The 72,089-nt window shown below is 40.9% G+C and overlaps 2 protein-coding genes across 2 annotated transcripts; both read left to right on the forward strand.

The window, feature by feature from the left end:
• The first annotated feature begins 10,560 nt into the window (after positions 1–10,560).
• Positions 10,561–36,469, forward strand: LOC123240768 (zinc finger protein 286A-like). The gene is made up of 9 exons (XM_044668479.1): positions 10,561–11,039; positions 14,784–14,869; positions 16,810–16,936; positions 18,066–18,158; positions 23,895–24,731; positions 25,227–25,460; positions 28,283–28,377; positions 28,663–28,737; positions 36,281–36,469. The coding sequence occupies exons 1-9, from the start codon at positions 10,637–10,639 to the stop codon at positions 36,467–36,469; spliced, it is 2,139 nt and encodes a 712-aa protein (XP_044524414.1). The 5' UTR covers positions 10,561–10,636.
• Positions 36,470–48,265: 11,796 nt separating this feature from the next.
• Positions 48,266–58,197, forward strand: LOC123240769 (zinc finger protein 345-like). Its single transcript, XM_044668481.1, has 7 exons — positions 48,266–48,392; positions 49,166–49,239; positions 50,431–50,557; positions 51,212–51,307; positions 55,948–56,644; positions 56,729–57,390; positions 57,625–58,197. Exons 1-7 carry the CDS (start codon positions 48,266–48,268, stop codon positions 58,191–58,193), a joined length of 2,352 nt encoding a protein of 783 aa, XP_044524416.1. The 3' UTR covers positions 58,194–58,197.
• The last annotated feature ends 13,892 nt before the right edge of the window (positions 58,198–72,089 follow it).

The raw sequence follows: 72,089 nt of genomic DNA on the forward strand, positions 1-72,089 counted from the left end.
GTGGTGGATCAATGGATTAAATTGGGTATATAATATATAGTATTAAAGGACCATAGTTATCTTAACGTGTGATAAACCCAAAGATCCAAGCTTTTGGGACAAGAACTCACTATTTGACAAAAAGTGCTGTGAAAAACGGGTAAGTAGTTTGGCAGAAACTATGTATAGACCAACATTTCACACTAAATACATGATTTGGACATAAAGGGTAATGCCACAAGCAGAGGAACACGCAGTGATTTATCTGTCAGATCTATAGATAAGGGAAGAATTTAAGACAATGAGATAGTAGTGAAGATTACAAGATTTAAATTAAATTATTTGAATTCTATTAAATAGCTTTTTCAAAGCTACTAACACAGAGCTGGTCACAAGGAAGGGTGCATGATACATGAAAACTCAGAAGGTGGGGGCTGACTCTAAAGCCTAAATAAAAGCCTTATAAAATCATGCCTTATACTAATCCTCTTAGAATTATAATTATGATTATCTTAAAATGATCACTAATATTAAAATCTAATTATAAGGGGTGGGACATTGTCTCACTCACACCAATATGTATAAGAATATTTACGATAGCTCTTTTTGTGGCGACACAAAATTGGAAATCGAAGGGGATGCTCATCATCTGGGGGATGGATGAATAAGTATAGGACTCTGATGGAAAACTATTGTACTATTAGAAATCCGGAGCAGAATGCTTTCAGAAAAACTTGGGAAGGCTTATGTGAAGTGAGCAGAACCAGGAGAACATTGTACACAGTGACAGCAATATTGTACTCTGATGAAATGTGAATGTCTTAACTATTCTGAGCAATACAAAGATTGAAAAAGTTTTGAAGGGCTTATGATGAAAAATGAGTTCCACCTCCAGAAAAGGAACAGATGAAATCTGAAAAAAGATGGAAAGATACTTTTTCAAAACTTTCTCTATTTTTATTTTTCTATTGGTCTGTTTTGAAATTTTCCTATCATTTGTCATTTTCATCAGTTTTGAAAGCATGACAGTAAATTGCAAATTAATTTGAATATGACTTTCTCTTGTTATTGGTGCTTTGGAGTGTTTTTTCGTGTGGTTGTTCATAGTTATCAGTACTTTTGAAAACTTCATATGCTTTTAGCACTCATCTATTTAAAAAAACAAAACCTTACCTTCTGTCCTAGAATCTTTGCTAAATATTGGTTCTAGGGCCTAGTGATTCCCAAAGTGGGTGCCACTGCCCCCTGGTGGGTGCTGCAGCGATCCAGGGAGGCGGTGATGGCCACAGGTGCATTTCTCTTTCCTATTCATTGCTATTAAAATTTAAAAAAAAAATTAATTTCCAGGGAGCTAAGGAATATTTTTTTCTGGAAAGGGGGTGGTAGGCCAAAAAGTTTGGGAACCACTGCTCTAGGCAGAAGAGTGGTGAAGGCTAGGGAATTAGGATTAGGTGACTTGCCCAGGGTTACACAGCTAGGAAGTATCTGAGGTCACATCTGAACCCAGGTCTTTGCAGCTCCAAGCCTGGCTCTCTATCACTGAGCCACTTAGCTATCCATTTTGTCTATTCTTGTACAACCTGATAATGTGATAATGCATTTTCTTTTCCATTCCTTTCCTTTTCTTCCTTATACTATTCCTTGTCTGTCATTGTTTTCTTCTTATAGCATCATCAAAACATAATGATATAATTCCTAGGCTTCCTATCTAATTAAATTCTCTCTATAACACTTGATATTATCACCCTGAAAGAACACTTGTATTATATCCCCCCAGGAGCATGTAAACAACTCACTTTTAAAAATGTCTTCATTAGAGTATATGATTTAGACATAAAGGGAAATGCTATAAGCAAATTAAGGAAACAGAATAATTTACCTGTCAGATCAATAGACAAGGAAAGAATTTACAACCAAAAAAGAGGTAGCATTAGAGGATATAAAAAATATAACTTAGATTATATTAAATTAAATTATTTTTGTACAAACAAAATAAATGTATCCAAGATTAGAAGGAAAGTAAAAAAAGCTGGGGAAAAATTTTTATAGCAAGGTCTCATTTTTCAAACATATAGAGAATGGAGTCAAATTTTTAAAAAATATAAATCATTTTCCAATTGATAAATGGTCAAAAGATATAAACAGGCAATTTTCAGATAAAGACATCAAAGCTATCTATAGGCATAGTAAAAAAAATATTCTAAATCACTCTTGATTAGAGAAATGCAAATGAAAACAACTCTGACATTCTACCTCACACCTCTCAGATTGCCCAATATAACAGAAAAAGAAAATGATAAATATTGGAATGGATCTGAGAAAATTGGGACACTGTTGGTATTGTGATCTGACTTCGGAGAATAACTATGCTGAAAGGGCTCCAGCAATACCACTATTTATTCTGTATCCCAAAGAAATTTTTAAAAAGGTTGGGAGAAGGACCTGTTTGTACAAAAATATTCATTGCATCTCTTTTTGCAGTAGCAAACAATTGAAAAATTAAGGGATGTTCATCAATTAGGGATTGGCTGAACAAGTTGTGGCATGATTGTAAAGGAATACTATTGTGCTATAAGAAATGACAAGCAAGTAGGTTCAAATCCGGCCTCAGACACTTCCCAGCTGTGTGACCCTGGGCAAGTCACTTGACCCCCATTGCCCATCCTTACCACTCTTCCACCTAGGAGCCAATACACAGAAGTTAAGGGTTTAAAAAAAAAAAAGAAATGACAAGCATAAATAGATACATAATGAAGTGAACAGAACCAGAAGAACATTATACATAGTATTAGCAATATTGTTTGTTGAACACACAGAAGAAAAACAACTGCTGGGTCACACGGGTCGATGGGGATATGACTGGGGATGTAGACTCTTAAAGGACCACCGCAGTGCAAATATCAATAATATGGAAATAGGTCTTGATCAATGACATGTAAAACCCAGTGGAATTGCACATCGGCTCCGGGAGGGGAGTGAAGAGAGGAGAGGAAAAGAACATGAATCTTGTAACCATGGAAAAATATTCTAAATTAATTAAACAAAAATTTCCAAATTAAAAAATATATATATATTGTTTATTGAACAAGGATGAATAACCTAGCTATTCTTAGCAATACAATTACCCAAGATTGACCCCAAGTGCTCATGATGAAAAATGCCATCTGTCTTGAGGGAAAGAACTAATGTTTACTATATTTCATTTCTTATTTTTTTTTGTTTGAGGTCTCTTCCACAAAATGACTAAAATGAATGTTTGATATGATTACACATGTGAAATCTATATCAGATTGCTTACTATAGGGGAAGGAGGGTGGGAAAGAGGGAGATATTTGGAACTTAACATAAAAAGTTTAAAATTGCTTTATGTGCACTTGGGGAAAAAATAAAATATTATTTTTTAAAGTCTCTTCTGTTTGATCTCTTGTGTTTATCTTCCCTCCCTCTCTTTATTCCCATGTGTGCATTTGAATATTTTATCTCAGATTTGATTTTTCTTGGGAAATATTGAAAATCCTATATTTCATCAAAGACTTTTACTATTCTAATAGGATTATAGTAAATTTTACTGGGTAGTTTATTGACAGTCACAGACCTTTATTTTGGACCTTTTAGAATAACATATTCCATGTTCTCTGGTTGTAGTTGCTAAATCTTGTGTGATCCTCACAATTTTCTTGGGATTTGTACTCTTTTCTTTCTGTCTACTGCAAGTATTTTTCCTTTGATTTGGAAGTCCTGGATGATATTTTTAATATCAGGAATTTTTTTAAAGAAGGCAATTAGTGATTTTTCCCCCCTATTTTTAATAGGTCTGACTTACCTTTTTAAAATGTAACATTGTTAGGATTAAAATTCTGTGGACACTGCATATTAATTCATGATTATTTTAGACAGTGAAGTTGGAGTCGGAGAGAAAGCCATGTAGTGGCATTGCAAGAGAGGCGCCCCAGGAAAAGTCAGAAGGGCAGCAGGCTGCTTCCACCAGGCCAGTTCCCAGAACAAGACGGATGTGTTTTTCTCCCTCCCTAACTTATAGCCCCAGTGATGCCACTCCTTCTGGGCCTCCCTGGTTTGACAGACTTGACCTCAGTCTGGGTCAGAGGCCAGGAGTCTAGTGGGTCAAGAGGTGAGCATCTTCCTCATTTCTGCAGGACTGGCCACCAATTTTTCTAGTATTCTGTAGTTTTAGTAAATCCTTAGCTGGTCTTTAGATTTATTGAACCTAGGGTTACCATAATCACTTTTTTTGGGTATATTATGGACCTGATCTGTTCAATTTTTTTCCTTTTTTTTAAAATGTCAAATAAGTGTCCAATATGAAGATATGTAAGACAGGTAAACAAATAGCCGAAATACATACCGACAAATATCCCCAATAGAGGGGCAGCTGGGTAGCTCAGGGAATTGAGAGCCAGGCCTAGAGACAGGAGGTCCTGGGTTCAAATCCGGCCTCAGACACTTCCTAGCTGTGTGACCCTGGGCAAGTCACTTAACCCCCCATTGCCCACCCTTACCACTCTTCTGCCTTGGAGCCAATACACAGAAGTTAAGGGTTTAAAAAAAAATATCCCCAATAGAGAAGTTTTCAAAGGCTATAAGCAAACAGTTCTCTAAAGAGGAATTACAAAGTATTAGCTATATATAAGAATGCACCAATCACTAATAAAAAGAGTAATGCTAATTAAATAAAATGCAAATTATGCAAATAAAGTGGCTAAAGTATCTACATATCCTTTGATACCCAGAGATTTCACTAGAGCCATTTGCCCCAAGGAGGTCAGGGACAAAAAATAAAGGGTCCAGATAAAGCAAAATATTTGTAGTAGAACTTTTGATGGTGGCAAAATAAAGTAGAAAGAAGATAGATGTGCATTGATTGGGGAATAACTAAACAAATTACATTTAATTAATGTGATTGATAACTATAGAGAAGCACAGAATGTTCTACATAACTACTCTGGATCATTTATCCTATATGTATTTTATATATAACCAGTAAAACAATAAATACATTGGCTCCAATGATGTAAATGGAAAGAAAAGCAAAACAATTGAAACTGATGTTATGGATGTTTTTTCTAGTTCTTTGCCAGGAATGGATTTATTTTTTAATTTTTTTCCCCATGGTTACATGATTTATGTTCTCTCCCTACTCCCCTTTTCACTCCCCTCCCCCCCAGACTTAACAAGTAATTTCACTGGATTATACATATATTATCACTCAAATCCTATTTCCATATTATTCATTTTTGTAAAAGAGTAATCTTTTAAAACCAAAACCCCCAATCACATACACATACAAACAAGTGACAAATCATATGTTTTCCTCTGGATTTCTACTCCCACAGTTCTTTCTCTAGATGTGGATAGCATTCTTTCTTTTAAGTTCCTCAGGATTGTCCTAGATCATTGTATTGCTGTTAGAAGCAAAGCCAATCACATTTGATCTTCCCACAATGTTTCAGTTACTGTGTATAATTTTTATTCCCATCAATTCATGTAGGTCATTCCAATTCTTATAGAAATCCATCATTTGATCATTCCTTATAGAACAATAGTATTCCATCACCACTATATACCACAATTTGTTCAGCCAATCCCCAGTCGAGAGATCTCTTCATTTTCTAATTTTTTGCCACCACAAAAAGTGCAGCTATAAATATTTTTGTACAAACTGATCCTTTCATATATATATATATGAAATCCTTTCATATATATATGAAAATCCAGCCTTTTATGTGTATATATATATATATATATATACACATAAACGGCTGGATCAAAGAATGTGCATTCTTTTAAAGCCCTTTGAGCATAGTTCCAAATTACCTTCTAGAATGGTTGGATCAATTCACAACTCCACCAGCAATGCATTAATGACCTAATTTTGCCATATTCCCTCCAACATTTATTATTTTCCTTTACTGTCATATTGGCCAATCGGATAGGGGTAAGGCGATACTTCAGAGTTCTTTTAATTTACTTCTCTAATCAAAAGGAATTTAGAACATTTTTTCATATGCTTGATAGTTTTGATTTCTTCATCTGAAAACTGCCTATTCATATCCCTTCACCATTTGTCAATTGTTTCTTCCCACTTTTGAATAATTCTAGAGTTTTTTATTTCATACTTTCTTCAGAATCCAGAAATTTTGGAAATGTCATTTGTTATTGGTGAACTTTGTTTGCTTTGTCTTCATTTGTTAAGCAAGCTTTACATTTTCTTTGAGTATTTAATCCTTATTCTTAATTATTGTTTTAGGATGTTCTCTGTTGACTTTAGTCAGTTATGGTCTGGGATTTTATTGAATTTTTCCTACTAATATCTTTGTTGTTTCATACTTTTCCCACCAATTTAAAATATTCCTGATAATTCCATTTTGGGGTTCTCTTAGTTGCAGCTGTTGAAAATCTGATCCTTCAGCTGGGCTACACAGAGAAAACACCCTCACTCTTGTGGGGGATGAGAGTAAGGGTGTAATTCTCAGAGTAGTATTTGGCTTGTAGCCCCAATTCTCAAGACTTCTTAGTGTTACTATTCCTTAGACTGCCCCACCTACCAAAGAGAAACAAAACAACCAAACCTTCTAATTTTCCAGAGTTTATCTGTACCCTGGGAAGAACGCCAACTATAAAATAAGCTGAATGAGGGAAAGTACAGTGAGTTTCAAAAATATCATTATGGACCCAGCCTGGGAATCCCATGATAGTCATAGGTTTTTCTGGATCATGGGGGTCTTCAGGAGTACCTAATGTTGAAAATCACACGCTTTAGACTGTAACCATGACAACCCTAATCCCCTCTCCCCGCTTCTGTGGGGTTGGACAGAGGGGAGGAGGAGAATCTAGAGTCAGGTTTGTTATGTGATAGTACCTAGAAGAGAGGCCATTTTTGCCTGGAGCAACCTGCTTGTGTGGGCAGAATCCCTTTTCCTTCCCTTTCCCTTCTCCTCCCCGGCCCTTCCCTGCTGTCCTCTTTCTGAGAGGTCTCTCCAGACAGTGATCTCTCACTCTATTCCTCCCCCACCCCCCAACTCATGCCCTCTCCCCCCAATAAAGCCACATAAACTCTGCCAGCATTTTATGAAGTCTCCTATAAGCTTATTAGGGCGATTCATGGGGGTAGGAGCCCCTCTCTTCCCCTGAATTCCACTCTACACACTCTTGAAATACTTCTTAGACCTGTGACCCAACCCTGAGTATATTCAGAGAAAACTGAGAGACATTCATTTGCATTTAATTTCTATGGCCTACAGGTCTACCCCCTATCCCATTCGTTCCAAGAATCTCCTTTTATTTTCATTGCTAGGTAGAATCAGAATCTGCTGCATATGAAGAGATACAAGAAGAAAAAAAAAAAGACTTTTGGGGGAAACTCCTGCTGTTTGGGGCATCCTATCTAAAACACACCCCATATCCAAAGAGCAGCTTGTTTTAACTATATATATTTGGGCAGAGTTGGCAGGGTGGTAATGAGTAAGAGCAAGAGTCCTACAATAGGGTTGGGGAAGTGAGACCAAGATGGGTGCCAGGCATAAACCAACGAGTCATTTTGTTAGCTCCAAATAACTTATGAATATAACTGGCATATCCATATATAACCTAGATTCCTCACATCTCAGTTCTGGTAGCAAAGTTATGAAGATGAGAGACTTAAGCGGGATAGAGAGGAAAGATCCTGGATTCAAATCTATCTTCAGACACTTCCTAGCTGTGTGATCCTGGCCAAGTCACTTAACCATAATTGCCTAGCTCTTACCACTCTTCCGCTTTAGAACAAGTACTTAAGAGTAAGACAAAAGATAAAGGTTTATTAAAAGAACAAAAAAGAAAAGGAAAGACACTAGCCGTGTGACCACGGACAAGGCACTTAACTTCAGTTTGCCTTGGTTTCCTTAACCATAAAATGGAGCTAATAAATAGCACCTACTTCCCAGCGTTGTTGTGATGAGTGTAACGCGCTTGGGACAGCAGTGCCTGGCACAGTAGTGAGCATTATATAAATGTTGGCTGTTATTAAAAATGCCATCAAACTCTCAAGGTTATTGTGATAGTCTAATGAGATAACACATGTAAAGTGTTTTGCAAATCTTCAAGTGCTTCAGCTCTTATCATTGTTATCTCCTTACTTGACATTTTGAGTGGGTGACAGACCCCTTTTCCCGGCAAAGTCTGATTTGTGGTCTGCCCAGGTAGCACTTCTGTTCTTATCTTCTTTGTCAGCCTGGAGTCTTTGCTGTCGAGGGGTTTTGAGGATCTTTTGAATGGTCTCCAGGCTTTCCCGGGGAATTCGCTTATTTGGGTGTTGGACAGTTCACGTTCCTGGGGTGTTTGTCTTTAAGTGCTCTCTTCGTAACAGCCACCAGAATAAGAAGTTGCAAGTTGAGGCGACTGCAGCACACGAAGGATTTCAGGAACTAGCCTCGGAGAGACAAAGTCAAAAGACCTTCTAGATTTATAGTGAGCGCTTCCGGCTGCTGGCCACAGAAAGAGAAAAGATGCTTAGGAGGTTTTCATGGAGATACACGCCGGAAACCGGTGAAGTAATAGGAGGAGGAGCACGGGGGAGAAAAGAAGATTATGATTGGCTGACGTAAGTGAGCCTTCTGATTGGCGGCGGAAAGGCTGCCTTCTGATTGGTAGAAGAAAGCCCTCTGATTGACGGGAGAACAGCGAGCTCTCTGATTGGCAGCGGAGGGATCGTCCTTCGTTCCACCTCTGCTCCCCCTGGCCTGCTGATGGAAACGAGTTTGAGACTAATGGTTGTACGTAGTTTGAAGGGGCAGAGCCCTGGGACCCAGGCCCTACGGGCAATCAGTTTGTGGCCAGTCAGGAACTTTGGGAGAACACTCTCTCCCTCCTGAACTTGGGGCAGAGGGAAGAGTGGGGTTGAGAAGGCTCCTTAAGAATTCTGGGAAACGTTGGTGTGGGACTGCGTGCGCGCATGCGTGCTTTCTCGACCTTTCAAGGCGCGCGCGTGCGCAGGGCCCACGTCCTCAAAAGCGGAAAAGGTCTCCGAGCTAGGGAGTTACGGCGTGTTCTTGTTCCGCATACGGCTCCGCGAGATGTAGTCCCGTAGGCTCGAGGTGGTCACCGGCCCTGGGAGCCTCCGCTGCTACGGCCGCTTGGGTAGACTTGGAAGGGTGGGGCAGGGCGCAGCGGGTGTGATTGGAGGAAGGGAGAGGGTGAGTGTGACCCGCTGGATGGGGGAAGGGATACCAGCTCTCCCCTGCGTGTGAACTCCTTGGCCGTGGAAATCTAGTTTGGGAATGGGGCTGGAGTAGAGGGGGCGGGGCTGGGGCTGAGGGGAATGCTGCAGGCTCTCTGGAGGGGCAGATTCGATTGGAAGAGCGGGACCCTCCTCCAAGCGGGTGGCAGGGAGGAGTCTGGACCTCCAAGTTCTACCCTGTTCTAGTTTTCGTCTTCTTTGACCTTCGTATGGCTTTTTGCCGGTTGTAGAACCTTTTAAAAATGTCTTATTTCTCATTTAATTCGAGTATTTAAAAAAAAAAAAAACAGAAATAGGGTGGAAAGAGAGGAGTATTTATTGCCATATTAATATTTCCATGGAAGTTTAATGTTTGCTAAGTGATTTTCTAGTAACAGGCCTGTGAGATAATTCTTTTATTATTTTGCCTATTTTACAGATGAGGAATCTGCAGCTCAGAGGAGGTCCAAGGTCAATCACTTACTGAATGTCAGCACCAGGATTCAAATCCAGGGCTTTCCTGTTACAAACTTCTCCACCTTAGAAGAGAGAAAATGAAGATAATTGGATTGAACATTTTTAATTCTGTTTGACTTTGTAAAGTGCTTTGGAAGAGATGGCTTGGGGTGACAGGGTTTGTTGGCTTAGAGCTGGGAGTGACTGGCAAAGGTGACTGGGCCTTTACTGGTGTTTTCACTTAGGGATCTGGGGATTCAAACATTATGAAGCCTGGTTCTTTTAAAATTACTTTAATATTTATGTTCCTCCTGGCTGCTGTTTCATCAAAATGGCTAGCCTTTCAATGCACTCAGATACATACCATCTTTAACATGCAGAGCAAATTGGACATTTTGCATATTTCACATGTGAAAATATGACATTAATTTGATTTTTTATGCTAATATTAGACACTACAGTAAATATAAGTTGCATATTGGTTTTTAATGGAAACTTTAAAAAAGTTTCAGTTAAATATTTAACTATTTAATGAATTTGTGCAATCACTTCCAATTCCTTGATTCAAAGTCCTGTTTGCCATCCCCAGCTTTTTATGTGTGCTTGTCATTGGGCCCATCTGTAGTCTTCCTCTTCTGCAAGGAGAGGATGGGGGATTAAGGGTCTTTATTTTTCAGTGCCTGCATTTGTTTGTGAATGTCTATATCACCATATGTATCTGAGCCTATTCCAGGAACTCTTTACAACTCACTAAAGAAGACTTCCTGTTACTCAGGTTGTGGGCCATTTGTATCTCTGAGAACTCACCACAGTTCTATGGTCCATGGTTCAGACTAGGATATTAAGACTATTGGGGCCATCTTCTGTCTATCCTTTTTTGCTCACAATAACCTTTGTAGTGTATAATTGCCCATTTTAGGTCTGTAAAAGGTTAGTTCCTTGCAGGGCATAGTTTTGAATTTCTCAGGGAAGATTTCAGCTAGAGAGATAATGCCTCTGAAGAAGGTGACAGCTGTGCATCCACATCCCTACATTCCCACTGCACAAGATCAAGATAGTGTCCTGGGTAAGGATGTCCTTTGGGATCAAGAAACCCTCCTAGAAGAAGAGAAACTTCTTGATGTTGAGACTTCTCGACAGCGTTTCAGGTGTTTTCGATACACAGAAGGGGCTGGACCCATTGAAGTCCTGAACCAACTTCAGGCACTTTGTCTTCAGTGGCTGAGGCCAGAAATTCATACGAAGGAGCAAATCCTGGAGCTACTGGTGCTGGAACAATTCCTGACCATCCTGCCTGGGGAAATCAGGACTTGGGTGAAATCACATAATCCGAAGAAGAGTGAGGAGGTGGTGGCTTTGGTAGAGGATTTGGCCCAAATGCTAGAGGAAGGAGGTGAGAATTACAACTTGGTGGGCTGACTGAGGGAAAAACTAAGCACCCTAGAGTGGCCCTTGCAAAGAGAACAAGTTAGGAGGATGTTACCCAGAAAGGGAAATGAATAAATGAATAATGTTTAAGCGTTCATGGTGGTTCCTATAGGAGAATAGAGACAATTCTCTCACCATCAAAATCTTTAAGAAGCTCCTCCACCAAGGTTTTATGCTTTTCCATGTATACTCTTCTTGTTGGACATTTAAGCTCATCTGGAGTTCCATGGATTATCAAATGTAGCATCAGTATATTTATGCTATATTTAATTTCCTTCCTTCCAAGCTCCTTATAGAATCCTGCAAATATGGCTATAATTTATTTTATTTTATTATTATTTTTTTAAACCCTTAACTTCTGTGTATTGGCTCATAGGTGGAAGAGCGGTAAGGGTGGGCAATGGGGGTCAAGTGACTTACCCAGGGTCACACAGCTGGGAAGTGTCTAAGGCTGGATTTGAACCTAGGACCTCCTGTCTCTAGGCCTGACTCTCAATCCATTGAGGTACCCAGCTGCCCCTATAATCATTTTACAATGAGAGAACTGAGGAAGTGTTCATGCCCCTGTCCAAGGTCACAGATCACAAGCCTGACCTAACATCAGTTTCCTAATTTTCATTCCATGAATTGTTTTTAGACCATATTATCTTTCTGATAGCCAGGTAAATGTCTTTCATTTAGAAAACTTCACAAAATAAGCACATTTTTCCCCTTATGTGTCTGAAAAAATAAGAAAAGTCCTCAAAAGATAATACTTTGTTAAATGAAAGTGTCATTGGCAAAGAAGTTGATTTTATGAATTCCATAATACTTAGCAGTTTTAGGCTCAAGCTACATATCCAATTCATGTCTTTTTGATTCTTAAGCTCAGTTCTATGCCTTGGAACAACCACTCTTCACAAAGATTGAGATGGCCACTTATTCCACCATGTTATATCCTTGTGATTAGTTCCTGGGAGCTGCTAGGGCTTGTGCCTCCACTCACTCTAATCTCTGTTCCTCTGTGGTTAGGATGAGAGCCAAACTCATCTGGGTTGTGTGACAGTCAATTAATATTCATTAAGTGCCTTCTATGTGCTGAGGTACTGTCCTAAGCTCTAGCATAAAAAGGCAAAAGACTGCTCTGAAGGAGCTCACAGTCTCTTGGGAGAAACAATATGAAAACAATTGCATGGAAAAAGATATATACAGGAAAATTGAAAAGAATCAGTGAAGGTACTATAATTAAAGGTGATTAGGAAGGGCTTCCTGTAGAAGGTGAGATTTAACTGGGACCTGAAAGGAAGCTGGGAAAATAGGAGGCAGAGATGAGGAAGGAGAAAATGCCAGGCATGGAAGGCAGCCAGTGAAAGAGCCCAGTCGGGTAATTAGAGCGTCTTGATAGCAAGGAGGCCACTATCTCTGGATCACAGAGTATGGGGTTTGGGGAGGGAGGAATAAAGCATAAGAAAACTGGAAAGAAAGGGGTAGAGGCAAAGTCTGAAGGACTTGAATGCAAAACAGGATTGTTTGTTTGATTCTAGTTGTGATAGGGAGTCATTAGAGTTTATTGATTGCATGTGGAGAGTGACGTAGTCAGACCCGGGCTTCGAAAAGATCATTAGATCAACTCCACTGAATGAAGGATGGACTGAAGGGGAGAGAGACTTGAAGAGGGAGGAGAGAACCAGCCCACTATTTCAATAGTTTAGGTTAGGTAATGAGGGTCTTTACCAGCATGGTACCAGCTCTTTCTTTGGATGGTGATAGCGTTCTTTCTCACAAGTTCCCCTGGATTGTCCTGGGTCGTTGCATTGCTACTAGTAAAGAAGCCCATTATGTTTGATTGTGCCACAGTGTATCAGTCTCTGTGTATATATTTTTCCAGGTTCTGCTCCTTTCACTCTGCATCAGTTCCTGGAGGTCTTTCCAGTTCACATGGAATTCCTCCAGTTCATTATTCCTTTCCTCACAATAGTATTCCATCACCATCAGATACCATAACTTGTTCAGCCATTCCCCAATCAAGGGACACCCCATCATTTTCCAATTTTTGGCCACCACAAAGAGCATGGTTATAAATATTTTTGAACAACCATTTTTTATTATTTTTGGGGGGTATAAACCTAGTAGTGGTATTGCTAGATCAATCTAGCTTAGTTCAGCTAAGAAGTTCAGCTAGAAGTGAAAGCAGCAAATGGTAGGAGCGATTCAAGGCTGAGGCTTGACAGGACCTAGTTGATGATAAAAGTGCAAGGGATTTAAAAGAAGAGGACAGTGTAGAGTTGAACTGATTCACCTAGGGGTCAAGTTCAGGAATGACGGGAAGTATAGCAAACCTAGAGGATGGAAGGCAGTGGGGGAGAAGAGGGAAAGAAAATGAGCATTTATATAGTACCTATTATGTTTGAAGTACTATGCAAATATTTGATCCTCACAACAACCCTACAAATTATCCCCATTTTACAATTGAGGAAATTGAGGCCAATAGAGGTTAAGTGAATTCCTCAAGATCACACATCTAGTAAGCATATTGAAGCCAGATTTTAACTTCAATTCCTGACCCAGGCCCAGAAATCTATCCATTGTACCTCCTCAGGGATTGGAGGTTGAAGATTTAGATGATGAACAGCGTTTGGGATTGCAAGCTTGAGGGAAAAGTAAAATGATAATAGATTATGGTCAGATAAGGGGATTTCAGAGTTGATGAACACACATAGTACCTTTGTAGGTGATAGCAAGATCAAAGTCATGAATGTCTGTAGCTGAAGTGGGGTAAAATGAGTACTCACTTGTGAAATAGGAGGAAGTAGAATATAAACATGCTTGGAGTACGTATATTGAAATCCCCTGGCATGAGAACAGAGTTGTGGAGGAGCAAAGGCTCTAAGCCAGGCACTGAACTATTGAGGAAAGAGTGGTCTGGTGGTTGGTGACAATAGCTACTAGGACTTTGGCTGGGTATAGATATAGACCAGTGGTTCCCAAACTTTTTTGGCCTACCGCCCCCTTTCCAGAAAAAATATTACTTAGTGCCCCCTGGAAATTATGAAACTATTTACTGAACTCAGAATAGAATGTAATACGTGTGGCCATCACTGCCTCCCTGGATCGCTGCAGCACCCACCAGGGGGCAGTAGCGCCCACTTTGGGAATCACTTACAGACTGACTAAGCCTTAAAGGAGGAGAGGCTACCCATTGATGGTGGTAGAAGGAGAACGTTGAAGTGGCAATGGGGAGCAAGGAATATTGAAATTTCTCTACCTTAACCAGTGAACTGGGGAAAATGAAAGTGCACCCAATGTGCCATCTCAAGGGAGACAGTGATCGTCGGCAGATGAAAGGAATGGGAAAGGAAACTATTTGAGATGAAATCAAAGTTTGTTGACTGTAGTAGGTATTCCAGAGAGCCAGTGGAAGGATCTGGTAGCTTTAAAGTGGGACATTAGTGGATTGGGTTTGAGGGGAATGGGAATAAGAAATTGATCTGGCAGTTGGGAACTGGGAGTGAGGTTTGGATCATGATAAAGGTTGGGGGTAGAGTTTGTAATTGAGTAATGAGGCTAGGTAGATTTTAATTTTCCTTACAGGTTTAGTCTCAGGGTAGAGTCCTCTGAGAGCCTTTGTTACTTCAAGGGAGAGGACAGATGCTTGGGCCAAAGGAATGCTGTTAATTCCCTTCTCTGGGAGTTATAAGATAATATTTATCTTCTACATTTTCCTTCCTAGCTCTCCCTTCTAAGGACTCTGCACTTGCCCAAGAGGGGAATACTGAGGAGGGACACAGTTCTATATTTTTAACAGACAGGGCCCAGGTGAGTTGGAATTTCTGTATCCTTTAAGTGCTAGATCATTTCTTAGAGCTGATAGATCTTTTCTTGTATAACTCATCTCCCCAATATAATCTCTTTTTTGCCTGTCACATACTTCCTGGAAGATGCACTCCCAATGGGATGGCCTCCACTCGATCAGTGCTTCTTCCTTTATTATCTTTCTCCCCTCTTTCCAATACTCACTCATTCTGTAGCTCCTTCAGGCCTTATCAGTGATCATTGTACTGTGCCAAATACTATGATATTTGTAAAGGTAGCATCAGGAGAGACCCTTTTTTATTCCTTGAGCTCCATGTCATTGGGAGATACAGCTCTTTACAAAACTTGCAGTCCATAAGGTATGATTAGTGTCGATATCACTAATGAAATGCTGTACATATTTTAAAAGTAGTGGCGAATGAGTCCATCTCTGAAGCATGTTAAAGGAATTTTCTTAATCTCTTCCTCTGTCTCCTTAATTTAACCCTTATAAGCACAAAGATGTGGATTCAAGTCCTACCTTTGACATACTGACTGAGCGACCCTGGACAAGTCCCTTAACCTCTCAGTGCCTTAGGCAGGTCTGTTAAAAACTTTATGTTTCAGGGATGGTGCTGACCAACATTCATAGAAGTGTAAAAGTGAAATTTGGGAAATGTATCAAACTACATTTCCCGTGGTCCAATGGGTTTCCGTTTCTGGTTCTTTGGGCGTGGGGAGGCCTACGTCGACGCAGAGAGGAGTTTATAATCTCCTGGGTTAGGAGGGAGGCTCTCTCTCTTGGCCAGCAGATTTGGGAGGAGACAGGAGACAGTAATGGCGAGGGCAGCGATTTTGAATGCTTACAAGCGCGTGGTCTAATAACTTTATCAGCATGGCTTTAATTAAATTACTAATAATTATTATTATATCAGCCTTTATCATTTTTCATATTTATAGAAAGTATCCCAGTACTAATGAAATCACAAGTCCAGTCTCTATCCCCTGTACAAATGCTACTTGAAAAATGAAAATGAAAAGATTCTGGGCAGGGGTATTTCTTATTTATTAGGCTTTTTTTTCTTAAACCCTTAATTTCTGTGTATTGGCTCCTTGGTGGAAGAGTGGTAAGGGTGGGCAATGGGGGTCAAGTGACTTGCCCAGGGTCACATAGCTGGGAAGTGTCTGAGGCCAGCTTTGAACCTAGGACCTCCCATCTCTAGGCCTGACTCTCAATCCACTGAGCTACCCAGCTGCCCCCTTATTCATTAGTAATGGAGAGTAAGTCCCGGGTTGTATGCTCCTACAAAGGTCTTCCGGTGTCATGGAAAGAGCCCTGAACTTTTTGTCTAGAGACTTGAGTTCAGGTTCTGCTTCTCACATAGACTGAGTGACCCTGGGCAGATTCCTTAACCTCTTAAGTGCTCCAAGAGATTCTCTCATTAGAAATTTCAGAACATTGATGTACAGAACATTGATGTTCTGAAATTTCTAATGAGAGAATCTCTTGGAGAAACCACTGGTAGAAGTGGTTTCTTCTTTAATGAACTCAGAGGTCCACAACAATAACAAATAATTACAATATTTCCCTTGCAGTTTGCTACATTTAGAGCATTTTATACTTGTGAATTGCAGCTATTTGGAAATGAATATTCAGAATGGGATTTCTGATTATAAGTAGGAGACAGATGTGTGTGCTGTCTGTGGTTTGGAGGTCTGAGTCTCACTCGGGTAGATATTATTTGAGGGGAAGCTTTATTGCTAAATCAGCAGTGTCCACATCCCCTAAAATCTCATATCAAGTGAAACCTGGAGTCCGTTGTGCCCACATGACTAGGAGTATTCTGGGCTCCCCTTAGAATGGAGCCCTGCTTTCTGTGTATGCTGTAATCCTGGCTTTCCTTGCAATGGCCAAGTGAGGGATGATGTCTGCTGGGTAATCAGGAACCTCTTTGGTGTTTCAGGAAGCACTGACTTTCCAGGATGTGGCTGTGGATTTTACCTGGGAAGAATGGAAGCAACTGGACCCTGCTCAGAGAGATCTGTATAGGGATGTGATGCTGGAGAACTATCAGAACTTGATGTCTCTAGGTAAGAGAGCTCCCCCCATAACTCACAATGAGTATACAAAGTCTTCAGCTCAAATGAATTTTGACATGACATGTAGGGAAAGAAGACTCTTTATACCCCTGGTATATATGTCTGTGCTCTCTGTTTCCATGGGGAAAGTCTATGTAAAACTAGAAATTAGGAATGCCATTGTGCTACCCATGACATAGATCCTTCCTGGTCTTCTTCCCCATGTTCCAAGTTTTCTTCCTCAAAATTCCAATGTCTTAAGACATAAAAAACTTCCTACATAGGGAGACAGCATGGGACTTTGATTCAGATGATCTGGATTCAAATTTCAGCTCTCCAACTGAAGTATTGTGTGACCTTTCTGAGTCTCAGTTTCTTCATCTGAAAAATGTCTATAATATTTGCACTACCTCAAAAGGTCTGTGCGTTTTGGAATGGCCAGGACCCTAGGAGGCTACATCTCCTAGGACTCCCTACCACAACTTTCTCAGACACATCCCACTTCCTTTGCGGAATATAAGAAGAGGGAGAGTGGTTTTTGGCGCCTTTTTCCCCTCCCTAACTTTTCCTAACCTAAATAAACCCAGCTATTCTATCCCTATAATTTCCCCACTGGGGCTGGGGGCTACCCTGGCTACCCTACCTTCATTCCCTTCCTATTCCTTTTCCTTTCTCTCCTCATCATCCTCCTTCTCCTTTCACCTACACAACAGGCTTCAGGAATTTTTGCGATGCACAAATGAGATATTTTTTAAGTGCTTTGTAAATGATAAAGTGCTATATAAATAAGAGGTGGTGTAATTACTTATTATCAATACTTTTATTATTTCTGACCCCAAATCCATGTTGTGATCATCCACACACACACACTTTCGCAGTTCAGAGGGGCTTTCCAAGGTACTTTATACCAGGGGCTCTTGAAGCTCTGGACCCCTTTGGCAGTTTGGTGAAGTTTTGGGATCCCTTCTCAGAATAATTTTTTAAATGCAGAAAGCATTCCTGCACCTCAGGAGAAGGGCCCCTGCCTTAGACCTTCACAGCTTCTGCTTTTTGGCTGCATCAGGAGGGGTGAGAGTGGCTCAGAGCTGGCTCTATTTCTGTCTCATCATGCTGCTGCTCCCCTTTCTTTCTTCATGGCTAGGTCTTCCTGTCTCCAAACCAGACATAATCTCCCAGCTGGAGCAAGAGGCATCATGGGGCCTGAAGCGAGACGTTGCCAATGGTTCCTGTCTAGGTGAGTGAGTGAGACCTGGGCAGGGGGAAGCAGGGGCTCAGCAGGTCGATCACAGATGAAGCCCCTTGAGATGGTGAAGAAGGAGCCTCCCTCACAGTGGCCTGGAAATGTAGCCAAAGCCTGAGAGAGTTGTTTCTTTCATTGTTCTTAGGGGAGAAGACATTCCCTGCCTCACTCCCTGAGCATGCAGTGAGTGCATACACATTGGCAGATATGCGTGTGGCCTCTGCTTCAGGCCCAGAGGCGAATTGCTTCAGAACACGACTTTGGTTACTGTCTTTGGGATGTTTCATTGTGGTTGGAAAGAAAAGTACCTTGTGTGAAAGTTAAATAGTTTTAAATAGCAAGTCACTGCATGGGGAGGGGGGAGAGCGGAATGAAGAAGCTTGGCCTGACTACACCAGAGGATGTTGGCTTCTGAGTGGTGAGAGCTGAAGTCGAGCAGTTGGGGATCAAGCATATTGTGAGGACTTCTAGGTAGATGGCTGAGGAATTTTTCCTTTATCCTGTAAGTAAAGAGGGATTAGAGGATTCATTTCAACAGCTGAATTCAGCCATGAAGTTCCTCCTATGTGTAAGGCATTGCTAGGTACATAGACACAAAAAATCAAGCAGGCTGGGTGGTATAACACATGGACATAGACACCTGTGTCATAGTAGGACACTGAGGAGGAAGAAAACAGTAACCTCTGAGGGGACCAGAAAAAGGCTTCCCACCTGTGGGAGTGTCTGAGCTGAGCTTTGGAGGAAAGGTGGGATTTTGGCAGCTGTGTTGAAGAGGGCCAGCGCATTTCAGACAAGGGGAGAGCTTGAAGCACAGCACAAGGAGGTGGAATGCTAAGATCAAGAAATAGCTTCTAGATAGAACCTTTGCGATTTAGAATTAAAAGGATCTCAACAACAATCTAGGCAAAGCTATACCCCAAAAGCATTCCCTGTTACAGCACACCCATCAAATGGGCACCAGCTTGTCATTCAGCCTTCCATTGAAAGGTGATAGAGAATCATTGAAATTGTTAACAATAGGGTGAAAATTGTGAAAGAGAAGAAGGAAAAGTATGTCCCTTGAGGAAAGGCTGCTAGGAGCCAAGTCAGGTGTCTTCTACCTGCTCAGGGACTCTACCATTTACTGTTGGCTGTCTCATAGCCAGTCTCCACAGATGAGAAGACTGCCTGCAGGTACAGTATTTCTATGAACTTGCCATCTCTTTCTGGGCACAAGGTGTCCTTTAAGGAAAGGCTTCTTCTAGGGAGTAGCCTTCACATTTTCCATCTGCCACAAAGCAATAACTTCCATCTCTCCAGCTTAAGGTATCTTCAGCCAGCTGCTGTCAGCCTAATTTCCCAACTGGTATGTGGAACACCTCTATTTCAATGAAGAGCAACCCTCCCTTCAACACCAGGCCTCACTTCTCCAGATGGGCTTCCTTTTTGTGGGAAGAAGAGTGATGCCTTCTGCTCAATAATGAACGTTTTCTCACCTAATCATAGCCTTCACATCCCAATGATTCTGAACTCCTGTCTTGCTCCAAACCCCTTTTCTTACCCCTTCCATTCAATTCTTCATTCCTATCCCCCAAATTGAAAATTTCATCCTAACTCTATCCAGCCATTCCACTGGTCCCTCTGGAATGACCGTTTTATAGGTAGCAAACTTTATTTCATCTTAAATCTATTCATCTTTCATCCTTTCATGTACTAGCTCTTACTGAAACCTGGATTTGCCCCGATGACACATCCTCTCTGGCCATCCTTTCTAGTGCTGGCTGCACCTTCACTCACTCTCTTCAGCTTTCTGGTCAAGGCCAGGGAGTTGTAATGCTTCTTGGGCCCCACTGCTACTTCCAGATTCTCCCTTTAATCATTCAATAACCTTTCTTTTTGTGAGATTAATCCTCTTCATATATATCACCCAATCAAAATGCAGTTAGCTGTTGTCTACAGACCTCCCAGGTCATTCCCTTTTCCTCAATGTTTAGATACCTGACTTCTCTCTTCTCCCTAATCTCTCCTCTCACCAGAGGACATCAACATATATAATCTCCATTAAACACTCTAGCCTCTCAGTAGTTCAACCTATTCACCTTACATGATTACCACACATGGATGATCATCCTTTTGATCTTGCTATTACTCACAAATGTACCAATTCCACGTTCAGAAGTTCCGAGATCGTCTTATCAGAGTATACCTACCCCACCCCCCCTTTCTCTCTCCTTTTTCCCTCTCTCTCCCTCCCTCCCTCTCCCTCTCCCTCTCCCCTTATATAACTCTGCCACTTATCCACAGCATGATCTCTTGGCCTCTCACTTCTCTCCCAGGCCATCTGCCCTGCACTAGCCACTCTCTTCTCTTCTCCTCATCTTGTTTTCTTGGTTAACCAATTCAGCACTACACTGTCCTTCCTTAGCCCCTTATCATATTGCCATTTATGCCAAAGTATCCAAATATTAGATCACTTCCACCATTTCCTCCTCCATACATGCTGCTGAATGAAGATGGAGCCACTCTGATTGGGTCTACTATGGATTTATGTTACATACAACTGGGTCCTCGGTACAGCAAGGCAATCCTATATTTCCCTTAGCAACTCAACATCCCACTCTCTACAGCAGCTCTTTAAGCCTTCTCATTCATTCTCAAACCACCCCATTCTTTCTCCATCTAGAACCTTACCTCATATTTTACGGAAAAAATTGAGGCCTTTCACTGTGAGTTCCTTCTCACCTCTTCCTCATCTATCGCTCAGATGCCTTTTGCCACCATCCATCTCCTCCTTCACCTCTGTCTCACATGATGAGGTAGCTTTCCTCTTTACCAAAGCTAAGTCCTCTACCTGTTCAAGTGATTCCCATTCTGTGGGGGTCCAAAGAGTTAAATCATCCCCCTCCCCCAACTCTTCCCTCCTCTCATCCTGTAAGGTCATAAAGAGGACACAGTTGCAGAGAAGAGAACAACGTAACCTTGAAAAAGCTATGGAGGGTAGGAAGAAATTCCCTCCCTGGCTCCAGATGCCAGGCTTTAAATCAAAATTATTTTTGTTGACTGACTGATTCCAATATTGAGCTAGCTTGTTCCCATGGTAAGAAGGAATATAGGGATTGCTTCTGGCTCAGTAGAGTCAGAAACTTGAGGCAGAAGCCTGAGAGACAGAAGCCTGATGGAGGAGAGCTTGATGGAATAAATCAAGACTATTGGAAGCCTGCTCGTGCTAAATGTCATCCTTTTAATCCTTCATTGATTCTCACTCCTCATCTCGGGTTTGAGAGATCCCTTGCAACACTCTGGCCCATGTTACATCGCAATAAATTGCAATATCATTCCATCCCATCTCCTCTAACAGATTGTCGCCTCCCATTTCCCATCATCCCTGCTCATTCACGTGTATTCCTTTTCTCTGTCCACTGGCTTATTCCCTACTATATTACCTATATACATTTCCATGTCTTTCCTCTCCTCAAAAAATGCTCACTTGTTCCTTCCATCCCACTATTGTCTTATATCTCTTCTGCTCTTGGCTAAACTCCTTCAAAAGACATTCTGTAATAGATGCCTCCACTTTCTCTCCTCTCATTCTTCTTAACCACTTAAAATCTGACTTTTGACTTCATTCTACTGAATCTGCTATCTCCAAAGTTACTAATGCCCTCTTAGTTGCCAAATCCAATGGCTTTTTTCAATCCTATTTCTCCTTGAACTTTCAGCAGCCTTTGGCACTGTTAGTCATTCTCTTCTCCTTAAGACTGTCTTCTAAGTTTTGAGTTCACAACCTTCCTGGCTTTCCTCACACCAATCTGACCACTCTGTCTTTTGCTAGATTGTTTTCCAGATTGCTTCCTCTAAAATATATGTTTACACACATACATCTATATGTAAATATATATACCCACATCTATATACATATATACTACACACATATATATGTATATACATACACATATGCACAATTTTTATTTTAGTTGTATATTTTTAATATGTGCCACAGGTATACCTTAAGATAATGTCCTGGGTCCTCTTCTCCTTCTACATTATTTCTGCTTCCATGAATTTAACTATCATCTCTATAATTTCTTGTCCCATTCTCAATGCTGACTCCAGTCTTGCATTTCCAATTGCATTTCACATTTCTTGAACTAGATGTCCAGTGGATATCTTAAATTCAATATGTTCAAAATAGAACTCACTGTTTCCTCCCCCCAAACTCTCCTCCTGCTTCCTAGCTACCTACTGTAGAGAGCATCACCATCCTTCCAGGCCATCAGTCTCAGAACTTGGGTGTCATCCTGTATTCCTCACTATCTCTCAGCCCAACTCCCACATATCCATGTCATTGCCAAAGCCTGACAGTTTCATCTTGGCAAATCCTCTTGAATATGTTCCTTCTCTTATAATGCCACCACTCTCATGCAGGCCTTCATCATCTCATGTCTTGATGTTCCATGAATAAGATACTTTATCTCTTGGTTTTGGGTGTTTTCTCTGGCTGTCCCCATCCCTGGAATGCTTTTCTTTTCTCCCATCTCCTACAAGGAGCCTTTCTAACCCCATTTCATTCTAATGTCTTCCCTCATTTAATTATTTCCCATTTATCCTGTATTTATTTTGTACATATTTGTTGCTTCTTGTCTCCAATTAGATTGTGAGATTTTTGAGGGCAGGAAATGTTTTTCCCCCTTTTTTGTATCCCTTCACTTAGCATAGTACCTAGCACATAGTAAGTACTTAGTAAATACTTACTGATTTACAGGGAAGATATAAAGATAAATGAGACAATTTCCTGTTCTGAAGGAGCAGATAATATGATAGGGTAGATTAAAAATAAACAAAAATAATGCAAAATAGATAATGAGGAAATAGAGGTACAGATAATGTATTCTTTGCAGATTGAGCACTACTGAAAGTTCTTGTGGTCATTTAGTTACTTCATAATTTAGATAGAAAGGAATTTGGAATTTGCATCCTTGCGATTCATCCTTTGCACTTGAGTTAGCTGTCTCCAGTTGTCCTTTTATGTGTCATATGTGAAGGTACTTAAAATAGGCATAGACTCAAGCTTGGAACCCTACAGAAGAATAAGTAACCCTAAGTTGTAGAAATAGGCAAAGCCTTCTCAGGGAAGGTGATAGATGGGGTGAGGTGGGTATAGGACCTTGGTGGGAACCTATGGCACATGTGCCAGAGGGGTCACTAATAGTCCTCTGTGGGCATGTGCACCATTGCCCTCACCCCAGCATAGAGTTTGCCAGAGTTTGTTATTAGAAAGCCAGCGGGGCTGGAATGCTCCCCTCCCCTTCACACCTGAGTCACCTGCCCCTCTGCACAGCAGTCCAATTGGAGTGCATCCTCCCTCCCCTGTCTGGGGTAAGGTGGAGAGGGCTCACATGCAGTTTGGGCACTCGGTGTCTAAAAAGTTTGCCATCACTGGTACAGGAGAACTGCTCCTCACCTGTTTTCTTTTTTTTTTTTTTAAACCCTTTCCTTCTGTCTTAGAATCATTACTCAGTATCAGTTCTAAAGCAGAAGGGGCTAGGCAGATGGAGTGAAATGATTTGCCCAGGATCATATAATTAGGAACTGTCCAAGGTCAGGTTTGAACCCAGGACCTCCATCTCTAGGCCTGGCTTTTAATCCAATGAGTCATCTAGCTGCCTTTCCTCATCTTTTTTCTAAGCACAATAAGTAGATATTCTTTTTTTGGTTAGTATTCAGGGAATCTTTTTTTTTTTTCCCTTTCAGATTGTGGGACTAGACATCAGACCAAGGAATCATATTCAAAGCAAGATTTATCTGGTGAAAAATCATCCCAGGAAAGACTGACAAGGGGTGGTCCTGAGGAGATGGTAAGAGATTGCGAGTATGGTGGCAAATTTAAGACAAAACAGCAGAGGAACCTGGAAAGAGATTCAAGGCAAGTACTGATCACCCACAATACAGTGAAAGATCATGAGTTTAATACAATGCAGAGAAATTGCAGTCTGAGGCCAATCCTTGTGACACAACAAACTGTGCCTACAGAAAAGATTTTCTATCAACATAACACACGGGAAAAGACCCTCAAGAAGTTGTCTGACCTAATTAAACGTAATAGAATTGCCTCAGGGAAGGAATCTTATAAATATACAGAATGCAGTAAAGCCTTTAGTTACCAGTCAGATATTATTCAGTATCCTACAATACCTACTGAAAAGAAATCCCACACATGTAATGAATATGGGGAAGACTTTAGTCAAAGGAAATACCTGATTCAACCACAGAAAAGTCATATTGGAGAGACTGATAATGATAACGAGTGTAGGAATGTCTTCAGCCAGATGGCATACCTGGAGGAAATTGATCCTGGACAGGAACCCTATTTATACAGTGACTGTGGGAAAACCTTCTCTGATGATTCATCTCTTATTAAACCTCAGAGGATTTGTGTAGGAGAAAAGTCACACAAATGTGATGAGTGTGTGAAAGCTTTCAGTGCCAAGTCATCTGTTATTGAACATCAGATAATCCATAGTAGGAAAAAATCCTATATATGTAATTCATGCGGAAAAACATTTCACCAGAGCACAAATCTTATAAACCATCAGAAAATTCACATAGGAAATAAATCCGATAAGCACGATGATCGTGAGCAAGCCTTCAGTCAAAATTCATCCCCTACTGAACATGAAAGAAATACAAGAGGGAGAGGTTACACTTGTAATGAACATGGGAAAACCTTTAGCCAGAGAGGATGTCTTAGTAAACAGAGAATGAATACTGGAAAAAGCCCATGCATATGTAATGTATGTGGAAAAGCCTTTAGCACCAGTTCATCCCTTATCCAGCATCAGGTCTCCCATATTGGAGCTAATCCTAAATGTAATACAGGTGGAAATATTTTTGGACAGAGCGCTGGTCTTAGTAAGCACCAGAAACGGGTTATAGGAGAGAAGCCTTATAATTGCGATGAATGTGGGAAAACTTTTAGCCAAGGTAGGTGCCTTATTCAACATCAGAGAATTCATACTGGAGAAAAACCATATATATGTAATATATGTGAGAGGGCCTTTACCCAGAGGGGAAATCTTATTAAACATAGGAGAATTCACACTGGAGAGAAACCCTATAAATGTAATGAATGTGGACAGGCCTTTAGCCAGAGCTCATCCCTTACTGAACACCAGAGAATTCACACTGGTGAGAAGCCCTATCAGTGTAATGTGTGTGGAAAAGCTTTTAGTCAGGGGAGGAGCCTTACTCAACATCAGAGAATTCATACTGGAGAGAAACCCTATAAATGTACCAAGTGTGGTAGAGCCTTTAGTCAGGGTAGGAACCTTGCCAGACACTGGAGAATTCATACTGGAGAGAAACCCTTTAAATGTAATGAATGTGGGAAAGCCTTTAATCAGAGGGAGCATCTTACTAAGCATCATAAATTTCATACCGGATAATGCTCTTATTAATATCATAGAAAAGTCGTCAGCCCAAGTATAAACTTTGGTAAAGATCCACAAATCGATACTAAAGAGTATTTTATATATATATATATATATATATATATATGAAGTAAGGAATATAGGAATGACGTAAGCCAGAATTTATCCTTACTGAATGTTAATTTTTCCTATAAAATGAAATTTCATTTTAAAATTTAATGAATGTCAAAAAATTACCTTTAATCATTCTAGAAGCCTTGTTCAACACCCGATATATGCAAAAAAGAAACTACATATGTAATGAATATGGAAAAAGGTATCAGGATCAGGTCATCCTTTACTCCAAATCAGCATTCATAATGGCAAAAAGTGTAAATGAAATTCATGTAAAGCCAGTTGTGTTTCAGTCATCATGATAGACTTCAAGTTAGTTATTCTGTACACCTGGGTGGTTTTTGCATTACATAAGTGGACCATGCTGAAGACCTCTACAAAGCTCTTTTTATGTGCTGCATATTCGCCCCTCCTCACCCACTTTACTTAGCTGAAGGGCATACACAAAATATACCTTTATGCAAGTCATAAAATGTACTAAAATGCAGACATGTTCCATACCATGATAATAAACAGAAATGCGAAGTGAAAGGTAAAGCTAATGATAAAGTTTGCATAGTATTATGCAATAAAGTTTACATAATTTTGCAATAGGTTGCCCCTTCTCCATCCATTGCACCTCATTTTTATCATTGGTGATTGGGTGCCCAACTTATTTTTATGAAGCTGTTGAATGAGAATCTTCATTAGGGCTTCGCTCTAATAAATTAGAAGTAGGCTTAGGAAAAATGAGAATTTAACTGAAGTGGGGATAAATCTCACTTCCTTTGGGAGTTTGCTGAAAATTATGGAATTATTAAACAAACTAAGCACTAACTGAATGTAGAACCAAGGTTGATTTTTTTTGCCAAGTTCTGTGTGAGTTATAAAATTATCTGTGACATTCCTTGTTCTCTTGGGACTTATAGTCTAACATGATGATGTGACAAAGATGTTAGTATAATGCAAAATTATATGTACAGGTAGAAGAACTACCTGCAAACTGTTCCTTTGCCACAGTTAGTCATCATCCCATCCATTTCTTTCTCTGATCCAAATCCTGTGTCCTAATTATCTGCCTGGTTCATCATCTTCCTCTTTATCCTAACAATTGCCCTTGTATTTGGAGACTCCAGTAATAGATGCCTTCATGTCCACCTGATCACCCTGGCCTCCCACTTCTCATGTTTCCAGTTCTCTCTTAAATTCTCATGATTTTTCTCTTCATTCCAACTTAGCCAGGTACAAGGATGTCTGTACTCTGCTTCTGACTATAACTATGATTTCTGTGATCTAGAGCTCTCATTCATTGCTTAACCAGAAATTCTTACTTTTTGTCTTTTGCTTTGCCTCATTTTCCTAAACATATTCTTCATCCTTATCAATACCTTTCAGGCTTATGTTGAAGTGAAAGAGCTTTATTGAGGACTTGCCCTGGAAAGTAAATTCCACATAGAATCAAAGAGGGATGGAGCTGTAAACCCATGTCTTTGAGCCCCAAGACTCCTTGGGGCCTCCTTTTCACAGAGGAGGTACAGAGAGCAATAGAGTTATTGTTTTTCCCACTTCGAACTCCCTCTGGCTCAGGCTATATTACTGGATTTGAAGTTTTGGGAGCGAAGTAAAATGTTAAAGAGAAAAACATTTTCAGAGTTCAAGAGTATTTAACTGAAAAGAGTTTTAAGAGTCCAACTCATACTTGACCAGGATCCATTGCATCAGTGGGTTGAGGTGAAGGTGTGTTGAACATCTGTTATACGTACCTTTCTGAAGTAGTGTTTTCACTGGATTGAACAGAATTGAACTGGCCTTTAGTCCCTGTAGATGACTCGGTTATACTGGGCCATCTTTTTGTTCCCGAGGTGGCTTCTAGAATAAAGAACTCGGTGTGTCCCCCCTACTTAGGCTCATGGTAGTTTGGTAATGGCTCTGGCCCTGTTTGGTCCTTGATTGTGTTCATGCTTGCCAACATTCTATGAGAAGGCCATGGGGAAATCCCTTTTCCTGTTATACCATTTAGGAGATTCTCGGAAGTGACTAAGTCTACTAAGGTCCAAATTTGCAGTATACAAAGTAGTCCTGAAGTTGTTCCTAGAAACAGGTCAGATTGATGAGGGAGGAGTTGAATATTTATAGGAATGTGTGTTCAGTGGAGGGTCGTCTCCATGGGCTTTACTTAGGACCAACATATGAACTGTAGGAAGTGTGAAGAAAAGTTGTTTATTGGACTGGGTTTTTGTCAGGAAATAGTCTGCATCTTCATTATTCTTGTGTATCTGCCAGAGCTTTCTCTTCTTCCTTCCAAGTTTCTCTTGCAACTCACATGGCTCAGAATTTCAATGCAGTATGACAACCATTAAGCCTCTGTAGTGTGTAAAATATAGGGCTAGAGACCAGGTATAAAGATGAATGACAAAAGAGTCCCCTTGCATGGAGTTCAGAGTCTACTGGGGGCCTGGCTTGCAAATAGCTGTGGTACAGAGGATCAGATGAATTCACAAAGTGATTTTCCCCTCAACTTTCAGAAAACAATCTTCAATCAACAATCTCTTATAAATTATTTCTAAATATGCAGAAAGTTTGTGTGCTATCAATGCTTTCTGTTAGAAAAACTTTTAGTTGCTAAACGCATCAAGAAGAAACTTGACTTAAAAAAATTATGGGCCAAGCTCATTATTGACTTTGAGCACAACAATATTGGCAAATTTGATAGAGTAATATATTTTAATTGTATTTATTACAACCATAATTTATACCAAGAGTGCAAGGTTAGTTCAATATTAGAGAATTTCCCAACATAATAAATCATATAGACGAGAGAAATCATTAAAATTATTATTACAAAGGTCTGTATACTTAGCTTCTTGTTTAATATAATATTCATTCTTGCACATAAATGAATTTAATTCCATCAATGCAGAAATGATTTCCATTGATGCAGATCCTACCTATCCATGGCTGCCAATCCTGTGTGATTTTTGTCCATGCTCTCCCAAAAGTTTGCCTCAGAGGATCCACCCAACGTGCTGGCAGCCTTCCTTGCTTTCTCTCGACATTGTGAGAGTATTAATAGAGTACTGTTGCTGTCTACTTGTCATCCCTCATTCTTAACATATATAAATCTCATACAGTTCCTTGAGGACATCCTTTACTCTTCTTTGGAGTTTTTCATTGGTTATAGGCTACAGCTGTGTAATGCCAACTCTGTGCTCTCTCTTGGCTTCCGTGTGAAACTCATAATTAGTCCTTCAGAGATAGTGATGTTCCATTATTATGAGGTGGGAAAGATATAGTCCATTGTTTCTTTTCAGATGCCTGTTTTCTCCTACTGTCTTCATCAAGAATCCCTTCACTTTGTGATTGATTTTCAAAGATCTTGTATAGATAGAGCAGGCATGGAGGTCAGTTAATAATAAAAAAATGAGTGACTTTTTTTTCCTTGACGATTAAAAGGCAAGGACTAGGCAATCGGGGTTAAGTGATTTGCTTAGGAGCACACAACTAGGAAATGTCTTGAGATCAGATTTGAACCCAGGTCCTGCTGACACCAGGGCTGGTAATCTATCCACTGTGCTATCTAGCTGACCCTAGTTAATGATCTTTTATCGCCTTTTGGGGGATAGCTGAGATTTTTTCCATGCCTTTGAATTATTCCCCCTCTTTAAGCTATCTTCAGACCTTCAGTGTCTTCCCAGCAATATTCCTTTTGGTACACTTGCTCAGATCTGACTGCTTTTCCCATCTTTGTTATCTTCAGTGTCATTTCTGCCTTCTGTAAGCACCCTAGGGACTATGATGTTAGTGGCTGAGGGTGGGGATTCCATGGTCCATCATGGTGAAAACAATTTGTCGAGATGGTTTTTGCACGTCTTTCCCACTTTTCTTATTTGCCCTTGGGATGTCTGCTTCGTTGGATAGCTTGCCAACCTTTCTTTAAATTGGTTTTATCCTCCATTGCTTCATTATTGTCATTCCTTGTAAGATTTTACAAGTGAGTTTATATTCTAACTCCGTGTTTCTAACTCAACCACCTCTCCATTGGCAAGCCACTCACTTTGCTGACTAAGGCACTTTCGGGGCTCCTTTCGTGTTCCTGCTGCAATTAATTTCTGTTGGTTAAACTTCTGGATAGGTAAAATTATAATCGGTGTTGATGTGATTTCTTTTGTCTTATTTCCCATTTCTAAATTTTCAATAACCTGTTTATATTCAGGATTAAATCACTCTAATTATATGCCATATCTCATTAAGGCAGCTTGCGAGGCTTACTGGGCCAACAGTCAGGAAGACCCAAGTAAATGTGGCCTTTGATACTTACTATCTGTGTAACCCCGAGCAAGTCATGTACCCTCTGCCTCAGTTTCCTCATCTGTAAAATGGGGATAACAATAGCACCTACCTCCCAGAATAGTTGTAAGGATTAAATGAGGTAATAACTATAAAGCATTTAGCACAATACTTGGCACATAATAGGCACTATAGAAATAGTAACTATTATTATTCATCATTATAGCCTTGGTCTCACTCTAAATAGCTGTCTCAAGGATAATTCCCATCAATAACAAATGTTTTCCTGTTTTTTTTAGATGTAGCCAGTTTCATTCTTGATGGTATTATTTGCTGTATCCAGTGCTTCCAGGCTTTTTATTAAGAAAGTCTTCGTGACATAGAGAAAGAAAGCTTCTGATAATCTACATGTCTTTGACCTCTCTTATTCTTTCTCCTGGACCTTACTATTCCATATATTTATCCCTATTTTCACCTTTTCTTCACTTCGCATTGAAGTTACCAAATCTCAGAGACTGCCCCTGATTTTATGGGAGGATCTTATCATATTCTTTGTAGAATAGTGTATCATAAGCACTTTGTCCTTAGCAGTGGACTTTAGTGTGTCAGCTGTAGTTAGTTCACGATGACCTTTTTACAGTACTCATTACTATAAGATGGCCAAATGTTCATTGAAATAAATTTTTCTTTTTACATTTTGAAAATTTCAATAAATATCATGCAGGAAGAGCTAGGCAATTGGGGTTAAGTGACTTGCCTAGGAGCAAACAGCTAGGAAGTATTTATGGGCAGATTTGAACCAAGGTCCTCCAGACTACAGGCCTGGAGTTCTATCCACTGAGCCACCTAGCTCCCTGACTTTATCCTACAATTTTCAGGAGAGTACACACACACACAAATAACCCCCAGAATAAATCTTTATGGAATACAAATGGAAAAAGTGCCCCAGAATTGGATTCTCTCACCATGGCACATATCTCTCTGAGTTCCCAAATGAAATTTTGGTTTTTATGGCCAGTTCTTGTTTTATGAATTCATTTTCTCTGGCTCTCCAGAGAGATGCCCAAATTGAAGCATCACAAATAATGTTTTTCTTTGGAGTGATATGCTCTTCCATAACTTCATCATTTTCCTTTGGAAATATCTGATTTCTTTGTTGTACTTCTGGGTTTTCTTTTCCCATGCTCCTCTCAATGCTAGCTGCTATTTTTTTTTTTTTTGTTTAGATTTTCGCTGCTTCTCCTGATTGATTCGAGAACTGTATCATCATAAATTCTTTTCGTTGCCTATCACATCTTCTTCCATAGTTTCATTGCTTAACATGGCATGTATCTCTTTGGATTTCTTTAAAAAATTCCTGGGTTTTCTCTTCTAAAAGGGTTGTTTTTTTCAGTTCTTGTTTTCTGAATTCTCTAAGTCTACAGAGATGTTAGGATAGAAGCATCATGATTTGCATTTTTCATTTCTAGGATGTTTTTCTCATATAGTTTGAATGTTTTTCTGTAGCATATATCTCTTTGATTTCATCAGTAAACTTTTGGGCTTCTACCCAGTTTTTTGAAATAATGTTTTTTATAGGCTTTTATACCTACAATAGAACTAACTCTGCCATCTCTTTTATTCACCTCTCCAAGGAGTACCTTTGAGCTATCCTTCCATTTATTTCTAGGTTTCTTTTTTGATTTCATTTATAATAAGACTTAGCTTCTCCAGCAATATATTCACTTGTTGGCTACATATTTACCAAAATTCTACTTTTCTTCCTCTCATTGTGGCATGGAAGTAAGTGAGTGCCAGTGGAATATATAGCCCTGGAAGAGTTCCACATGGCTAATTATAGAGTGACATGTCACCAGAAGAATAGAGGCCTGGTGTGAGGTTTAGGACGTGGCAACCCATGAAATAAAGAAATAGAAAAGGCCAGAACTCAAGTTCTGTATAACTGCCTTCCCTTTCTGCACTGACAATGCCACATTCCAGCGAATCAGGGAAGTGTTTTTGGATAAACTATTAGCATTTGTTCAAGATTTTAAAAAATTAATACTGGAATAGAAGTCTTCTTAATCTCATTTTAAATTTCTACTTGAAACAATGAAATTATATATGCAATAGGATAATAGAATCATTCCCACTAAATATAGTTATAAAACAGGTCTACTTTCACTCTTTCTATTTAACATAATTTTAGAAGTGTTAACTATAGGAGTAATGCATGGGAAACTTTTTTTAAAGCACTTAATAATGAAGAGGCCAGACAATACTCTTTTCTCAGGTCGCATCACTGAAGTTAGCCAGATTGGCAAAACTGCAGTTGAGAAAAGGTATCACTTATGCAGGGCTGTTCTTCATGGGCAAAGCATGCACTTTGGCCAATGGCTTTCCAAAGCATGGAATCTTCTTTGATTCATACTCTTAATAAAGCACTGAGCTCCTTCCGTAGGGAAGTGGCCATTAGTATAGATTATATATTAGCACAGTCTGCCTTTTGATCACCTCCTCTGAATCAGCCTTTTGACTATGTGCAGACGCTATGCAAAATCGTGGTGCAGTGGTAGAGTCGCCTTTAGTTCCTTTGGATCTGTTTCCCCTGTTCTTTAAGGATAAAAACTCTATAAGGTTTGGGGTGACTAGTGAAGTTTTATAGTTTAGGACAGTGGTATCAAACTCAAATAGAAGTGGATCCCTGTGAGCCACACACTGACTTAGAAAACCATAAATTAAGATGACCTATATTGTACTTGTGTTTATTTTGTTAACTGTTTCCCAATTACATCTTTATTTGGTGCGGCTACACCAGGGAGTTTGATGGGTGTGAATGTAAAGCATCTGGTTTAGGAGATAGTGATGTTTTAATGTGAAGAGCCCTGAACTTGGAGTCAGTAAACCTGGCTTCAAGTCTTAGTTCTGATACTAGCAGCGGGACAATGGGAAAATAAATCATGTTGCCTCACATATGGCACCCTCGCTTCCTCTTGTGTAAAATGAGGATACAAATATTTGCACTATGTACTTCACAGGATTGTTGTGAGGAAAGCGCTTTGTAAACTCTAAATAAAGCACTTTAAAAATGGAAGTTTTCTGGTTTGTTTTTTTTTTTTTCCAGAGGAGGGGAAAGTCTTGACACTAAGGGGAAATTCTTTCTTTCTTCTTTCTCACTCTGACCCCTCCCCCCTTTCCAATTTCCATTCACATAATATTATCTCAGTGGTACCTTCTTGGAAACATTATTTAGAACATAGATTCTTTTCCTGTACTCCTGCCACCCCACACCATGTAATGAATCAGTAGAATGTAGAGTGGTAAGAGCATTAGATTTGGGATCATAAGCCCAAGTTCAAATTCTCCTCTTTATTGTACTACCTTTTGGATAAGGAACTTCTCTAAACCTTGGTTTCTTTTTCTATGAAATGAGGAGATGGGACTAGAGAATTGTTCACCATTCTTCCAGTTCAAAGGCCTATAATCCCATAAAGCCTTTTGGCATTCTGAATGGCATACTAGTCTCATAATGATGGTTAACAAAGATCTTTTAGTCTTCAGAGCTCAATTATTCTACAGTTACTGCTATAATTAAGGTTTTGAATCTGCCAGGCTCATGTCCAAACTCTAGATGATACTATCATCATGTAAAAGATTAGCAACTTACATTTGGGCTTTGTATATTTAATATATGTAATATTATATACATATATATGTGTATATAAATATATAAATAAATGTATACAATAATAAATACAGTAGAGAGAAAGCAGGGTGGTTACCTGTAACATTCACAACATTTCTACTCCAGAAATGGAATGGAATAGAAAAGCATTTAAATACTTACCTGTGTACCTAAGCATAGTGCTAGGCTCTTGAGTAATAGAGACAGTCAAGAGGATCTCTCCTTTCAGGGGTGCTGAGGGAATTTCATCCCCTCCCCCTCCTGGATTGCCCACCTGGTCCATCCCATTCTCTACATGATAAAAGGTTTTGGGTGGAGGACACCTGGGTCTTTTTGCCTCACTAGTTCCAGCAGAAAGCAGTGGACAGACCGAGAATCCTGCAGGATGAGCTATACAAGTAGTCAGAATTACAGTAAGAAAGGAACTTTAAGCAATGCTTATCTATCCTTTCTATTTCAAGTGATTATTAATAAACTTTATAGAAAATAAGAACTTGGAAGATACTAATTTAAACCTAACAGAAGAAAATCATATAATTGGGACAGAAAACATAAAAATGGGTTCATGATCTTGCTCAGGGTCATGGTAGCCTGAAAGGCCAAAGTAGTACTGATAAACTAGATGGGGAAGGAAGTCTGGTCTGCATCCCTCTACAAACTAGAGGCTTCAGACCCAAATTGGGAACTCACCAATGGGAGAATGGAGCAAATCCTACAAAGAGATTTTGGTGGAGGGACTGTGGGTTAAATTTTTTTTTTCACGGTTATATATAAACAAAAAATTTTAATAGTCATTTAAAAAATTTTGAGTTTCATATTCCCTTCCTCTCTTTCCCCTCTCCCCTCCTTGAGAAGGCAAGCAATTTGATATAGATTATACATATGCAGTCGTGTAAAACATTTCCATATTAGTCATGTTGCAAAAGAAAATGCTGACCAAGAATAAAAAAGAAAAAAAAGGGTAGTGTTACAATATTGCTGTTACTGTATGCAATGTTCTGGTTGGGCTCACTTCACTTTGTATCAATTCATAGAAGTATTTATAGGTTTTTCTGAAAGCTTTCTGTTCATTGTTTCTTATAGCACAATAGTATTTCATTAGAATTATATAGCACAACTTTTTCAGCCATTTCCCCAGTTGATGGGCATCCCCTCAAATTCCAATTTTTTGCTACCACAAAAAAAACAAACTCTGCTAAAATTTTCTTGTACAAATAGGTCCAGTATGACCATTTAGGAGCGAGTCACTCCTATTTACCTCAAGTTTCCTCATCTGTAAAATGAGCTAAAGAAGAAAATGGCAAACTACTCCAGTATCTTTGTCAAGAAAACCTCAATTGGAGTTATGAAGAATCAGAATGACACAAATAACTGAACAACAACAACAAAAAAACTTCAACACACTATAGTAAAAATGGTGAATAACCTCATGATTAAGAAACTAAGCAGTAAGGAATAGCTAGAGACTGGGACATCCATAAAACAGACATTGGGGGCAGCTGGGTAGCTCAGTGGATTGAGAGCCAGGCCTAGAGACAGGAGGTCCTAGGTTCAAATCCAGCCTCAGACACTTCCCAGTTGTGTGACCCTGGGCAAGTCACTTGACCCCCATTGCCTACCCTTACCAATCTTCCACCTATAAGTCAATACACAGAAATTAAGGGTTTAAAATAAAAAAAAAACAACAAAAAACAGACATTGTCTCAAAGAATGGCAGATGTGAGGAATATGTAGAATTTTGGAAAGACATCTTAAGCAATTGCAAATGAATGATTCAGAACCATGTAAATGCTTGAAATTTAAATGATCTGAAAGATTAAAAATAGATAGAAATAGTCAAGTGGTGGTGGGGCTCTAGATAGACAGGCCTACCAATATATGATGGTGGTGCTGTGAATTGGTCCAATAACTCTGGAAAACCATTTGGAATTATGCACAGAAAGTGATTAAAATGTTTATCCTTTTTGAAATTCTACTGCTAGGCATATACCTAAAGGAGGTCAAAGAATATTTAATACCAAAATATTCACAGTGTGGTGCTTTTTATACCAGTAGATTGGCTGGAAACAAAGTAGACACCTAATGGCTAAACAGATCAGGGTACATGGATGTACTGAAATAATACTGAACCATAAGAAAAGATGAATTCATGGGAACACGAGAAGATTTATATTAACTGATGCAGAGTAAATGATCAGAACAAGGAAAACAATATTTACAAGTCTACAGCCATGGGGCAATAGACTTTGAGTCTGGAAGACCTGGGCTCAAGCTTGACTAAGAACCATTACTAATTGGGTGATCCTGGGCAAATCACTTAGCTACTTTTTGTAAAACGGGGATAATAAGAGCATCTACTTCACAGGGTTGTCTTGAGGATCAAATGAGATGTCTGTAAGATGCTGAGCACATAGTAGGTGCTTGTTTCTCCCCTCCCTCCTCTTCCCGTTTCATCCCTATTAGTCCTCACCAGAAATGCATTTCTCCTGCCGCACCTGCGTGCTAACTCCTTGCAGACTTCCTGGATTGGTAGTATTCTTTCCATACCCAAATTACCGGGCATGTTATCTGGCTTCACGCGAAGTGTATTTCAGCGGCATTTAGGCTAAACTGAGGGGTAGGTTTCCCCCTTCCATTTGCTCAGCTCCGGGTCATTCCTTCCCCAGGAGGCTTATCCCATATCCCCGCGCCCCAGCAGCTCCTGCACCAGATCCTTTCAAAGCTCAGTTTCAGAGGCGTGTGAGGCTTTTCCAGCTCTTCCTAACTCCAGCCCGACCGGACGCCCTCCCCCAACCATTGCACACCCGCAGATTACTGCCGGATCGAGCCTTGCTCATACTCTCGCAGGCCCCTAAGTTTCTCGGTACGTGTTTTGTACTTTTTATTCTATGTGCATGTTTTCCGCAGTAGAACATAAACTTCCTGAGGGCAAGCCCTATCTCACTTTGGTCTAGGTGACTCCAGTGCAGATCCTTAAAACGTCCCAGGATAGACTACCGCACTCATCTAGTTATGGTTCGTACTACCTCTTCCCAGGCGTGCCCGTCCACCTAACCCCGCCCCTTTCAGGAGGCTCCCTTTCAGCCCGGCCCCTATCATTTCCTCCTTTCTGGACCTGTCTTCTGTCCCTACGCAGAGAGGCGCGCGGGGCATTCTGGGGTTTGTAGTTCCAGCAGTGGCACAGCACATGCGCAGTGTCCGTGGGTGGGGCCACAGTCCTGTCTGAGAGCGTTGGTCAGGCTGGCTGCTCCGAGCTTTCCGAAGAACGGGCCGGAGAGGGCGGGAGAGGGTGAGTGTGAGCGTGCGTGATGCGTGCGCGTGTGTGTTCGCGTGTGCGACTGGGTGTGCGCGGCTGTAGGTGTCTGCGTGAGTGTGTAAGGTGGAGAGGGAGGAGGGGAGGGGAGGGGGAGGGGTGCCTAAGGAGGGCGTGTATGTGTGCGCGCGCGCGCGCTCCAGTGGCCCTGCGGGAAGGGTGGGCTTGGCCGCGGGTGGCTCCCGGGACTCTCGCTCGAGTCCTCCGCTCTTCCGCTCCTTTGAGCGGCGAGCGGGGAAGAGGGCTGGGTGTGTGCGTACTTGCGCGCGCGCGCGCGCGTGTATGCGCTGTTGTGAGCGCAGTACGTGCTCGCGCGAGGGTGGGAGTGCACTTAATGTGCGCACGCGCGGGCCAGGGAGGGGCACCTGGCTGTCCCCCACCGTTTTGGGGCTCTTCAGCCTTCCCTCTCGAGGCCCATAAACACCAGAGGCCTTACCCTTCCCCAAAACTTCCTCTCCGTGAGAACCCTGTGCCCACCACTGGTTACCCGGAAGCCCCCTCAGTGGGGACGAGAAGGGTAGCCTGGGTGGGTGGGTGGGTGGGGTGTCTGCGGAGCCCGGGAGGGGATGGGGGCCAGGGACTTTGCAGCACCATCGTTCCTCCGCGCCCTCTTCCTCCCCTCCTGCCTCATCAATTTCTCCCCTTTCTTCGCTCTGACCGCCAGTCTCTCCCTTCTTCCTCCCTCCCCCCTGCCGGCACCCGGGTCGTGAAGGCGGGGCCTCCCAGGCGAACCCCTCTTTTGACCTGCCTGCCCCGAGGACTGTCTGGGCACCCAGTGTGGCTGAGGGTAGGAGGTGGCTCTGTAGGCCTGGGGGAAGGGACTAGGCTGTAAGGTGGGCTGCTTCTCTGCGGGGTGGGGAGGAGGGGAGGGATCATGCGAGATTATTGATCTCTGATTGACTGCAGTTTCCTCCATATTCCATCGCGCTCTTCCTTCTCTTCTTCGATTCCTCATCTTCTGACACCTTGTCCACGGGCTCACTCCTCCCTTAGGGAGAAAATAACAAACACCTGACTAGGGCCTGCCTTCCCCCCCCCTCCCCAAGGTTTTAATAACTAGCATTTATATAGTACTTGAAGGTTTGCAAAGTGTTTTTCACTTCATCTCTTTGGATCTTCACAACAACCCTGGGGCACAGGTGCTGCTATTAGCCCCATTTTACAGATGAAGGAACTGAGGCTGAGAGAAGTTAACCAGGAAGTGTCTGAGGCAGGATTTGAACTCAGGTTGTCTGCAGGTCCAGTGCTCTGACTGAGGGTGGGAAAAGTGTCTTGGTTTCTGGGGCTCCTAGCAAAAAGAACGTGTAAGGGTGGCATTGGAGAGGGCTCTGCAGATTAGGGAATAGAGCCCAGCATGTGTGTGTATTCATTTTATTTGTGTATGTCAGGGTACTAGAGGCCTGGAGTTCTGCAGGATTCCTGATCGCTGATTAACTCCTGTTGTGTTCTTTGGAAGCTTGTCTCATCCATTTTCTGCTGATAAGAATTTTTGCCAACATTTGCACAGTGCTTTAAGATTTTCAAAACACTTTGCTTTTATTTTCACTACACTGGGAAGTAGGTGCTATTATTTTCCTAATTTTTTTTTTTTTTTGGTGACTTGCCTACTAGCATCATTCAGCTAGTGTCTGAGGTCTTCTGACTTGAGGCCCAGCACTCTATCCATTGGGCCTCCCACCACCCAGCCCTTTAGTCTCCTCTACTGGCTCCTTTCCCACTGTTCACAAACACTCAAGGGCTGCCCCATCCCCACTTCATCCTTTTGCCATATCAAGCTCTCTGGGGAGCCTGAGGGTAGAGTGGAGGGGCTTGTCTGTCTGAGGGCTTGCTTGGCAGGCCTGAGACTTGATGCTTCTGGCCCAGAACCTAGTGGTGGATTGGATGGACTGGTACTTTCAGGTTCTCTAGCTGGTTTGAGGATCCAGGGTCAATAGGACCTTGTGCAGGGGAAGAAAGGGAGGGGAAAAGACAGAGAAGAAAGAAAGAGACAGACAAAGAGAGAGCTCATTTTCAAGCTAATTCCAGAAAGGGCTTCTCAGTTGTGACCTGCCTAAGAACAAGATTGGGGTCAGTAGAATGGCTTTTGTAAGGGCCCTGTTATGAGACTCGCATTAGGGATCTTTCATCTGTTTTTCTATTTCTTTAGGTAAGGGCAGAGAGCAGGCAGCTATGACTTCCAGAGCAGCCTCCTCTCTAGTGCTAGAGGTTTGGGGAGGTCAGGGATCAGACAGACATCTAGGATCAAACATTTCACACTGGACAGGCCATTCAGTGCCTTTGAGCCTTGATTTCCTGTTCTGCAGAGTGGGAACAATTGAATTTCTTACTTCACAAAATGGTGAGAAAAAGAGTTTTTTTCTAAATGTTGAGTGTTAGATAGGGAGGCCAGCATGGCATAGTAACTAGAGCTAGGAAGATGTGGATTCCATTCTTGCTTTGGAAACATCCTGTCCATGTGGCCTTTGATAAGTCTCTTAACCTTTCAATGTTCTGGGCCAGGTATGAAATTCTGATGGAAATGGGGGGCCACAAACAGCACCTAAGAAGCTCTGCAGGCTGCATATTCACTTGGAAATCACATAGTAACATTATATATGTTTTCTTCTGTTTTCATTTTGTTAAGTATTTCCCAGTTGTCTGGCCTCACTCAGGAGTATTGTGGCCAGATTTTGAAGGCAGTTCTGAGCCTGGCAGTCTGCATTGGTCTAAGCCAGGGGTCGGCAACCTTTTTGGCCGTGAGAGCCATAAACGCCACATTTTTTAAAATGTAATTTCGTGAGAGCCATACAGTGCTCACAGTGCCGCTCCTGTAATGGTGCCTGAAAAAAAATGTACTTTATGGCTCCTGCAGAAAGAGCCATATCTGGCCCTCAAAAGAGCCAGATATGGCTTGAGAGCCATACATTGCGGACCCCTGGTCTAAGCAGTGATGGGCAAACTATTCCCGGAGGGCTCATCACTGCCTTAAGCAATTCCCTAATCACTACATCTGGATGTGGGGGCATAGTGATTTGGGAATTGCTTAAGGCAGTGATAAGCAAACTACAGCCTGGATCTGGCCCATGGTGAAGAGTTTGCCCATCACTGGTGAGTTTCCTCTTTGGGGCCTTTCTTGTAACCAGTGAAATAACAGGTCTAGTCCCTATCCTTAAAGTGCTAGGTAAAGGGGAGTTAAAAATCAGGGGAAATTGGAGAAAAGGCAAGAGATGTGAAGCCCAGGAAGCAAATATGTGATGTGGGAGGTGGAATGTGAAGAGAATTGAGGATTGGGGTGCTTGGGAGTAGAGCTGGGCTGGCAAGGAAATGGCTGGAGAAAAGATGGGGGTATTTGGCAAAGGATGAATGGACAGTGTAACTGGGGTGGGGATGGGGCACAGAGGGCAGGAACTCCATGAAGAACAGCTGTTCTCCTCTCTGACCTTCCTAACACTGGGCTCCTCATTCCCTGCAATTGGGACACATGCCAGTGACCTAGGCAGGAAGGAGAGAGCTTTAGCCTTGGAGATAGGCAGATCTGAACTCAAATCCAAAGTTAGGCATTTCAGAGGATAATGGCAGTGGACCAGGAGTCAGGATGACCTGAGTTCAGTTTTGGCCTTGGATACTTCCTAGCTGTGTGATCCTGGACAAGTCACTTCACTTCTGTTGGCTTCAGTTTCTTCATCTGTAAAAAGGATATAATAATAGCAGCTATCTCACAGGGTTGTTGTGAGGCCCAATTGACATTATAGATATAGTGGGCTTTACAAACTTTGCTATAAAAATGGTTATTATTATTATGTCTGTCTCTTGGCACTTGGAATCAACTTCTTTGTTTATTGTGAGCATCAAATGAGAAAATATTTGTAAAGTGCTTAGCACAGTGCTTGAAACATAGTTGGTGTCTAATTAATGTTTATTCTTCCTTCATTTTTTTCCTTTTTTTAAGTGAACCTTTTATTGATATTTTCTTTTTCTTATATCACCATAGTATCCCATGTCTCTTCTCATACCCATCCCAGACTATCACCCTATCTGACAAGTAGTGTTTTTTGGAGAGGAAAAAGGGGGGGGAAAGTCAGCACAACTGATACAATGAAAAAATCATGCAGTGAGTAAAATAGCCTGTCTACTGCCCAGCTCCCAGAAAAGCCAGGTCAGGGCATCTCCTGATCTCTCTTCATTTAAGCCCTGTAGGAATATAGTAAGGGATAGTCTGATTTTTAAAATAAACTTTATTCTAGTCCCCCTCAATCTTTAGAATTTTGTTATATTCACTTGATTTTTTTTTTTTTGGTGTGCAGTTGTTTTTTCTACTTATGTTGCTGTAGTTATGGTATGTGCTGTTTTTTGGTTTTGCTGACTTCACTCTTTTTCAGTTCAAGTAGATTTTCCAGGCTTCTCTACTCATTGCACCTGTCTTTTTTCCCTTACAGTACAGTCCCATTCCATTATGTTTGTGAACCACACATTATTTAGCTATTCCCCACCTGATGGGCATTGACTTTATTTCCAATTCTTGGCTCTCATAAAAAGTGCTTCTATAAATATTTTGGAGTATTCAAGGACTTTTTTTTTTTTAAATTTCTGGCTTTTTTGGGTTATAAGCTCAGTTTCTGATTCAAAGGATGTGGACAGTTACTTTAGTTGCATGATTCCAAATTGCTTTACAGAATAATTATACTATTTCACAGCTCCACCAGCAATGTATTAAATGGGCCTATCCACAATCCTTGCAACCTTGACTGTTATAATTTTTGGCAATTTTCAGGGTACTGAAGCCTCTGGACTGTTTTGATTTTCATTTCTCTTATTAGTGATTTGAAGAATTTTTTTCATTTGATTGTGAATACTTTGAAGCCCCCCTCTTCCCCCATTGTTTTTATTAAGTAAAACATACTCATCAGCAACAAAATTTAGGTAAACTCATTTTTGGGATTCCCTTTTTAAATGTGTTATTAACATTTAATTAAAAAACTGCTGCCAGTATGTTTTTGCTTACTGATTTTTTGACAGGGGCAAGGCTCAGAATCCCCTGAGGGATGTTCATTCACATACCAAGTGTTCTGGCCAATTCATATAAATGAATGTTTGTTGGGTAATTGATTGATCTGGGATATTACCGTTACACTAGGAATGAGGGTGGTGTTCCAACAATTATTCATTAAAAGCCCCCACCAGTGGTAAATGTTATGGTTAAATTATCCCTCAAAATTCTAACATAGTAGAAGCTGAGATTCTGAGTATCAGTAAGTTTGTCAGCAGTTTCAGTTTATAGAATGCAATATAGTCATCATAATTCTCTGACTATTCAGGAATGGTTGTTGGATTTATGAAAATTTATGTATCTTGGGTACCAAACCCTTATCAGAGAAATTGATGCAAAGATTTTCCCCCATTTGGCCACTTCTCTTATCCTAGATGCATTAATGTGGTATGTGTAGAAGCTTTTCAGTTTCAGTTTTCCTCTTCTGCTGTAGACACAGTACCTGTATTATGTTCCTTTAGTTCAATCTTTTTTAAGGTAGCCCTGTTCCCACAGGCTATCTTCCCCTCACCATGTTCCTTTCCTTCTCCCACCTTAATCTGGTAATATAATATACTTCCTTCTCTTTTTTCCTGCCAGCCAAGGGCAGCCATTTCCTGCCCTCCCCATCAGCTAGTCCTTTTCCATCATTTTTAAATTTATTTTTTTTGGTTCCCCTTTGCAAAAAAAGCTTTCTCATACTCTTCATTATCCATTCTGTCTCTCTCTACTCCAGACCTGCATTCTCTGATTCAAGGCTCCTGTAATTGTCTGATCTCTCTCTTTTCTCTGTATTTTTTATGCAGTTAAAGTTTCCAGAGGATCAATTCCAGGCTCTACCTTCCAGGTGTTTTCTGCCACTGACTGCCTTATAGGGCTTGCAACATGGATTCCCCTTTTCCAGTGTGCCGTTCTCTTATTTCAGGTGCCAGTAAGGCCCCTTCCCTACTACATCCCTGATTTTTCAGCTCTCCATTGAGCTAGACCTTTTCTTGCTGTCCTTTCCCTGCCCTACATTTCCTGGGAGATCTCCTTGTGTCCATGCTGTCCCATTCATTTGGGTATCAGTTGTCCTTCCCCCCCCACTGCCCCCCCCAATTACCCTCCTTCCAGAACAAGTAGGCTTTTCAAGTACCAAGGTCCTCAGTATAAGGTCCTCATCTCTTTTCCCTGACCATCTCTCTTCACCCCAGCAGAGCAAACATCAGTAGACTCCCTTCTTATTTTCAAAGTAAGGCCCCCTCCTCCCTTCTGCCACTTTCAGCCTTTCCCCAGGTCTCCTCACCCATTCCCTGTAGGCTCTTCTCTTTGAAAACACTAGGATCTCTTTCCCCTCATTGCTAGCCTTTGATTTGATCCTTGTACATCCTTTTTCCCTGTCTGCCTGCTCTCTTCCCTCCATCATGTACCTTCCCTGCCTTTAACATTGTCCTACAAAAAGGCATTGCTTTGCCTGTCAGCAGGGTGTCATTAGGTTCTGACCATAATTCCTTCTGTACACATCTTTACTGGTAGCTCTACTAGATCCCCACCTTCTCCCCTTCTTCTGTTTATTTAGAAAAAAGTCCCTTACTGACCTCCCCATGGACCTCTGTTGCCAGTGCCATTCTTGCATGTTGCATTTAGGCACTGCTGGGATTCTGTTGTTTAGGCAAATAATGCCTTGAGTTCTGTATTTCTTTTTAAAAATGTTTCAGACCCTTCTTTATTATTAAATATCCATCTGTTTTCCTATATGGTTGAGCTCAGATTTGCAGGATAGGCCACTCTGGCCTGCATCCCGAGCTCCTGTACCCTTAGGGCATATTATTTCATTTCTTCCTTTTTCTAGTGGTTATGGAATAGTATTGCATTATTGGAATGCTCTTTCATTTTTGTTTGAAGGCTTTTCTCCTAATTGCTCGAAGAACTTGTTTCTGGATTGAGTCGCCAATTTTAACTATTATATATCTTAGAGTTTGCAGCCTTAGGTTTTTTGTTCCTGAAGGCAAGCTATGAATTCTTTCCATTAGAAATTCATTGTCTATTTTTAGAATTTCTGGGATATTATCTTATTATTTCACTTCATTAGAATGTTAAGGTGCTTTATACTGTTGTATTCTTCTGGAAGACCTATGATCCTTAGGTTGTCTCTACACATCCTGTTTTTGAGATCCATATATTTTGCTTGTATGATAAGTGTATTTTCTTTAAGTATGCTTGTTTTTTTGATTCTCCTCTAGGTTCTCCTTTACCTTGTGTTTTTGTATTCCCAATCTCTGTTCTCACTTTTGTTTCTTTGGTGAGGCCTGCCTTTGCAGTTTCAAGTTTTTCTGTTCAATATTTTTACTGTGCAAGACATAAATTCTCTCAAAACTCTTTATTTCTCTTTTACTGATATTTTCTTCTAGAATTCTTTAATAATTTCATCTCTTTTTCCCCCTTTATTTTTCTTTTTACTCACTTTATGGCTCCCTCTTCTGTGATTGTGGTTTCCTTGGGGGCAGGTTCTCAGAGTGTCTCAGCTTCTTCCCATACCAGATGATTCATCATTCACCAGACTAGCTGTTTGCCTCAGTTGACTTTGGGGTGAATTTTGAATTGGTGTTTTAGGTCATGGAGACATCTAAACCTGCTTTATCTTTGGTGCCCAATTTCTATTTTGGAGAAGTTTGAGAGGTCATGGGGATTGGGGGAAATGTCTAGTCCACCATCTTGTTGCTCTCAGGACCTGGAAGTCTCTCCTCATTTGCATTGGCTTTCTTCAGTCCACACAATTGTCATGGTCCTATGTGTTGTGTTCTCCATGGTCTGTGGTCCTAATGTTTCATTGGTCTCCCACAGATCTTACCTCTTCTGTTCCTAAATGGCTTCTCCCTTATATTTTCTTTCTTTAGGTCTTTGATGTTGAGCTCAGCCATGCCAACAATATAGGTAGAGATATATCTCAGACATATTTGTTTAATTTGATTACAAGTGCTACCTCGATATACTGTTAGGATAATTTCTGGAGCTATTAAATAATGATTACTGGAGGTTTATCCTAATGGGTCACAAACGTAAATAATGATACCAAAAGGCCAACCTCTAGCTCAGTTGGGCTCAGTAAGAAATGTGTTGAATCTTCTTACTCCAATAATTGGATGACTTCCTAATAGTTGTTTGGTTTTACAGCTAGAACTGAAGAATCGGCTGATTCGTGAACACAGCCGATCAGTTCTACTTAAATCTTTAGTAACTGATGAAGATGAATATAATTCTCTTAATTACTAAACTAGTAACTTGTGTGTTAGATTTAATCAAGTTTAATTAATTTAGGTAACTTGTTCTGACTGGTTTGAGGATTAATACCTTTGAAGTATTTCCCTAACAACCCAGATGACTTCCTTCAACTTACACTCTCTATCTGAAATCTTGAGAATCATAGGCAGGTTTGCAGATGGCTCTTTTGTAAATGGGTTTAATGTTGAGATATGTAAGCGAAAGGGAAAATGGGATTGATAATGGAAAATGGGAACAGGATCTTTAAGCTAAATCTAAGTTGATGAATAGTTGTTGAATCTCCCAGATAATTAATTGATATTCAGGAGCCTTTGGATGGCTTGACAGCCTGGTCAGGCCAAAAGGTCTGACCTTTTCTGATTTGAATGTTTGTTCAGCAGATGTTGATTTGGTCTGAATAAATCTTCTTGATGATGTTCAGAGAACTGAAGTTGATAAGTTTGAATATATTTTGATTGAGAAGAGTTGAGAGTTATATCAGAATATACTCTAGATACTCTGCCCTAGCCTAAGCCAAGAACCTCCCTCCTTGCCCAGTTGGATCTCAAGACTGAGACCAGGATTGGTTCAGGTTTGCCCCTTATATAGGCAGTTTCCAACTGCCCCTTGGCTCACGCCACCTCATGTTCATTCTGATTCTGATCAGGTAATTGGTAATCAAGCTTGACCCAACATGGCTACTATTAAAAATCTTTACAGTACTTACAGACCAGATGCTTGCCCACCTCTACACTAGGTCCTAATAATAATAGTTAGCATAATATGGTGCTTTAAGGTTTGCAGAGCTCTTTACAAATAGTATTTCATTTGCAGGTGCTATTATCCTATCCTCCTTTTTATAGATAAGGGAACTCAGTTGGAGAGATGTAAAGGGATGTGTCCAAAGTCATGCAACTAATATACATTTCTGAGGCTGGATTTGAACTCAGGTCTTCTTGACTCCAGGGCCATTGCTCTGTGCACCGACACCTTTCCCCTGTAAGCTCCTTGAATCAGGGCCCATGTTTTATTCACCCTTGGGTCTGAGAAAGGGCTTGTCATCACAAGGCCTTATCTAAAGTGAGCTCTTTAATTGTTTGTTAAATGAATAGAAGTCATCCTGTTCCCATTTGTATGGTCTTTGGTCCTGAGATGGGAATGTGTGATGGAGACTGTTGAGTGCCTTTTGCTGACTCTGTCTTCTTCCTGTTTGTCATCCAGCAACCTTCAGTTGAGACAACAGGGAACCAGCCTGGAGGATCTGTGGAGCTTAAGCTGAGCCTGACAGGAAGACCCCAGGTAGAATGACTTTGCTCTTGAGCCTGGGGGCCATCTTTGGTTGGCAGGAACCCGTTCTGGAGGGACATCTGGAGCCCCGGGGCAGAGCCTTGAGACTGATTCAAAGACCAGGAGCTGAAGCAATCCCTAACCAGTATCCCTGGAGAGACAAGGCTTGGGTGAAGGCAGAGGGCAAGCAGAGGGGCATGGAGGATCTGCCATAGTACTCGAGAAGGGCAGCATTACAGACATGCCTGGAAGGGAGTTGGGGGGTCATCTTCCTGGTGTGAGGCTGTGAGTGACTGTCCCTAGTTGACCCTGACACTGTTTCTCCTTCAGCTCTGACCAAACAGTGACTGGTTTGCCCCTGTGCCAGTGGATCTTTTCAGGCTCTGACTAGGCCATTGATACCTCCCTGTCTCCTTTCCCCTCATCTCCCAGTTGGGATGAGGTAGTACTCTGAGGAAACCAAAGAAATGAAATACCTGATCCCTTGAAGCACAGAGATGTACACTTGGTCTGAGTACAGTTCCTGATCCAAACTGGGAATGGAGCTGGCCTTGTTCCCAGGGGCTCTGGCACGTCCCTGATTCCTCCTGTCCTTTACTTTAGCCCACTGGTGGGCTCCACTCCCACCCTGCTGGTGCCCTTGGTCTTCTGCTCCAGTTGAGGGCCTCCGGGAGGATCTTGACTCCATTCTGTGCATTGAGAGATTGGCTGGTTCCTAGGTCACAGCCTCTCCTAATAGAATGCAAAAATGGAGTCAGGAACAGCCTGTCTTCCTGGCAAAGCCCCAACCCAAGTCAGCAGGTCTGGGATGGCCACAGCTTTGTTTTGAGTGCCCCCACAGTGGGCAAGATGATTCTTTCCTGGGTGTCCTCGGCCAGAGTGCAAGGGGGTGTGTGTGGGTCAGTAACTGGCTGTCTGGAGCCATAGCCTGGGTTCTTTATGTAGCACCCCTCCTTTCCCCCTTCTTTGCAGAAGACTTGGGTGTGCAGTACAGGGTGTGATGCCAGACAGCTTCATTGTATTGGTTAGTTTTACTGAACTGTTTTCCCCTTTGTTAAAGGGATGGATCTTTTTGTAAGAGATATCCTGGGAAATAGAGGTATATGCAGATCAAAGGAATAGATCGTTTCTTAGAGCAACATATGCCATTCTCCCCTTCCAGCTCTGCTGTCTGGAATGATGTGTGTGCCCTCCAGGAGCCAGAGTTCTGACCGTTCTCTGGTGGGAGGCAGAGACAAACCTGTTTTCGTTGCTGGTGTACCTGCCTTTTAAGCTTTCTGCTATCGCAAGACTAGTTCAGAGAATTTCACCAGTTTTCTTTTGTTAAATGGGAATTTGGAGTCAGGAAGACCCAGGTTCAAATCCTGTCTTGAATATTTGCCAGCTATGTGACTGTAAGCAAGTCCTTTAGCCTCTCAGCCTCAGTTTTCTCATCTCTGAAGGATTGTTGTGATGAGCACATAAGGTAGTGCTTATGAAGTGCTTTACAAACCTTAGAGTGATATAAAAAATACCAGCTAGTAACAATAATACTGGCCTAACAGGAGAGTTATGAGAAATAAGTAAAGTAACAGACATAAAGGGTATTCCTAAAGCACTATAAATAAGGATAGCTATTGATAATGATGATACATTTAGCGCCTGCTGATGAGTGTTTAGTGTGCATTAAGCACCTGCTACATGCCCAGAACTGTGCTAAGCACTGTGGATACAAATAAGAAAGACTGTCTCCCCTCTAATGGGAGAGGACAGTGCCCAAAAGGAAGCTAAGAGCGGGCCACCAGTGCTAGGCCAGCAGAGCCACTGATGGAGAATGAAGGGGTCCCTGGAAAGCTCCGATCCCTCTCTCACCGAAGGTTGTTGGAGGAGTTCAGGGAAGAGGCACCTAAGGGTGCCAAGAAGGTATCAAGTGTTCAGAATAGTCATTCTGCACGTATATAATCTCTTATCAAAATGCTTACCTTCTCAGAGAAAAAGGGAGGGAGGAAGAATGGAACTCAGAAATGCTAAAAAGTGAATGTTAAGAATTATTTTTGTATGCAATGGGAAAAATAAAATATTAGTTTTTAAAACTGAGTTATTCTACATGGTGATGATTTTTCAGGTGATCAGCTTATACCAGGGGAGTCAAAAACAAAAACAAAGAGTCACTGATGGGAAAGATAGAGGGAGATATTATCCCCATCTTAGAAATGAAGAAACTGAGGCAAACAGTGGTTAAATGACTTGCCCAGGGACAACCGCCCTTTCCCTCCTCTCCCCCCCCCCCCCGAAGTGTGTGGGGCTGAATTTGATATCAGGGCCCAGGGCTTTGTCCAGTGGATCAGCTCACACTTTGCAGGTTGGTGAAATGGTGTCAGTAGCACTGACTCCGGATTTGAGAGACCTGGCTCCTCCCTCTCTTTATGACCTTTCTAGGACTCAGTTTCTTCCTGTGTAAAATGAAGAGTTTCACTTTGCATCTTGCCAGCTTTAAATCTGTCTTCTGTGAGTTAGAATAAATAAAGTCATCTGTAACCCTGAAAACCCATCGTGCATGTGATTTCTTAGTATTGTTCTTTTCATTCTAAAAGGATGTGGAATGTACCTGAGGTCCTGCTGATCTCTGCGTCTGTAGGAGCCCAGAGGGAATGTGGAGATGGCTACCCTGGGGGTGGCGCATGCTCCCAGCTTCTTTATGACTTCTTGTATCCTTCTTTCCTCTAGACCGGGCTCTTTCCCAAAAAATGAACATGGAAGAAGAGGGAATGGCATCTGGGGTCCTCACAGCCAAGTCCCAGGTAATTTGGGATGTTTTTCCCATTCTTTTACCAGAAATGTTATGAGTCTTTTCAGAATGTGGACACATTTCCTTCTCTCAGGTCAGCTCTGACATTGCTCTTAGAAAGGTCGTGTCCCTGCGCATCCTTGTGGCTGTGCTCATTCCATGTCGTGCCTTTCCAAACCTTAGGAGAGCCTTCCTGAGCTCCCAAGCCCTCCCCTCTGTGTGATGTCTCTTGGCATTTGCACCCCTGGCATATAGCATGATGCTTTACACAGGAGGAAGCACTCAGAATCTGCTTTTCCTTTCCCTTGTTTAACATCTATGCAGAGAAGCAAATATGGGGAGCTCGGGGAAGGAGAGGCCAACACAGTGTAATGATGGTCTTCTAATCCTGTCAGAGGACCTGGCTCAGATGTGACATTTACTACTGTGTGACTTTAGGCAAGTCACTGAGCTTCCCTGGGTCTCTGATTTCTCATTTGTAAATTGAAGGGGTTGGATTAGATGGCCTTTTAGGCCCCTTCCAACCCTCTCTTTGCTCCTATGATCCCATGACCTAGTAATAATTATGGCAAAGTCTTGTTTTCCTGAGTCGAAAGGAGAGCAGGGAATGGGCATTCCCAATATGGGAGATAGACTGTGTGGAGACCCTCAGACTCGATGGAATGCTGAGTTTGGGGAACTGCTTGTAGGATGGTTTGCAAGAACATGGGCTGTGTCTAGCAGAATAATGAAATATCTGTAGATGGGTTATTGAGGGCCTTAAATGTCAAGAGTTTTTAACTTATTCTAGAGTTAATAGGGGAGTGGCATGGTCAAATCTTCCCCCAGGGAGATTATTTTGACACCTCTTTAAAGGTTGGGTTGAAGATGAGAGACTAATGGGGATGCTATTGCTGTAGTTCAAGTGAGAGGTGATGAGAGCTTAATGGAGGGCAGTGATGTGAATGGAGAGGATCAGGAGGAGAGGGCACAGGCCAGGTCCAGGATTGTGAATGGGGATAACTGGACAGTGATGCCCTGTACTGAGAGGATTAGCACAGAGGGAGGCACCTTCCAGGAACCCAAGAAATGTTTAGTGTACATTATTCTAGGCTCCGAAATTGTCTATGAACCTGTCCTTATATATCCTGCCAACAAGTCTCCCTCTCGAGGGGTTTCTGAGAGGATGATCCCTGGGTAAGCAAAAATGTGTTCATTGTTTCAGAAATCAATGAGCTTTAAGGATGTCTCCGTGGATTTCACCCAGGGGGAATGGGGACAGCTGGACCCTTCCCAGAGGGACTTATACAGGGACGTGATGCTCGAGAATTACAGGAACCTTGTCTCCTTGGGTGAGGACCTTTTTTTTCCTGAGATGGGGAATCTACCCAGTTGGGGTTTTTTTTTGTTTTGTTTTGTTTTCTCACTTAAAGACCATAGCATGCCTGTTGTCCTTAGCCGAATTTGGCCTGGTTTACCGAGGGTAAGAGATTCATAACTGCATTCAGGCAATTCTATTCCATGTTCCCCCCAAGAGGTCTTTGTTTTGTACAATTAGAAATCCCTTGCCTTAGTTTGTTGGCCTGGAGGCTGCACTTTCTATATCTTCTGTCATGATTCCTCCTCGCCTAGCAGAAAGAAGGACAGATGAAGTCCTTTGGGTGAACCCAAGCCCCTACTGCAGGCCATCCACCTGTGTGGGCATAAGAACCAGCTCACAAAGTAATTGTGGGTCCCGAGATGGGGTGGGAGAGATGATTGATAAGTATGGGTTCAGGAGGGCCAAAAACAAGCAGGTTGCAAATCATTGGCAAAGATTATTGATATTTTTGCCATCTACATATGGGAATACCTGGGAGCAGGCTACAGAGCATCCCTGTAAGGCTCTGTGGTTGCTTCCTGGCCCTTGCCAACATGCTCTCTTTCTCTGAAGAGGAAGGCCTTGGGAGTGAGTTTGGGGCAGTGCTCTGTCCCCAGCATCTTTCCGTTTCTTTCTCCATGAACAGAGCTTCAGGTTATCAAACCAGAGGTGATCTCCAGGTTGGAGCGAGGGGAAGCGCCATGCATGCTGGAGAGAGAAGGCCTTATAGGCTCCTATCCAGGTGAGTGAGGGAAGCCTTGGCAGGCATGACTCCCTGTGAGCAATTGTGCCACTACTTGGTCAAGGGAAACTAGCTCAGGGATGCCAGACAGGTCCTGGGCATTGGGCGGAGAAGGAACTAATGCCAACTGGGCAGGAATTCTGGGGTTAGGGGATACCTCTCTTCAGGGCTTTCTTAGGAGCATACATCTTCTACTGTCTTTGGCTTCACTTCAACCAATTGCTTTTGGTCCTCTCTCCCCTCAAACATCCCTCTGCTAACAAAGAAAGTGATGTGTCTTCTTGTTTCTAAAGCTGTTCTGTAGCTGTACCAAAACTGGGCTTGAGAGTCAAGGGTCTGTTTGTTGATCTTGGGCAGATCATTTGACCTATGTGGACATCGTTGTTTGCTGAAGAAGACAGACTAGACTGAGGGCTCTCAGCCTTCTCTATGTCCTGGCCTTGGGCAGGCAGTCTGGCAAAGCCCATAACCCCTTCTCACAATCTTGTTTTTAAATGTGTAGGAAATCAAAAGGCTCCAAAGGTTAGGGAGAATAAAGACATGTGGTTTTCCCATCCAAGTTCTTGAAGCCCTGAAATACATTCAAGGATCCTTTACAAGGACATCCATCCCTTATTCAGTGCTCTGGGCTTACCCTGCCTTCTCTGAGTCTCCTAATCCTTTCCCTTTTGTGATTTCCTTTCCTTTTGCTTTTTTTCTTGATAGTTTACTTTAAATACATAGATGTTGGATATTTTTTAAAAAGACAATGAGAAAAACCTTTGCTTCCATCTGTTGCCATCTTAGCTGCCTTCAATTCAGATTGACCAACACTTACTTGACACCTTCTTAAACAGGAGACTGCTGTTTGCTATCCAATTAGAGACCAAAGATTAAATCATTCCACACAGTTGGTTCCAATCTTTGTTTTTCAGGTAAAAAAACATTTATTAATCACCATACTGGGTGGTGAGGAAAAGGAAAACATGTAGACTTTACAAAATAAATGTTGAGAGAAGGCACTAGCAGGAGGCAGAGTAAGGGAACTAGGAAAGTCTTCCAGATTGATGGAGTTAAGCTAAATTTTGATCAAGCTGATCTTTGACTGATTCAAGGAAAGTAGGGAAGCTAGGAGATAAAGGCCTTACAGTAACCCTTTCATAGTCTCCAAACTGTTACAATTGAAATTTCTGGAGGACTTCATATCTTAATTCATAATTATTAAATAATAAAAAGCTGGCTAGAAAAAGAGAAGTCCACCAGCCACATGTGGCTAGTGGTTCCCTTAGCAAGCTTCCTCTGAGAGCCAGAAACCAGGCCTATGTTCACCTTTTCTCTCTCTGGACTCCCAGCCAAAAAGCCTGCACTTCCTCTTGGGCTTCAAATTTATGCTCCTCATAATGTCTCTTTCCAAAACTCTTCTGATTGGAGGACGCTGACCTCACTTTGGGTAAGGGGCCAATCTTTTGGATTCCATAGATTCATGAGGAGCAAAAGACAAGAGCCTTCTGGATGCCTGGACTTATAAGACCATTAGAATGTCAGCATCCTGCACTTGCCCACCACTCTTTTCCTTTATCCACTGTTTTTGTTTACAGATAAATAACAGGCTTTTTCCACCTTCTTATTTCAATCAGTTCTGTGTGGTAAGTTGTAACTTCAAACTTAATATCGAAACTCTCCCTTTTTAATGTCTATAGTTTGTCTTGGGGTACTAAAGAAAGAAGTACAGGATAATGTTAAATTTTACAGGAGGAAGAACAAACAGGTCAAGGCAGGGAGTCAGGAGATGAAATATAGGTGAAGACTAGCAAGTAAAGCTAGTGTAATTGGATTAGAGGCCAGTCACATACATCACATACATGGAGGAGGATAGTGTAAGAAGACTGGGAAGGGAGGAAGGAGTCATGCTGTTGAGTTTTAAATACCAAAGAAATTTATATTGGCTCCTGTAGGTCACAACAGAATTTATTGAGGGAAGTGGGGGGAATGGTATGGTCAGATCTGCAATTTAGGCAGATCACTGGCAATGAGTGGTGGATGGACTGGAGTGGAGAGCGAGGTGAGGCAAGGTAAGGCCAGTTAAAAGGTCATTGCAGTAGTTCCAGTGAGGGGTGATAAGGGCCTTAACCACAACCTCTGTACTTTCAGCATTGGGCCAGTGACTCTTACCCATATTCCCAAAGCACTGAACCATTAAAAACCCCTCTTGGAGTCCATCCCTGAATTCATCTAATTGTATTGCATTTAATTGCATCTCCATCTTCTGTAGAAGAATAGCATGAGGTACCTTTATCAGACACCTTCTGTATGTAATGTGGGAAAACAATAACTTCTGCATTCCCCTGATCTCCAGTGCTTGGTAACTGTTTAAAAAAAAGGAAATTAAGTTAGTCTGATATGACCTGTTCTTGATGAAGCTTTTCCAGCTTTTTGTAATCATTGCTTCCTCTTCTCAGTGCTCACTAAACTTGTCCTTATTGATCTCTTCTAGAATTTTCCCAAGTATTGAAGTCAAATTCATTGGCTACTCTCCCATTTCCATATATTCTCAGATGTGGTTGGCACACACCCCAAGATGTAGTTCATACGGGCCAGGTGCCTTTAAGTTCCTCAAGGGAAATGAGGTGTCCCTCCTTCTCTGTGAGACTTTTTTGCTTCACTATAGCTGGACCACCTCTTTGTCCAGCCATAATTTGCTCCGATGTCATATTTCTGTTGTAGATCTTAATCGGCAATAGAGTACACTTATCATGCACATTTTCACTGCCTAAAGGAGGACCTTCAGCTTTCATCTTCAGCGACATTACATTGCAGGACTTATAACCAGTGTAGTTAGGTGACTTAATTTCATCCAGATCAAGACATTGGCTTTCTTTATATCTTAATTATCTCCATATGAGCCATTTTTTGTTCTCTCTTCCAGTCCAAAGGCCTTCATTCTCCTTGACAGAGAAAACAAGCAAATAATTCACCAGATCTCTCTTCACTCTGTCATTAGCTGTTGGCCCATCCATTCTGATGTGTGTTTGACTCTTCTCTGGGCCTCCTTAATTCTAATTCACAATATATCTTTAGAAAAAACCAAGTTCCCTGTTTATACATATTCTGTTTAGACAACCTCTGTTTTTCTAATTAGGAATGTTTTTTTTTTTTTGTCTTTAGAATTTCATTCTCATGATCTTCCCATCCCTCTATGTCTCTCTTCCCCTGAAGAATTTTAGACTGTGGGATCCTGCCTAATTTTCTTTTGAGATCTTTTAAATCTATTCTCCCCAAATCAAGGGTCCTTGTACTTTTCTTTCTTTCTCTCTCACAAAACCTAGGAGAAAGTGGTCCTTTTCCCCAAAGGTTCTCATCATTTCCACTCTAGTAACCAGTCTTTCCCACTTGGCAAGAATCAGATCCAGAATAGAAGTTTGCCCTGTTAGTTGCTCTGCCCCTCAAATTCTTATTAGGTCAAATCAAGAAATCATCTATTCTTCTTTTGGCAGTGAACAAACGTCAACAGATATCTGGATGTTAGAAATTCCCCTTTAGGAATACATCATTACTCTGGGCTATAGAATCATAGATTTAGTGCTGGAAGGACCTGAAGACTACCTAGTCTATCCCCTTCATTTTACAGTTAAAGAAACTGAGGCCCAGAAAGCTTAACTGGCTTTTTAGGGTCATATAGGTAGTGACAGTTGAGCTTTCAACCTTTTGATTGAAAAACCAAACACTTTCTAAAGCCTCCTTTTATTCCAAGTAATACTTTCCCAATGCCTGAAGACTTACTAATACTCTTTATAGTTAGGGAGTATGAATTCTCTAATATTGAGTAAGGCAAGCATCTTTGCTAAAGATCTTCCTCTCTAATTCTCTCCGGTATGCTTCTGCTATCTGCTGATGTGGAATAAAGGTACATATTCTGGTTAAAGGTTTTCCACATTTACTATATAAACAGTCTTCAGTATTCTATCCATCTCTAATTCACCTTCTGCAAAGCTGCCAGGAATGTCTTAGCCTACCTATAGTTCTGACCATGTCATTGCCCTACTCAGAAAACTTCTGGGACTTCTGTGGCCTAAAGGATACAGATAATATAGAGATTCTTTAGCTTTGCCGTTAAAGCTGTCTGAAGGTTGGCTTTGACTTGTGTTTCCAGCCTTCTTTCATATTGAGTAATTTCACACAATTTTTGTTTTATTCAGACTGACCTAAGAACAATTCCCCAAAGCTCTATCCTCCACCATTTGGCCTTTGAGTAGGCCATGCTCTATGCTTGGACTTGTATACCTTCCTTCTCTTCACCTCTCACATTCCTTATCTTCCTTCTGGGGTCAGCCCAAGGACAACCTCCTTCATGAGCCTTGCTTGATTGCCCCAGTAGTTAATGTTGCTTATCTCCTCAGATAATCTTGTCTTTTTTTCTCTGTTTATATAGAGTATTTTATATAGAGTATTATGTATGCTCTTGAGGACTTGGGCTGTTTTCCTTGTTTATCCTATTATCTCTATTGTCTAGCACAGTCCATTGTTTATGTGTTGCTTAATAAATATATATTTAATGAGTAATTGCCCTTGGAGAGGTAACCTCCATGAAACTGTTCTTCAGTTTTCTGTCTCATTGCAGCAGGTAAGGGACACTTACCTATCTCTCTTTTAACTTTTTTCAGATAATGATACTAGATTTGAGTTCACCATGACAGATTCAAAGGATGGCATCATTCCTATGGAAGAATCATTGCAAGAAAGACTCCAAATAAATGTTCCCTTGGACTGTAAGTTGGAACAGGTCTGGGAATATGATGCTTTGTTTGAGAAGCAACTCGGCAATTATGAGAGAGATTTAAGGCAAGTAACAATCACCGACAATAACACTTCCAGTGAAGTGAACGATCAAGAATGTAATAAATTTGGGAGAAGTTTCAATATGATGTTAGTCACTAATACACAAGAGAATGTTACTAGTAAAAAAAGTGTCCCTAAATATGATACACATGGAAATAACTTCAAACAATATTCAGAGCTAATAAGGCGCAATAGAATTGCCTTTGGGAAGAAACCCTATAAATATAATGAATGTAGCAAAGCTTTCAATTACCACTCAGACCTTATTCGATATCATAGACTACCTAGTGGAAAGAAATCTTATGATTTTGATGAGTTAGGGCAAAGCTTCCCACAAAGGAGGCACCTTATTCAACATGCTAGAATTCCTTCTGGAGAGAAACCCTATAAATGTAGTGAATGTGGAATAGCTTTCAGACAAAGTATGCACCTTATTCAACATCAGAGAATTCATACTGGAGAGAGACCTTATAAATGTAGTGATTGTGGACAAGCTTTCAGACAGAAAATGCACTTAATTCGACACAAGACACTTCATAGTGGGGAGAAACCTTATCAGTGTAATCACTGTATTAAATGCTTTAGTGATAGCTGGTCTCTTGCCCTACATCAGAGAATTCACACTGGAGAGAAACCTTATAATTGTAGCGAATGTGGGAAAGCCTTCCGACAAAAAATTCACCTTACTCGACATAAGACACTTCATATTGGGGAGAAACCCTTTAAATGTAATCAGTGTGGCAAGTGCTTCAGTGACAGTTCACCTCTTCTTCTCCATCAGAGAATTCACACTGCAGAGAAACCGTATAAATGTAGTGAATGTGGAAAAGCGTTCAGACAGAGTATGTATCTCATTCGACATCAGAGAACTCATACTGGGGAGAAACCCTTTATTTGTGGGGATTGTGGAAAATCTTTCAACGACAGCTCAGCCCTTACTTTACATCAGCGAATTCATACTGGAGAGAAACCCTATGAATGCAAAGAATGTGGGCAAGCCTTCAGTCACAGTGGAAGTCTTACTCAGCATCAGAGAATTCATACTGGAGAAAAACCTTATCCATGCAGTGAATGCGGTAAGGCTTTTAGGCAATATTCAGCCCTTGCTCACCATGAGAGAACTCACACTGGAGAGAAACCATATATTTGTACAGAATGTGGAAAAGCTTTTAGTCACAGTGGAACTCTTACTCAGCATCAGAGAATTCATACAGGAGAGAAGCCTTATGAATGCAGTGATTGTGGTCAAGCCTTTACTTACCAGGCAAGTCTTACCAAGCATCAAAGAAGTCATACAGGAGAGAGACCTTACAAATGTAGTGAATGTGGGAAGTCTTTCAACCAGAATATTTATCTTACTCAGCATCAGAGAATTCATACTGGAGAGAAACCTTATAAATGTGGTGACTGTGGAAAATCTTTTAGTCATAGGGGAAGCCTTACTGCACATCAGAAAATTCATACTGGAGAGAAATCTTGCAAATGTCCTGTTTGTGGAAAAGCTTTCCGCCATATGAACCAGGTTACTCAACATCTCAGAATTCATACTGGAGAAAAACCCTATACATGTATGGAATGTGGAAAATCCTTTAGTCATAGTGGAAGCCTTACTACTCATCTGAGAATTCATACTGGAGAGAAACCCTATAAATGTGGTGAATGTGGAAAAGCCTTCAATCAGAACATTTATCTTACTCAGCATCAGAGAATTCATACTGGTGAGAAACCCTATACATGTAATAAGTGTGGTAAGAATTTCAGGCAGTACTCGGCCCTTAGTCACCACGAGAGAACTCATACAGGAGAGAAACCCTATACGTGTTTGGAATGTGGGAAAGCTTTCAGTCAGAAGGGAACCCTTACCAATCATCAGAAAATTCATACTGGAGAGAAACCTTTTATATGTGGTGAATGTGGAAAAGCCTTCAACCAAAATATTTACCTTACAAAGCATCAGAGAATTCATACTGTAGAGAAACCATTTAAATGTAATGAATGTGGTAAGGCCTTCAAGCAGGTCTCGGCCTTAAAGCACCATAAGAGAATTCATAATAGAGGGAAAACCCTGTAATTGCAGCTTGTGTGGGGTAAGCCTTTAGTCAACAGGGAAGCCTTGGTCAACAACATCAAAGAAGTAATGTTGGAGAGAAAACATGGCCAATGTACCAAAATTTACTGTGAAATCATTAGGCCAGTCTCTTTTGAATCTTATTTAAGAGGCTCTGTGGTATGTCAGGACTTGCTGTAATTAGTATGTCCTACAAATGGGAGCATCTGGAAGACCTCACCTTCTATTTGGGAATCCCTCTTGTACTTGGACTCTGAGATGAACGTCATGGTCAGCAAGCATTTGTTAAGTGCCTGCTATGTGCCTGGCACTGTGCTCAAGATGACAGAGACAAAAATGAAATAGCCCCTGCTCTCAAAGAACTTACATTCTATTGGGGGAGACAAGGACTCATAAACACGTGTATTATATGTGGCACAATATACAAATACAAAAGGAAGTTTTTGGATGGAGGCAAAATTTTTTGGTGATGGGGCAGAGGATCAAAAACTCCCTCCTATAGAAGGTGGCTTTTGAGCTGAGATGTAAAGGAAACCAGGGGTTCCAAGTGGCAGAGATGGCAAACACTTTGGCAATTGTGGAACAAGTTTCACCCAAGGATCCCTGCATGATTTTGATAAGGGTATGAGAGACCCCTTGATGGCAAATGATGAAGCATAAGGGAATCTCCTTTTCTGCACCTTTCAGTCAATCGTGCGATTGTAAAGACGTAGTCTGCTATAGAATAGAAGTTCTTAAAGCCTGCCTATTACTTTCTTCTACTTTCATCAAGAATGTTCTTGATATGTCTAGATTATTCTTATAAAGACTTTGTAGAGAAGGAAACAGAAGCATATAGGTTAATAGTTATCCTCAGTTTGACTCCTGTTTCAGCAACAGAGAATTTCATGCTGGAGGAAAAAATGGTATTGCAATGACTCTGGGACAGCCTTTAGTCAACTCAGACACCTGAAGTTTTATCAGGGGGAAAAAAACCCATAAATATAATGAGATGTAATATTTGTGGAATGGTTCTTCATGCCATGAACCAGGTTACTCAACATCTGCGACTCCATCCTGGAGAGGAACCTGCATATTATATCCCAAAAGCCTTTAGTCCCAGTGGAAGCCTTATTATGCATTAGAGAATTCATAATGAAGAGAAATCCTGCAAATGTATGCCATATGGAAAAAGCCCTAGTCTTATTAGAAGCCTTATTACACACCAGAGAATTCATAATGGAGAGAAATCCTATAAATGTTTCTCTCAGGGAAAATGGAGGTCATCAGTTGTAGTTTGCTCTTCAGCTCATATTCCACACAAAAGGGTCACTTGGCAGTGCAAATGTAAGTTAGAGCTATAGTTTACAAAACAGTCCAGGAATCATTTTGCTATATGGGACAGAGAAATAGAAAATTTCTCTCCTTCCTTTCCTCTGGTAATACCACATTGCTGTCAAAAGACTGTAGGTTTGTACAAGGCCCATTGGCAAAGACACAAATGTTTAGTTAAAATTATGTCTTCAAAATGAAAATATTTCTTAAAAACAATAAATCCATTCATCAAAATTAAAACAATACTTTCCAAAACATTAAAACATTTAGTAGGTAACATTTTAGTGTGAGGAAATAAATGAAGCCTGTAGATGAACTGGTAACTTATGGTAACAAAGGGGTTAAAGAAAACATGGCAAGTGGGAGAAGCCAAGAGCCAGAAAACAGCGTAGAAGTGGCATGCAGTATGTGGATTACGGTGTTCTTGGAAGCAGTTTGTCTGGTTCTAAAGACAGACCTTTGTAGAAGGGGAAAATTACCCTTGTTACCTCTAGTTTATCTAGACCCATTGTTTGAAAGCAGCTTAGCTTAAGAGAGATGCCAAAAAGAATCTTTAAAACTTCCGGCCGGACTGGAAGAAGATACAGAACAAAATTGTTTTCTTTGCTTGTTTTTGTATGTTAATTTGTTTCTACCAGTGTTTTGTATGTTTGTTTTTGTTGATTATTATTGGACTTAATAAAAAAAAATTCAGATGAGTTCTTGATTTGAAGACTCAAACCAGAGTCCCTAGATATTAGCCATCGGGGAAGAATTTTCATGAAAGTCAAAGGAATGCCAAAGGAGGTAATCAGTCACAGAAGGTCCACAGAGGAATGGATATTCAAATTTAGGAAGTTTGCTATCCTTATGACAGGAATTTATGCCATAAAACTTGGGCGGGGCATGTGCAGAAGAATTTCTATTTCAGGGGTAGGGACCTTCAAGTACTATTGATTTGGGAATTACTGTAATCAATATGTGGTTCTAAAAACGGGCAAAATCAGATAGCTATTCTTTATGTCTGATAACCTAAAATACTAGAGATTGCCTAGGATAGTAGAGAAAGGAATGAATTTTGCTAAGTATTACCAGAGACTTCAGAAGATGGGCTAGTTTGTATGGATAGGATGTGGAAGCCCACAGCATTCTTATGGGGAAACTGTATTCACAGAGACATCAGTTATGAAGAAAGCTTTAAAAAGAAGAGAGTTCATGGGGGCAGCTGGGTAGCTCAGTGGATTGAGAGCCATGCCTAGAGACTGGAGGTCCTAGGTTCAAATCTGGCCTCAAACACTTCCCAGCTGTGTGACCCTGGGCAAGTCACTTGACCCCCATTGCCTACCCTTACCACTCTTCCACCTATAAGTCAATACACAAAAATTAAGGGTTTTAAATTAAAAAAAAAAAGAAGAGAGTTCAACTAATTGATTTCATTCCAAGTCTAAATCTACAATTCTATGACGAGTATCTTAGGAGTCATGGAATCTCACTAGTTCCCAAATAGGAGCTATGCCTGAACTCTTTTAAAAAAATTTTTTTTCTATTAACAAAATTACTTTTTCCCTCTGCTCTTCCCAGTGTCCCATTTAAATTTCTTATTGTAAAGATATTTTATTTTACCAATTACATATACCCTCTGGCCCATTGAAGAAGAAAAAACAAACAGCATGTGCACCCTGGGTCATCACTTTGTCAGGAGGTAGATGGTACGTGTGCTTCATCAAGGGTCTTCTGGAATTGTGGTCATTGCACTGAGTTCTTTAAAGTTGTTTGTCTTCTCCACCCCTAAGCTCCTAGGGAGCTTCCTAGTCTAGCAGCCATTCCATCCAGCTCTAGGTACATGGAGGATCTACTACTCCACGGCAGTTGCCTTTTCCTGCTCCTGCACCAGAGGCTTTCCTGGACACTGAGCCACCATTCAGGGCTGTAGACACTCCCAGAGGCCAACTACTACTTGACTGACTCTTCCATCCTCTTTCCCCTTTTCAATTGCTTCCTGACTGTCAGGGACAGCTCCACCTCCAGCTTGAACCTTGGTGGATAGCAATGACCCACCCGAATGTATTTCTTAATGATAAACATGCCCCCATCCTGTCATTCCCTCCATATCCCAGTGATTCCTGGCCCACTTACCATTGTTCAAACCCCGTTCTGGGCCCTCCATTGACAGCTCCTATGATACTTTCCCCTTCAACCAAAGCCTTCCCAAATCCCGCTCAAAAGCTGCCCATCCTCTTTCACTGTGCTCTGAGATTTTTGCTCCCTGGGTAAACAATTAGCTTCCATCTTAGAACTGTTTCCATTCTTTCTGTGAGCCCTGTCTCCTCCTGTTGACTGTCTTTCCTGGCCACCCTCTTCCAGCACTGGTTGCACTTTCACTCATTCTCCCAACTGGCCAAGCAACTCCTTGCTCCCATTGCCATGACATGGTGCTGTTAAAGCAGTGAGGAGGCTCAGTGGATAGAGCGCTAGGCCTGGAGTCAGGGAGATGAGTGCAAAGTGGGGTTCAGACCCTGGTAATGAAATGGGGATGACATCTGCCTTGTAGAGTTTTCAGGATCAAATGGGATAATATTGATAAGATGCTTGGCAGACCTTAATTCTGTGGATGGTAGCTGCCAGTACTTGTGTTCTTGACCTTGTTCTCTCAGTCTCCTTTGCTAGCTCTTCATCTAGGTCTTGCCAGTTAGCTGTGGTGGTCTCCCAAGGCACTGTCCCTGCTCTTTCTTCCATGTTATTTCACCTGCTGGTCTTAGTTCTCATGGATCTAACATCATACTGATGATTTTCATACCATTTATCTAGCTCTGACATCTTTCCTAACCTTAAGTCTCACGTTTCCAATTGCCTATTAGGTTTTTCTAACTAGATGTCCTAGAATGTAGACATTCTAAACTTGACGTGTCCAGAACTGAGCTCATTGATTTTCCCAGACCAACACTCCTTCACTGGCCATACTTTCCTTCCTTACTGTGATCCTTTGTTGAACCCTTTTAAATCTACATTGCTCTCTTTTTAAGTTCCTTGTTCTCTTACTCTGTCAAAGATTGTGCCGTGCCTAAGACTCAGGCTTGCATTACCTAATTCACTGCCTTGACTCCTACTCACATGCTGCTGAACAAAGCTCGAGGACAAAAATGAGGTAAATGAATCTATTACAAATTTATGTTATATAATCTTAACTGGGTCCTCACTGTGGCATGACAATTCTTTCACACCTCCCTGACTGATTCACTTTTCAATTCTTACATTCTTCCTCAAAACTTTCCTGGGTTCCTTTCCCTCCACTTTCTCAGCTGAGAACTTTACCTCATATTTCACTGAAAAAATTGAGGCCATTCAATGAGTACTCCCTCTTCTCCTTCTTTTTCATATTTTACATCAACTGAATGCTTAATGTTACTTTTTCCTCCTTTATCCCTGTCTCATATGAAGAGGTGGTTCTTCTTTCCAGGGCAAGCCCTCTACATGCATAAGTGATTGATCTCATTTCATCCTGTCTTTTCTAGCAAATGGCTTCTACTATCTCTACTTTCTCAGTTAATCTTCAATCTCTATTGAGTGGCTGCTTCCTTGCTGTTTACAAATATATACCTGTCTCTGCCATTAAAAACATCATCATCAAAAACTTCATCTGTTCTCGTTGGCTATCATCCCATATCTCTCTTCCCTTTCATGGCTAAACTCCTTGAGAAAGTGATGCTTCTTTCTTCCATTCCACCATTATCAGCTGACTAATGTTACATTTTTCCATTTATTTTTTTCCATTTTTTTATTTATTATTTTTTTCCATTTATTTTTAATGTTAAAGTTTTTTTGAGTTCCAAGTTCTCTGTCTAGCCTCTCCCCATCTCATCTAGATTATTGTGCAAAACATTTCTGTCTTAGCCATGTTGCAAAAAAGTGAAAAAATAATACTTCAATTTGCAGTTATTTCTCTAGAAGTGTATAGCATTTTTCATCCCAAGTCCTTTGAAATTGTCTTAGATCATTGTATTGATCAGAGTAACCAAGTCTTTTAAAGAGTTGATCATCATTAAAGTATTGCTATTACTGTGTATAATATTCTGATGGTTCTGATTAGTTCACTTTGCATCAGTTCATATAAATCCAGATTTTTCTGAAAGCATCCTGCTCATCATTTCTTGTAACAAAATAGTATTCTGTCAAAATCATATACCATAACTTGTTCAGCCATTGCTCAGTTGATGGACATCTCTTCAATTTCCAACTCTCTGCCATCATAAAAAGAGGTACTATTCATATTTTTGTACATATAGATGCTTTTCCCTTTACACTGATCTCTTTGGGATACAGACCTAGTAGTAGTATTGCTGAGTCAAAAGGTATGTGTATTTTGGAACTCTTTTAGGCAGAGTTGCAAATTTTTCTCCAGAATGGTTGAACAAATTCACAACTCTACCAACAGTGCATTAGTGTACCTATTTTTACTCCTTTCAACATTTCTCATTTTCCTTTTGTATCACTTTAGCCAGTCAGATAGGTGTGAAATGGTATCTCAAAGTTTTTTAAATTTACATTTCTCGAATCAGGGTTAATTCAGACTTTTTGTTCCTATGATTTTAGATAGCTTTAATTTCTTCACTTGAAAACTTCCTTTTCATGTTCCTTGATCATTTGGGGAATGGCTATTTATTTATTTATTTTACAAATTTGACTCTGTTTCTTATATAACTTGAGAAATGAGGCCTTTGTCAAAGAAACTTGCTGCAAAAAAAATTTCCCCCCAGTTTCCTGTTTTCCTTCTAATTTTATTTTGGTTTGTACAAAACCTTTTAATTTCATGTAATCAAAATTATTCATTTTGTTTCTTGTGACCTTAACTATCTTTTTTTTAATCAGAAATTCTTCCCTTATTCATAGTTCTGACTGGTAAAAATTTTCACATTCCCCTAATTTATACCTCCTTTTATGTCTTAAGTCATATAGCTGTTTTTACCTTATCTTGGTATATAGTATGAAACATTGATCTATGCCTACCTGCTTTCTGCCAAACTGCTTTCTAGTTTTCTCAATTTTTGTCAAATAGTGATTTTTTTGCCCCTCCAAGCTTGGATCTTTGGGTTTATAAAGCATTGGATTACTATGGTCCTATACTGTTGTGTATTGTGTACCTTAGTGGTACAGTAGATGTGGCACTGGTCCTGGAATCAGGAAAATCTGAGTCCACATCTGACCTCAGATACTTACTAGCTGTGTGACCATGAGCAAATCACTTAACTCCTATTCGCTTCACTTGCTTATCAATAAAATGAGGACACATTGGAGAAATAATTGGCAAACCAGTCCAATATCTTTGCCAAGAAGTCCCCATGGACAAAATTCACACGGTCACCTAGAATCAGGCAGCTTTGAAAAACAATTGTATATAATCTATTTCTTAGCCAGTACCAGTTTGTTTTAATGATTACTGCTTTGTAACATTGTTTGAAATCTGTTACTGCTAGGCTGCCTTTCTTCATATTTTTCATTGATTCCTTGAAGTTCTTGACTTTTTATTCTCCCAGGTGAATTTTGTCACTTTGTTTTCTAGATGTATAAAATAAAACTTTGGTAGTTTGATTGGTATGGTACCGAATAAATACATTTAGGGAGAATCATCAGTTTTATTACATTGACTACCTACTCATGAGCAATTAATATTTCTCATTTAGATCTGTCTGAATGAAAAGTGTTTTGTAATTGTGTTCATATAGTTCCTATGGGGTGAGAAGATTACATTAATATTACCTCCGATTTCTACTGTATTGGTTCTACAATGTAATTGGTTTTATGCTATTTTGATTTTTATAATTGACTCTTCATTTGCCCAAAGCCCCCTTTCTATGTCCTTTAGTTGAGCTCAGGAATTTAGCTTTCCCTTTAAGTTAGTTTAAAGTTATGATAAATGGAAGAAACTGTTATCTTTCATACCTTCAACCCCTGAGAATATTCCAGGATGTCTGTTGTCCTTAAAGGCGTACATGCTGATCTGCTATGTTTCCACAAGGCATGTTGTATGTCTTTGCCTGCCTTTTACAGTTAAGGAGGGTTTTATTTCCCTAACAAACCCTCCAAGGATCCAGGGAGTCTGCTATCCCTGATCCCCTAACAATGTTCTCAGGATGCAGATGGGTCCCATAAATCAATCTAGGATTCCTTAATGATAGAGAGGGGTGGTTGCTGGCCCCACATGGGTACTGAACTGCTTTCCTTGATGTAACCTACCACGTTGTCCCACCGCTATGATGTCTGCCCTTCCTTCCCCACCTACCCAACTCTGTTCTTTATTCTCTTGTACTTCCCAAACTATATGAAGGCTAGTAAGCCCTACCTCAGGGTCTTTGGTTATTGAGAGGCCATGTACCCAATTCATTGGTTATTGCTAGCCTATCTAATAAATTGTTCATGCTAAGAACCTTGTCTCAGTTTACCTTAATTTTTGAATGTAATGGGGCAGGTAGACTGCCAGTATTTGTGTTGCTTAGTTATTTTCACTGGAATTTCTCTATCTCTTCTTGCTGTGCTTTGTTGGTAATATATAGAAATGCTGACTTATGTGAGCTCATTTTATATCCTGAAACTTTGCCAAAGTTGTTCATTTTAAAATTAGACATTTAGTTGATTTTCTAGGGTTCCCCAAGTATGCCATCATATTAATTGCAAAGAGTGATGGTTTTGTTTCCTTGTTGCCTTTTCTCAATCTTTCAATTTCTTTTTCTCACCTCATTGCTATAGCAAGCATTTCTAGTACAATACTGTGTAACAATGGTGAGGACGGACATCTCTGCTTCGCTTCTGGTCTTATTGGGAAAGCTTCTCGTTTATTCCCATCACAGTTAATGCTTCCACAAACCTCTATTAAACATTCATGATGTAGCTAAGGATACAAATACAAGGAGAAAGAGTTACAGTGTGGGTATGCCAGTGAGTGTATGTGTATGCACACATGTGCCGCAGTGCACGTCTGGATAGGCACGTCACATTGTGTGAGCATCTCAGTATGTTTTGGGGTGTTTTCCTTGGATATGATTGACGAGGTAGGAGTGGGAAGGTCTCTGCAGGACTGGAGACAAGGTCCACAGGGACTTAGCCTGGGGTACCCAAGGAAAGGTTTCCTATAGGAGACCCAGATCTAGCCCCAGAGCTAGGGCCCTAGCTCTTGACTCCCTGGTCCTAGTTCTGTGGAAGGCAGAGGTAGCAAAAGATATCGCAGGAGAGCAAAAGAATTTCCTCAGACAAGCTTGACCAGAAATTAGACTCAATCTAGAATTGATTCTGATTCTCCAGACTTGAAATTATTTTGCAATTATTTTTCACCATCTTGCTCAGAGAGGTAAGACTTGGCGAAGGCATAAAATCCAAGGAATGATGAAAATAGCTAATATTTACATAGCACTAGGTTTCTTTATAAATATCTCATTTTATCCTTAATGACCATGGAAAGTAGATGCTATTATCCCCAATTTTACAGATGAGGAAACGAGCACAAACAAATGATTTATCCAGTGTCATATTGTTGGGGATTTAAAGTCAGGATTTCCTGACCCAAGTCCAACACCCTGCCCACTGTACCACCAGCATTCAGCAATGAAAAGTTTGTGGTTATGGAAAACTTGACCCCAAATCTCCATAAGATGAGTGAGAATTAGAGGAAACTCAAAGAAATCTCCCCAGTGTGGGAAAAGGAAAAAAGAGAAATCAAGATGTGTCTTGTCCAATGACTAATTCGATTCCCTTCACTTTGAAGCTATGGTGATTTGCACTAGCCCCACTGGTTCCTCTGCCTGCCGCTGGCACCATAGCAGTGGCAAAAGGGACGTGAAACTCTTTTCCTGTCCTGTCCACTATGAAGTTATCTCTTTTCCTCTAGCTGAGACAAGATTATGGTTTTGACAAAAGGAGCTTTTACTAAGCTGAAATATTTGCAAGTTAGTTAATGAGTTTTTGAAGTACTCTTATCAGTTAAGTTGGTCTAACCCAAAGGAGGTTGTTTAGCTCAGCTTGTGTGGATGTCATCTTGTCTTCTTTTTATTATCTAAACTCTTAAACTGGAGAAATCTACTTCACTCATGTTTTCTGCTTTTAATTTCCACTCCTGTGGCAAGTTTTGTCCTCTAGAGCAGAAACTAGGTTGAGTTTCAGGCCCCAGGTTTAGAAACTTAGACCTGGACGGTGACTTAAAGGTTTTCTCTCACTGTAGAGACAAAACCCTAAAACAAAACCAGAGATCCAGAGAGGTGACTTGCTTAACATCCTTTAAAAGGCAGATTGGTGATTTGAACCCAGGTCCTCTGACCCACACAGAGAATCACAGAATTTAGAATTGGAAAGGACCTATCCCTGTTGTGCAAGTGCTCATCTAGCCTCTGTTTGAATATTGATGCTGATGAAGTGATACCACTATGAGAATTTATTTTTCCCATGCTGCAGTAATTCCTATAGGAAGTGGTCCAGCCACTTCATGATCTGCTTGCTACAAGGGAAGCCAAGAGCTGGGAGAATAGGGGTGGAAGGGTTAAAGATTAAGGGAGAAAGACATGGGTATAAGAAACACTCAAAGAGGCACAGATAGATCTTCAGCGTCACGTCAGCCTGTCAGCTCCTCCTCAGCAGGTCAGAGAGAGGGAGGGAGGGAGCTGAACGGGTTTTATTGAGGATTGTAGCCATGGGGGATGCAGGAGGTCCATCACACAGGCGACACATCAGAAGTTACAACATAGCACGGATGACAACACAATAGTACCGCCAGCTGCCCGGGAGAGTAGCTCATGTGAGACCTCCTCTCCGGCATGCTGGCACCAGCTTATACAAATACCAGGGTCAGTCTTTGACCTTACAAAGGACCTTTAGAACTTGCCTGTCAGACAGCAGATAGTAGTAAAGGTTTGATTTTTAAATTCCACAAAATTTAAGTCCCTTCCAATTTAAAGATTTAGAAATCAATCCTGTGAAATATTAGAAATATATCCTTAAGGCTGGTCCATGATCACTTTGCTCATTAGAGTCAGCTTTTGAATACATCTTTAATACCTTCATGATTCTTTTTTTTAAAACGGAAACTCTTCACTACATATTTGGGAGAATTATTGTGTATTCCTGTATCTGGGATCTGGGTCAGAGATACCATCTAGCCTGCTGCTTTTTGCATTTGCTTTATCAAACTTGGGAATCCCAGAGAATGTCTTCCTTTTTAATAGAGTTTGGTTAATAAAGGGGAGAAGAGTTTTTCTGGCTTATGTGCAAAACTTCACCTGTCATTTGGGGGAAGGGCTGAGGGTCTGATGAATTACCTCTTATTTAACTATCACCAGTTAAAGATATCTTGGGATGTTCAAGGGAGGGCATAAATGATGAGCTCCAAAAACATGTATATAGGTACTTGGGTCAGGAGTTTCTGTTTGTCTTATGATGGTCAAGAGAGTCATTTGACCACAATTAGGATGTCTTGATTGGTCAATTAATAAAGTATTTTAAAATGAAGAAAAATCAGTCTTGAGATAATTTTAATTGCTACACTACCATCCAAACCCATTTCCCTAAGTTTTATTCCCTCCAAATCCAGCCTTCTTTCTACTCTACCATACTATTACCTAGAGAAGTGTTCAGAAGTTAATTATTTCTAAGGATTATGAATTAGTTAAAGCAGTGCTTCCTGAACATTTTGGTCTTGAAACCTTCATACATTCATAAAAATTGAGGACTCCCAAAGAGCTCTTGTTTAAAATGGATTTTATCAATATTTAACACATTAGAAATTAAAACATTTTTATCATAAAGTAGTTTGGACCTTGCAAGACCCCTTCCTTGAGTCCCTGAACCACATGGACTTCTGGGTCAGAGGATCATTCCTGGTTGGAAGGGAAAAAGTACTCAGCATAGTTTCACATTTTCCTTTTGGAGTCATGATGTAGCTACGTAGACAAGTTGATGCTACCACAGCCTGGTGTTTTGCCTTTTCTGCCGCATCCTTGGGCAGAGGGGAGGAGACACTATTCTGTCCAGGTTACAAGAGTGAATATGTTTGAAGCCTCAATCTAAACACCCAAGAGATCGCATCCCCACTTTACCTGTGTTGGGTGTCACTGCATTATCCAAAACCAGGATGGGGAGACCTTTTTCTGTGGGCTCTTATGATGAAGGAAAATGCAATCCCACTATTATTGAAAGTCTTCAAAATAATAATGACAACAATAACAAGAAGTTCCTGCCTTCTTGCCTGGTAAGTTTGGGCAATTGGCTTTTTGTAACATGAGATAATAATTTTTTGTAAGTCTCTCCTGGAAGGCTTGTGAGGATCAAAGATAAGATATATAAAATGTTTTTCAAAACTCAACAGGTTATATAAATGCAGGCCAGCGTTACTGCCAGAATTTTTTCTTTTCTGCTGCCCCATGTAGTCCTCATAGGAACCTTTCTCTCAATCATGGAGTCTGTGAACAAGTTGTCCCCAAAGTCTCAGTGCAGTTTAAAAGCTTTTTGGGACAACCCTGTATCAACCTTTCCATCTTATAAACATGAGATTCCCAGAAATCAAATGCCCTTAGAATTGGAACTCTCAGTCATTTTAATCCATGAGTCCTTCCTCCTAGTCTTGTGTTTTATCAGGCTTCATCATAAGCCTTATTTTTTATATCTGTATAGGCAACCTTAGAGCATAGGGATGAGGAAACATTTGCTCAAAGATAGATTCACAAGGAGATTAGGGCTTAGTTTGGTTCTCGAGTCACAGTTCCAAGTCCAAAACTCTCCTGGGACTCAATTCCCAAGCATCCTGGCTTCTTAGAGCTTGTGTGTGTCTCAGGTTCTATAGGGATTGCCTCCAGCACCTGCCACTGAGGACAAACAAGACAGAAGAGAATCCCATGCCCCAGGCCCATTTCTGGGAGCAGGGGAAGGAGAGGCCTTCCCCTCTCCCTGATCCAGTCCATAGTGTCCCTCCTGGGAGTAAACTGGGATCAAACCCTCTGGATGTGGCAAATAAGAGTTGCTGAGATGAAAAGAGCACAGTGGATGGGGGGTGGCTGGAAAGAAAAGGGCAACTTGGCTGGCTCGCCAATTTTAAAGATGCAGGCAGTCAACCAAAGAAGGCCATTCCCTCCCACAGAGTGGTGGACACCATCCTCGATGTTACCTCAGTTGACCATGCCCAGACTAGCTTGGAGAAACCTCTACTACAGAAACTTAATAGGAAGGCTGCCAGTCCAGAAAAGCATCTGAGATATAAACTCACCTTCCCCAGATCTGTTTGGATCCCCTTGAGGTGGGTGCCTTGCACCAAAAACTGGGAATCTAGGAGGCAACCGATATGACGAATGCTGTGGTGAACCACAATTCCAGAGGACTTTCGGTGGTGCATGTTCCAAAGCTCCTGAGACACAACGGATTTAAAATGCAACATATTTTTGGGCACAGCCAATGTGGAAATTTTTTTTTGCTTGAATATCCATATTTTTTTTCTTTTTAATTTTCAAGTAAGTGGGAAGAAGAATGGGACAAGGTACAGGGTAGCCAAAAAGGGAAGAGAAAAGCAGGGACATTGAGGATTTTTTTTAAAATGCCCAGAAGGGACTAGAAGGAAGACCAGAATGAACTGCAGACAAGCTGAATAGCTTTGGAAGGTACATGATGAACTCTTATTTATTAAACATATTATTTATTTTTTATCACATATTTCAAACCTTTATTCAATGTCATATTTATGTACATATAAAATGTTATATATTAAGTCACAATATGTTCTATAATGTTATTGCATTATTTGTATATTGTATTGTTTATTATATGTTTATAGGCTATATGTTGTTATATCCTTATTATTATACATTAGGGCCTTGAAATCCACAGGGGATATATTCCAAGACCTACAGTGAATGGCAGAAACTACAGATGCAAAGGAACATCCGCTGCCATATATATGTGCTGTCCTTGGTGCTGCCCCTCAGCATGGCACTCCCTGGGCCTCCCTCTTACCCCCACTCCAAAAAAACCTTTTTAAAGTGAAAGCGAAAGCAGAACCGAAGCCAGAAAGACCACCCTTTGTTAACTGTGGGGAACTGAAAAATGAGGATATGGGGGCCCTACTCTATTCTATATTTATAGATGAAGAGCTGGGAGCATAGTGGTACCCCATGCCTGGAGTTAGGGGGACCTGAGTTCAAATTCAACCTTAGATACTTACTAGCTGTTTGATCCTGGGCAGGTCACTTAGCCTCTATTTGCCTCAATTTCCTCAAATGCAAAATGGGGATAATAACACCTCCCTCCCAGGACTGTTGTGAGGATCAAATGAGATCATATTTGTAAAAAAAGAAAACACTTAGCACAGTACCTGGCATATAATAAGTGCTATATAAATGCTTATTTCCTTCCTCCTCATCCATTCCCAGCCTCTGTCTCCCGACCTCCAGTGTCACATCTCCAGCTGCATGTCCTGCAGACAGCTTAAACTCCACATGTCCACAAATGAAACGGATTAATGGTATATTTATTTTTTAATTTAATAATTAAATATAATAACATTTAATTTCCCTCAAATCTGCCTCTCCTTTTAACTTCCCCCTTGCTGCCAAGGATACCACAACCCAGGCTCGTAACACAGGC

The sequence above is a fragment of the Gracilinanus agilis genome, chromosome 3 (assembly GCF_016433145.1).
Source record: "Gracilinanus agilis isolate LMUSP501 chromosome 3, AgileGrace, whole genome shotgun sequence".
Classification (NCBI taxonomy): domain Eukaryota; kingdom Metazoa; phylum Chordata; class Mammalia; order Didelphimorphia; family Didelphidae; genus Gracilinanus; species Gracilinanus agilis.

What these genes read in the sequence shown, in the direction of transcription:
- LOC123240769 (XM_044668481.1), top strand. Translation starts at nt 48,266, where the DNA reads ATGGAGAATGAAGGGGTCCCTGGAAAGCTCCGATCCCTCTCTCACCGA. An exon ending in TCAGAATAGTCATTCTGCAC is followed by an intron (nt 48,393 to 49,165) that starts GTATATAATCTC and finishes TCTTTCCTCTAG; the next exon opens with ACCGGGCTCTTTCCCAAAAA. An exon ending in TCCTCACAGCCAAGTCCCAG is followed by an intron (nt 49,240 to 50,430) that starts GTAATTTGGGAT and finishes TCATTGTTTCAG; the next exon opens with AAATCAATGAGCTTTAAGGA.
- LOC123240768 (XM_044668479.1), top strand. Translation starts at nt 10,637, where the DNA reads ATGCCTCTGAAGAAGGTGACAGCTGTGCATCCACATCCCTACATTCCC. An exon ending in CCAAATGCTAGAGGAAGGAG is followed by an intron (nt 11,040 to 14,783) that starts GTGAGAATTACA and finishes TTTCCTTCCTAG; the next exon opens with CTCTCCCTTCTAAGGACTCT. An exon ending in TGGTAGAGCCTTTAGTCAGG is followed by an intron (nt 25,461 to 28,282) that starts GTAGGAACCTTG and finishes AAAAACTTTTAG; the next exon opens with TTGCTAAACGCATCAAGAAG.